The following is a 72,089-nucleotide window of genomic DNA, read 5'->3' as shown; positions in this document are numbered from 1 at the left end:
TCGTAAGCTCGAAGGCTTAGTGAGTTCCCCCAAAATACCCATACACACATAATCATACACATATATCAATAAACAACATACTATGGGTCCAATCAATCGTCGGGTTAAATACCCTAGGCCCTCAACCATCGGGTTAGAATGTCAACATACTACGAGTCCAATCATCCTCGGGATGGAATACTCTCGGCCCACAACCATCAGGTTGGAATGCCCGCACTTATACATACAATAACTACTATGGGTCCAATCATCCCTCGGGATGGAATACCCTAGGCCCACAACCATCAGGTTGGAATTCCAACATACTACGAGTCCAATCATCCTACCGGGATGGAATACACTCTACAACTATTCAAACATGCACACATATCACAGGTAATCTCTTACCAGCACACAGACAGTCCGACCAGCTACAGGTCACTAAGCATAACCACATCCAGTCTACTGGGATGCCAATCTAACCAACCATACTAGCCTATAATCATTCATTCTAGCAGAATACCATACTAACACATCACAACAGCAATTACTCAAATAACAATTCAAAGGGCCGGCCTTGGTGCCTTAGCCCCTTGGTATAGTGAGGATAACTCACCTTGAACTGCTGAAACACTGTTGGTACCCTTGTGACTGTTATCTGATAATCCCTGCACCGCTGCTCCTCTAGCTTCTCGAACTACCAATGCCACAATAACACTTAGCCCCAAAACAATATCCTTTTAAGGGTAAATTGACCATTTTACCCTTAACCCAATCTGGTCCATGACTAAGGCCCAACACTATAAAATGAAAGGCCCAACACTATGTAAGCTTCTCAAGCCCACTAGTGACCCACTACTGGCCCAATTTGCTACATTGGGCCCAATCCCTTAATGGGCCTCACCCTAAACCTAAAGTATATTCCTTGCCCCATATAATATGATTTCTAAGGGCCCACTAAGGCCCAAATACCCAAACATGCCCCAAACCATGGCCCAAAACTCATGATCCAACAGACAGCGTTACGCAGGGCGTAATTCAATGTACGCTTAGCGTACAGGCTCAATGACGGTACACTGGGCGTACCTGCACGTACGCTCAGCGTAGTGCTCTGCTAAGTAATTTCCTCATTAAGTGCTTAACACTTCAATCCAGGTGCTATAATCACAGATCCAAGTCCATTAAGATGTCTTAAGCTATAAAGTCGGCTACTTGGTGGCTTGCAACCCACCAGATGAACCCAAACATGAAATATAACATCATACTTCCATAAAGGTGGTTCGATCTCAAGCATGATCACAAATGAGCCCTAAAGGTTGAAACTTTACTGCATAAGGGACTCATATGATACTAAGGGTGGCAAGCCTAGACTTAGAAACGTGCTTGAGTCATAAAGATGCATTCTTGGGACCAAAAAGTCCATAAAATTGTACTAAGAGAGATCTAGGAGATTATTCATCAAGCTCAAAGCTTTTTACCTTTCAAGAGGTCTGAAATGAAACACTTATCCCAGATCTATAAGCTCTAGCTTCCAAGGTACCTCCTTGCCAATCTTCTTCCTTTCTCTTCCAAGCTAAAAACCACCAAGATGAGCTTTTCAAGGCGATGGTCTCTAAAAATGGAGGTTGGAACGTTCTAGGGTTTGTTTTGAGGTTAGGGAGGCTGATATGGGGGCTAAGGTTGAAGCCGTTATGCTCTATATATAGTGGCTCAACCCAAATTAGGGTTTAATGAACTTTAGCGTACGCTGGGTGTACGTCTCACACCTCTGCGATCCAGATACCCGCAACGTTGGGCGTAACCCAGCTTACGCTTGGCGTAGCCACGCGAGTCCCAAAAGCATGCATGCCCCTTTCTCATTAATTTTTCTCCATAAGGGTCATAGTTGCCAATATCTTCAAAGTATCATAACTCCTTCATTCTAGATCCGTTCCTGACGAACTTTATGTCCATGGAAAGCTGGCGAGAAGCCCTATGCTTGTAGCAACATACCCTTGTCCGAAACCTTCTTGAATGAAAAACCATTGCCTCTAAAAGACTGTAATGCCCTTACTCTTGATCTCGGGAATCCATAAATAATTACTTTTAGAATGGGGCATTACAATTTTCCTCCACTTAAATCTAATTTCTCCCTCGAAATCGCCAATTGCCAACTCTGGCTACCCAAAATCCCGAAAGGCACATTCTCGCCCCCAAATCGTAACGATCCCCAAGGGAGGCTAACCTCACTGGAACTCCAACTCGAAGAGATACATACTAATTCACATGCAGTATCAATCATCTACATCCCGGAAATGCTCTTTACTTAGAAAGTTAGATTGGATCTGTCTCCCTGGAAGGCCGCCCAAACTAACCATCACCTGCCCTCTTCCCATTGCTATCAAAAGGACCACTCAACCCTAGGAACCTAGGCTTCTGACCCGAAATCAAAACCACGGGTCCTAAACTACTGTCGATGACACTTGCTCTCTTTAACTCATACCCAATCGTACATACAACAATACCCTCACAGAAACCAACACTCACACCTAGTCCAATCAGCCTCAGGCTGGAATACCAGGCATGCCTGCAACGGGTCCGCTCATCCCTAGGATGAAATACCCTCGCATCCCTACACATGTTTGGCCCAATAAACCCTCGACTTGGAATACCAAACACATCATGTCCAATCAATCATAGGGTCCGATCATCCTCACACGGTCCTTAGCACCGGTCTAGACTGCTCCCGAGTCTATCAACTCTGCTATCTCTAGATCCTCTATCCATACCTCCAAACCCAGAGCTACTAACCTTCTCCTATTCCAAGGAGACTTAAATCATAACTTCGCATCGTCATTCCTTGCTATAGAGACATATCCTCATTCTACATCACCTACTGATGGAGCACATCGTTATCTCATAACACGTATATATACCCACGACTGACCGCATAATCATCAATCCATACATAGCCCTTCGCATATCCCTCATCACTCCAAAACTTCGGAGCAACCCCACCGGTTGCTATAGCATAGCAGTGTCCCAACTGATCGCTCAAAGATCCACCATACAAGCAGGGTTCTTACCATAACTGGACCGCCTCATCGCACTACTTCCGAACCGACATCCAACCTACGTCAGGAGAAATCCTTCAAACCAACGCCCCATCTGAGAATTTACAATTCTCCACCACTTAGAGTACTAACTACTGTCTACCGGCGGCGAAGCTGGCATGCTGCTCAATCGACCCAAACTGAAACATTGACCTTCAAGGAATCCGAGTTTCGGCTGACGATTCCGAATCTCGAATCATGACCTTCCTTTTTCTTGAACACATCACCGAATACTACCCCTCTATAATCTCTCAATACTAACTCTTCACTAATATCTACTACACTTTAATAACTCATTCAGGAAACAAACAATCTCATAATAATAACGTGATCAAGATATAAAAGGAACGACATACCGGCTGCCACCTCTGGCGCTGTCCTGATCTCTTCGGTCACAAGCTGATAAGCACGTCTTAGAGCCTTCGAAGGCTCTGCTCGACCCTGAACCCCATCAGTAAGTCTCAAAGTGGCTGGCGCTGGGGCCTGCACTGGCTTGACAGCCAAGAGAGGACACTAGGCCTTCATATGGCCCACCTGATTACAATGATAACGAAGTTGATCTAGGGCCTGCTGCCTGCAATCCCTGGCTATGTGGCCCTCCTTGCCACACTTGTGGCACCCATAAGAAGAAAGAAAACTTCCTTCATGTACCTTGCCGCACTTCCCACAAGTGAGACTCCTCTGACATCCCTTTTGATAATCAGCGGCCCTCATCCGCTTTGGCGTAGGTTGCGACTGCACTGGGGCTTGCCTCTGCTCTCTCAACTGGAGCTCGATCGCTAACTCGCGCCGCCTGGCGGCCTCCTGCAACTCCAACAAGATATCACATCTCTGAGTAGACATAAACTGTCGAGTATCTGTCTGGAGCATGCTCAGATACCGGGTCATCTGAGCCTTCTCTGAAGCAAACTTAGGGCAAAACATAACCCTTTCCGTAAATGTCCTGGTGGTCTCCGTCACTGACTCCGAATCCTGCTTCAATTCCAAAATCTCATGAGCCAATCTCTCCTCCTCCACCCGCGGAACATAATAAGTACTGAACATGTCTCGGAACTGATCCTAGGAAATCGCAACTCGCTGCTCTTCAGTGTATGATCTAGTAACCAATCTTCACCAATCATTTGCCCCGGACCGCAATAGGTTCAGAGCACACCTCACCCTATGATCATTAGGGCACGAACACGTGAAGAAACATCCCTCCACGTCGAACAACCATCTCATAGCAATAATCAGATCCTAAATCCCATCCAAAGTCGGGGGCTTCGTGTTGTCGAAGTCCCGATACTGAAAGGCTCGAATAGCTCCTCCTTCCGCTGCTGTTACAGCCGATGTAGCTGCAGCAACGGCCGTCTCAGCCAAAGTCGCATAACGCTCATCAAAGTACTCCACCATGGTGGTCTTAATAGACCCGAACATCTCTGGTACCTGTACCTGAAACAGAGTGGCAACCTCATCATGCAGGACCTCCCGAATCCTAGCATCCAACTCATCCGTCCCCATCTGAACAATAACCTTGGGCGGTACTGGTTCCCCCTGCCCGTCAACTCCTATCCCCGATCCCGATCCGGAAGTCGCTCCAAAGCGCCTCATCGTCACCATACTGAAAACATACCACTAAATACATCAGATAATCCCATGAAATGGGAACCAACCCCCAACTAACCCTAAGGATTACGACTTCCTTAACACGCGTATGGGTCCTGTGCTTTCAATATTACGGGCCCATACTACCTTCCACACCTACCTATATTCGTCTCAAGTGTCATCCTAATACCCTAGTATACACATACATGATAATCTTTCCACTCTCGACCCTTGAGAAAAACAATCACCCCATAACCGACCTCATGCAAACTACTCATGAAACTTCAACCAACCCCTGCAACATTAGTGTATGCTAGTCAGGCATAACGTTGAACCCAATAGAATTTCAAATATTTGACTCAACCCTAAGCTCCCAATCAGACAAGAACAGAACATAGGGCCAAATCAAGTATTCTCAGGCTATAAGATCTTAATTGTGCATAACTGTGATGCATACACCAATCGACTACAGTAATGATGGAAATCTCATATAAGAAAAACCCTAGGCTAGCAGCCATCATATCATCAGGCAATTCTATCATGTAACCCCTGAAGATCCCTAGCCTATCTCTAGCATGCGGTTCTAATACATCATAACATCAAATAACAGTATGGTATTTTGGGGTCTACTTACTGGCTCCGACTGACGGTACACATCTCATCCCCTTCATTTAAATTGAATTTTATTTTAAAAATTAGTTTAAAAAAATTACTTCTTTGATTTGAGACTGGATTCACACGAATGTTCCTCCAATTCACTCAAACAAAGGCTCTGATACCAACTTGTAACAACCCTAAAATTTTCGAATAAATTTAAGCTTTCCAAAAACCATTTTTACACAAATAAAAGTTTTTTTTTTGAAAGAGAAAAACAGTGCCGTACACAAATAAAAGTTATTCAAACATCAACAAGTTCTAATTGCTTTCAAAATGTTTTCATATCAGAGTTCCCAGAAGTCCAAAATCATAAAAACGGGGATGTGTACATCACGCCTTCGCCTTGCCATGGTCAACTGATGTACCTAATCAATAAACTGAAACCGTAAGCTCGAAAGCTTAGTGAGTTCCCCCAAAATACCCATACACACATAATAAAACACATACATCAATAAACAACATACTATGGTTCCAATCAACCGTCAGGTTGGAATACCCTAGGCCCTCAACCATCGGGTTGGAATGCCAACATACTACGAGTCTAATCATCCTCAAGATGGAATACTCTTGGCCTACAACCATCGGGTTAGAATGCCCACATTTATACATACAATAACTACTATCGGTCCAATGATCCCTCGGGATGGAATACCTATTGGATTAATGTCTAAGTCCATAACTATAATTGGTAAGACTTGACCCGACCCGACATGGTCCATTTGGGTTGCATGACATCATGCATTTAGATAGACTTTAATGAGAGAAATAACACTTAACATTGATTAATATATTATAAGTTCTAATATATTACTAGGATTATTTAATTAGTAATGATCAAGAATTAATCTAGAATTAATTAAGTGATCAAAAGGAGACTAATTAAATATATGGGTTGATTGTGTAAATGATCCATACTTGTATAGTGGGCTAATGCTCCATGGATTGTCAAGTTGGGCTAAAACCCATAAGATGCTCCATGGTGTATTTGAACCCATGGATCCAAGGAAATGGAAAGCCATGACAATTAGGGTTTACCCTAATTCTAACAACTATATAAGATCATATTCTTTTACAAAAAATCGGACACTAAGTGATGAGGAAGAAAGGGCTAGCCGATTTTCATGAAGTGTGGTGTTTCTCTCTAAGTCTTCCATGTGCATATGATGTTGTGTGAACCATTTGAGGTGTCACACTTGGAGCACTAGGCACTCAAGCTTCTTGAGGACATTCTACATCAAAGAGGTATGTATTCTATCTTGTTATATTCATTGTTTTTGTATGCTAGATTAGGATAATACCTTGGATGTTCATATTTGCATGTATAATAGAGAAAACATAGATCCAAGGTATTTAGGGTTGCATGTACACTTAGGAGTGTTAGAATGCTCAGAACCCAACAGTGGTATCAGAGCCTAGGCTTGTTTTCAATTATACTTGATGCAAATTGCTGAAAAATGCTGAAAAAGTCGAATTTCGGGCATTCTGGGCACTGGACTAGCCGAGTCCACTGATGAACTCGCCGAGTCCATGAGTAAAATCATCCTACTCATCGAGTAGGTTCATGCACTCGATGATTAGAAACCCCAAACATCATATATTCGACTTTTTTGGCTAGAAATGGACTAGGAACATTACCCTAAGCTGTTTTGGTCTTATAAACTTATTTTTTGATGTGGTAATGTTCATACTAATCCAATTTCTAAGATAATTGTCATAATTTCAAGATTTGTATTAGTTTGTATGTTCATGCTAATTTCTTGAAGATTGATGATTTGAATTATCTTGTTCTTAGATTAATAGAAAAGTTGTGTGAAATAGTTGATTTCAATCCATTTTAATCTAAGAGTTGATTCCAAAGTGTGTTTTTGTAACTTGTCCTCAAGTTATATGAAAAGTCACATTTAAGAATCATAAAACTCATAAAAGTTGGCAAAGGTTACAAAATGAAGAGTCTAGTTCTAATTAAATGCTTTTATGACTCCATAACCTGTCCTCAAGTTATGGAGGTTCAAGAGTCTCTTCATTAAATAATTAATTAAAAAAGTGTAACCTTAAGTAGTTCCATAAGTTATAAAATAAAGAAAAGGAACATTCTTTTATTAGTTTAAAGTCTTCCATAACTTGTCTCAAGTTATGGAACTTGAAGAGTTTTTAATTAAAACTACTTTAAACTCATAAGTTATGGAATTAATTAGTTTTGAATAGTTTCAAAACTTGCCCTCAAGTTTTGGAATTTGAAAAGTTTTCACTTATGAATACTTTAATTCCAAGTTAAGCCCTTAGAATTTTAAAGAGTTAAAATTCAACCCTTATACTTTATAATATTATAAGTTAATAATATTTATATATATATGTATAAGAGTAAAGTCAGTCTTACCGTTAGTAGGCCTCATTCACGAAGTTGGTCTATAAGGGGGGTATAAGGTTACTGCCTATAAAATGGCAGTATAATGGGTGTCCACTCTCACCCACCGCTTCCTTGACTGGTGGAAGGTCGTTAGCCGAACGGGTAGGACAAAGACTATAAGTTCTCCCTTCATTAAAAGTATTAATGATAAATACTAAGTAACTAAACACTTATAATTCCCAATCTTAGTTACTTAGGAAAATGTGAATAAGGTGCTAACCCATGAAATTACACTTTGCACTTTGCTTAAAGTCGGTTGGTGGAGCGTGTGTGGTTTACCGGTACACTAGCTTGATTTAACAAGGTAGGCAAAGGGTTTCCTAAAGTTTAATCATAGATCGGTGGAGCGTGTGTGGTTTACCGGCACATGGGTTGGGTGATAAACATTTAAGAGTACCAAGTAATTTGCATGGCTACTTCACACCTTGTTTTGTGATCCTCGGCATCCCAGTCACAAAACCTGAAGGGCACACTCGAGATTGAAACATGCCATTGAAAAGTTCAATGAATCTCAAAAGATCTAGGAGTTTCAAATCTAATTAAAACGTAATTATATTTCGTTTTTCATGGTGGAAAATGGTAAATCGTCATTTACCTACCTTCAACTATTTTATAACTTGGATTACGACATCCTTCTTCCAGTTATAAATAGGTTGTTGGGTCCTAGCCTTAACATTTCATATTGGGTGTTATATTAAGGACTTTTAAATCAACTAAACTTGAATATCTCCCAAAAGATGTCTAGTTCAGACATCTATGATCTTCCCAAATCTCTTGGAACTTCACTTCCTCCACCTCCTCCAATTATTCTCCCTAACCCACAAGTTCAAGGTCACTCAAGACCTATTGGCAAGGCAAGGTCTAGGTGTGATCACATCTTGGAGATGAAGTCACATATTGACAAGCCGGGAGAGTTGGGTGTCAAAGTCTTGAAAAGTTGGTGGTTCAGTCACTTTCTAAGTCACATAGTGAGTTCCTTTGGGACTCCTTGAAACAGACTATGACAAGACCCTTAATGATCTTATCTATTTGCTTGGTATTGTTGAATTAGCAATGATTTTGAAGGCTAGTAAAGCAAATGTGATTAGGAGATCAACTTTCCAAAACTTTATGGACATGGACAATAGTGACACAGGAAATCCAGAAAAGCATTCTCTTCCCAATGGAAAGGGATTGGCCATAGTCAACTTGGTTGACAAAATGGTAAAGAGAAAGGCTAAGTCTGAGATAGTCCCATGTACTATTACCTAAGGGTCCATATGTTTCTATTGCCAAAGGAAGGGGCTTTGGTTATGAAGCTGCCAAACTTTCCTAAGGATGGTAAAGTCAATGAGTTTGACTTTAATTTCAGGTAATGTCCATTGTCTAACTCTGTTAAGTTTCTACTCTGAGATTCTTGATACATGATGTGACTGGGTCACATGTTGTTGTTTTAAGAATCAAAGAGAACTGAAGAAACTTAAAGAAAGAATATGTTGAATCTGATCGCGTAGATGGATTTCTATCGCATAGTTTGAAGATCGGATTCTTGAGCTACTTCTTAGGAGTTATGAGATATTGCTTAGGAATAGATAACAACAAGTTTTCATATGGATTGTAAGGATTAGTTTTTCCGCAAAGTTTTTAAAATAAAAGGAAAATTTCTGATTTTATTTATTTTAAAATATCCTTACAATGGCATCTGTGAAAATTTTTGTTGCTTATAAGATTCCATGAATAGCAAGACTGGAAATATGAAATTGATTCTTTCATTTGTGGTAATGTCTAAATTTACCAAATAATGAAAGATTCTCATCGCCCAAGTTTCAATTGGACCAAAACCTGGAATCATGCAAGTTGTAAAGTATGATGAATGAGAACTTTCAAGCATTGGAAAATTAAGACTAATTACTTGTTCACATGGATGTGTGAGTCAAGTAAAGGACTAAGGGATCGAGTACACATTCTTGTGCACTGATCAAGCCCACCCGAAATAATCGATAAGACTATTCGTCATGATTTACTAAAATTTAGTAAATATGGTTATACTTATAGGCTTAAGTGTAATTCTGATACATTGGAAAAATTTTGATGTATGGCAGAACGAATGAGGAGAATCAAATTAGGCAGAAGGATAAAAGTTTCTCAAATCTGAAAAGATGGGAGAGTACTTTAGTATCCTGTTTGTTGAGTTGAAGACTCTTTTGAAGATTGCGTCATTGGGCTCGGCTGATAGTCCATTTATTTTGTACTCTGGTATTGGGTCTGTCCAACCGTGAGTTTGCTAGGTTTACTATATAAAGATATGCTTGCATGCATATTAGGTTAACAATTCAGAAGTAACGATTACGATAGGTTTGCAGATTTATTTTATCGTTCTTGTAAACCTCCAACCCTCTACAGTTGATGTTCTTGATCGAGCTCTTATGAGGGTTTTGTTTATAATCATTCGACTCGTTTGATTCATCGTTTGAGTTGTTCATACTTTTGCTTTCGTTCTTATTGTTTAAATATTTCTTCACTTGTTTAAGATCTAATCGATCTTCAAGATTAAATTTTAATCTCATCAATTGGTATCAGAGCAGGAGGCTGTGTAATTGATACACTTCTTTTCTGTGAAAAGGTTTCAATTAGGGTTTTTCCGCAATTACTGATATTTATTGAGCCGTCATCTCATTATTGACGTATCTTGATATTTATTATTTTGCCCTAATCTGAGTTATTACAAGTCTGATCTTTGAACAGGTTTTTCGATCATAATGGACGAGTCGCAATCGAATCCCATCAATATTTCCAACAGCATCGGTTCAACCACGAAGATTCCCATCCTATATACCCATGATTATGAAGTCTGGGCGCATCACTTCGAAGACTACGTTATAGGTTCTGAGGATAATGGATACCTCATATGGGAAGCAATCATTAATGGACCTTTTTCTCACTCTGCAACGTCAAGGATTATTAAAACTCAAAAGGAGTATAATGATCTGCTGAAGGATGTTAAAGATATTGCGCAAGATGAAAAGGACAAATTCCAGTGCAATATCAAGGCGTTACGATTGATCAGATTCGCCCTTCAGTCCGACACCTTCAGATTGGTAAGCTCATGCACGACGGCTAAGGAAGTTTGGGATAGACTTCGTGAACTGTACTCTACAGACGAGGATCTTGAACACTGTGACCCAGACGTTCGATCGCTTCAATCATCTTCTCAGCAAGATGATCAAACATGACATCGAAAGGAAGCTTATCGAGCAGAAGGTTACGTTTTTAAATGGTTTAAGATCAGAGTGGAGAGCAGTTGTGTCCACGGTTAAAGCCCATGAACAGTTTAAATCTTATTCTTTGGCGAAACTGGTGGGTATTCTCAAGTCCCAGGAGAAGATTGTGCTACAGGAAAAGAACGTTGTTTCAAGCCTAGGTTCGCTAGCCCTCCTTTCAAAAAGTAAAGCTGTGATGGAGGAAGAAGACTTCAACTTGGAGGAGTATGACCTCACGTCTGAGGAGTATGCTATGATGGTATCTAACCCCAAGAGGTTCTTTAAGAAAAGATTCCCCAGCAACAAAAATGAGTTATAATTCAGAAAAGGTTAACAATGAACCGAAGGTTGAAGAGCCCAAGAAGGAACCGAAGGCAGATGGTGATTCTGGAGTGAGCTGTTACTACTGTGGTGGGAAAAACCACTATGCTAAGGATTGTGTCCTCAAAAAGATGGCTGAAAAAGATGAGGAAAAGGATGAGGAAGCTCTGCTACAGAAGAAGCTTGATGAGATGAGAAAGAAGAAATCTACCGCTAACCCTTCCATGAATGCTCTAATTGTGCAGGGTTCGGTTGCTGACGACGAGTTCGGTGGAGTGGAAGTTTGGTCAACCGACTCCGAAGATGATGAAGTGAGGAAGCCTTCGCATGGAAAGGCGTATGTGACTAAAGAGGAGAGCAATGGAGGCAGGTGCTTGATGGTGTCTGAAGTATCTCAGATGAGAGGATACAACACTGATGGAGGAAGCAATGAACCAAAGGAGCAACCTGATATGTGCTTTACGGCCAAACCGCTCAGCGTGCAGTTCAACGAACTCGATGAAATGATCAAGAAGGTACAATCAGTTTTTGTTTCATTTAAAGTACCACAAAGCTCCTATGAAAAAGAACTAAATAGTGTTAATTCACGAATCTCACATCTAGACAGTAGTTTAACTCAAACTCGAGTCACCAAATCTAACATAACTGATCAATTAAGCAGGGTGTCTTCGAAGAGTGAGGAGCGGCGCATGTGGATCGAGTTGAAGGAATCTGAATTAGTTAAAATAAAAGACGAAAACATTTATTTACAGAGAGACAATTTAAAATTGTTAAAACAGCGTAATGTTTTTTGTTTGATTGCAAAACGTCTTTACACTAATATTACTCAGCTTCACTTGGATTGTGAAATAGGACAAAAGATCCATCGCATAATTTTGCCCTTCCCTGAGTTTAAGGAGGATGAAATTGATGCTGAAGCCCATAATTGTGAGAGTGTGATATCATCTGATGATGTCAATCCGACCTATATGTATGGACTGGACAAAATTGAATCTTTCATTAAATCCAAGGACCACAAGAACATGCTCAAAAACCTTTTGGATGAAAATGATAGACTTAAACTAAGAACCGAAACTATACAAAAATTTGACTCTTTAAATGCCAACTTGAGCTCAGAAAATAAAATTGATGTTGAAAATGCATCTGAGCTTAATGAGGATGACAACATGAGTGAAATTTCTGTAGAGGACACGGTTGATTGCTCAGAATTTGTAAAAAGCGAACCTGAAAACCACAAGAATCTAATTTCTGAAAATTCAGTGGAGTTCGCTCGTTTGTCCCAACAAAAGTCCCCGATCTTAGCAGAGAAAGCGGTTGTATATCAAAAGGTCAGGACCACTCCAAATCAAGTGTACAAGGTCACTGGAGTAACCGAACATCAGACTGCTGAACTCACAGCTATTGTAAACGAAGATAATGTTGATGGCTGCGATGAGTTCTTTTGGTCCGCTCCGATCGATAATGCAGATGAAACTAAAGGCTTATCAGAAAGGACTTCATGGATCAGTAAAGGTAGATATATACCAGAACCCTTGAACAAGCCAGACAATTTCGATATGCCAAGTACTAGTGGTACGAAAGACATTCCTCAAGAGAATGGAAGCTCAGCCAAAGAAGAAGTTCCCTCTAGTTCGTCAGTTCAAAGTGAAACTCCCACAGTCCAAAGTGAACCGGCCAAGGAGAAACCGAAAACGAACGCCAATATCCATCATCAACCGAAGCAGATGAGGAATAAGAAACGTGAAAGGAACCAGAGATATAGGAAGAACCTCTCTGAAAGAAAACAATTCTGGCAATCCCAAAATGCTTATTTCTCACATCAAAACAAGAATCTGAAGGTTGAGAATGATCCTGTCCAAAAGCATGAGACCCACCACAACCGAAAGCCAAGGTTCGGTTCGGAAAAGAATACCAACCAAAAGCAAAGGTTCGGTTCTGAGGATGACTTCAACCGAAAGCAAAGGTTCGGTTTTGTTATCAAAGGAAATCAAAACTCTAAGGTAAGTCCCACCAATAATCAAAAGCAAAAGGGTCACCTAGAGTCTCCAGCCAAGAAGTCATCTCAATCTAAGCCCACTCCTTCTCATTCATCTAATTCTTCTAATTTTTCCAATTCATCTCCATCTTGCTCTAAAGCTCATTCTATTCGTTCTCAAAAATCTCCTTCGTCAGCTGAACAAAAGAGCAAACAGAAGGTTTCTGCATCCAAACCAGAGTCTAAACCGAACGCATCTAACCCCAATAAAATAAAAGTCTTTACCATTAAAAAGAAAGATGAAACAACACTCATAAAACGAACATATCTTGTTGACATCTCTCTTACTATTCCTGTTCTTGTGAAAGGCTCACGTGGACCCAAGAAACTTTGGGTTCCTAAATCTGCTTAATTTTTGCAGGTTATAAGTGACGAGCAGTTTGACGAAGAATGGTACATCGATAGTGGCTGCTCACGTTACATGACAGGGAGGAAAGAGAAGCTCAGGGAATACAGGTCTCTTGCAAATGGTGGCAACGTTAAGTTTGGAAACAACTCTTTCGGCACCATAAAGGGATATGAAATGATAACTAATGGTGATTTTACTATAAGAAAGGTGGCATATGTGGAAGGACTGCAACACAACCTCATCAGTGTATCTCAGCTTGTTGGAGGTACAGGTCTCAAAGTCTCATTCGACGATGAAGGTTCTGAAATTATTGAGAAGAAGACGAAGAAAGTAATTCTCAAATCTGAACGTAAGGGTGAAATGTTTCCTCTAAACCTTAAACCCATCAAGGGAAACCCAACTATTTTCTTGTTATCAAAAGCACAATCTGACGAAAGCTGGCTATGGCACCGAAGACTCTCTCATCTCAACTTTAAAGATATCAACAAACTTGTTACTGGAGGTCATGTTTGATGTCTTCCATTACTCAAGTTCGACAGAGATCATTTGTGTGATGCATGCGAAATGGGGAAGCAGAGTTGTCAAAGTCATCCATCTATAATTAACACAAAAGTTGTTGAACCACTCGAATTACTTCATATTGATTTGTGTGGTCCATCATCTATCGAAAGCATCGGTGGTAGCAAATACATTCTTGTTATTGTTGATGACTTTTCACGATTTACATGGGTGTTCTTTTTAAAGCTCAAATCTGAAGCGACTCAAAAGCTGAAAGTGTTCATCAAACAGATTGAAGTACAGCTCAAGAAGGTCGTTCGCAACATCAGGAGCGACAATGGTCTGGAATTCAAGAACAGGGAATTTGAAGAATTTCTGGTAGAAAAGGGAATAAGTCACAATGGCTAAGTTTCGCTTCCTTACCTCTTTATTTTTGGGCTGATGCTATTTCTGCTGCTTGTTTTACACAGAACAGGTCATATCTCAACAAGCGCTTCACGCTCACACCTTACGAGATTCTCAACAACAGAAAGCCCAATGTAAAATTTTTCCACGTGTTCGGCTCACGGTGTTTCATCTTTAACTCTAAAGAACACCGCAACAAGTTCGATGTCAAAGCCGACGAGGGAATATTTCTGGGTTACTCTCTCACTTCCAAAGCATACAGAGTCCTAAACAAGCGTTCGAGGAAAATCGAAGAGACCTATTACGTGACTTTTGATGATAGCTATGTCAAAAAGCTACAGGCCAAAGAAGACACATCTAGGGAAATCTTTCCTCAAACTAGTCAAGTCACAGTCTCGATCGCTAATCTATACGAGAAGTTTATGGAGCTCTTTGACGAACCAGAAAAAGCTGCTCTCTCAGAAGCAGATGCAGCAGACAACAAGGTAGACCACATGAAACAAATTGTCGAAGAAGCTGCCAGGAGTATGAACGAAGGAGGATCGAATTCTAATGAACCTCCATCCAATGATGCTTCAGTTGAGGGGGAGCCAAGCTCACAAGTTGAGGGGGAGCCAAGCTCGCATGTTGAGGGGGAGCCAAGTTCTCCAAATACTCCAGAAAGTACTTCTCCAACCGAAAGTGCTTCACCAACCTAAGGTGCATCAATGTTTGAAAGCCCAGCACCACAAGCAACCTCTGAACCTCAAGTTTCTAATAGCTCATCTATCGAAGGGGAGCTTGCTGATATGTCGCTCGACTATGAAAGCCAATCCGAGCCAGAAGAAATGATCAATGCTGAACTAGACCCAACCTTTGATCCAAACTACCCTCCTCTCACCAAATGGACCAGAGATCATCCTATCTCTCAAGTGGTTGGTGATGTCTCTGAAAAGGTCCTAACCCGATCCCAACTGAAGGCAAAACAGACCTCCTTATTTTCCAAAGTTGAGTTTTGTATGTTTAACTCTTTCGTATCCAAAGTTTAACCGAAGACAGTTAACACTGCTCTCGATCACTCCGATTGGGTTCAAGCAATGCAAGACGAACTGAACGAATTTGAAAGGAACAAAGTCTGGCACCTCATTCCAACTCCCTCCAGATGCCTCGGTTGTTGGTCTCAAATGGGTCTTTAGGAATAAAATGGACAAGGAAGGGAACGTGATAAGGAACAAAGCTCGTCTGGTTGTAAAAGGATATTGTCAGGAGGAAGGGATTGATTATGAAGAGACTTTCGCTCCGGTAGCTAGGCTCGAATCTGTGAGGATCTTTCTTGCTTATGCTGCTCACAAAAACTTCGAAGTTTTCCAAATGGACGTCAAGTGTGCATTTCTTAATGGAGAACTAGAAGAAACAGTGTACGTAGAGCAACCTCCTGGGTTCGTGAACGAAAAGTATCCAAATCATTGCTACATTTTGGATAAAGCGGTGTATGGTCTCAAACAAGCTCCGAGAGCCTGGTATGAAACGCTAACTAAATTCTTAAAAATGTCTAAATTCAAACAAGGTTCAGTTGACCCAACCTTCTTTCGCAAAAAGGAAGGTAACCACCTTATGATAGTTCAAATTTATGTCGATGACATCATCTTTGGCTCAACGAATCCTAGCCTAACCGCTGAATTTAGAAAGCTGATGGAGACTAAATTTGAAATGAGCTCAATGGGTCCTATTAACTTTTTCCTTGGTTTAAATATTAGACAGGGACCCGAAGACATCTTTATTAATCAGGAAGCTTACACGAAGACTCTCCTAGCAAAGTTTGGTATGATGGGAGACTCCAAAGTCAAAGTCCCAATGGCATTCGGCACCAAGCTAACTCCATCTCTAGACAAACCGGCTGTTGACATCACGCTCTATCGTCAAATGATAGGCTCACTAATGTATCTTACTGCTAGCAGGCCCGACATCATGTTTTCTGTGTGTTACTATGCTAGATTTCAGGCAAACCCACGCGAACCTCACATGCTTGCAGTCAAGAACATTCTACGCTATCTCAAGCGAACTACCTCCTTAGGTCTATGGTATCCATCCAACTCAGGCTTCTTTGTTCAAGCCTACTCAGATGCAGACCTTGGAGGATGTGGACTCGACAGAAAAAGCACCACTGGCGGCCGTCAATTCCTTGACGGGAAGTTGGTTAGCTGGCAATCCAAGAAACAAACGTGCGTGTCATTGTCTACTGCCGAAGCGGAATACATAGCCGCTGCATCCTGCACCTCCCAAGTGATTTGGATCCAGAGTCAACTTCGAGACTATGGACTCAATATGAAGAAGATCCCACTATATTGTGACTCTGAAAGTGCAATTCGGATCTGTCATAACCCAGTGCAACACTCTAAAACCAAACACATAGCACTGAGGTATCACTTCATCAAAGATCATGTGGAAGATGGAAACGTTGAAGTACATTTTGTTCGAACCACTGATCAATTGGCTGACGTCTTTACCAAAGCTCTTCCTGAAGCATCATTCAACAGAATTTTACAAGGGCTAGGTATGATGAAATCAGAGTCAGTACCTCAAACTACCTCTCAACCTCAAATGTAAGAAGCGAAATTGACCGAACGTTCAGGTTCGGTTGAATAATCTGACTCGCTCATCACCACAAAGGTAGTTTTCTTGGTTGTATATGTCTTGTACAAAGTTGTTTTTCTTATTGTCAAAAGTATATTCTGATTGCATGTCTCAATTCATTGGTTTTCTAAAATTTTCCAAAACTGAAACCTACCGAAGGTTCGGGTTCGGTTTCTCAAAATTTTCCAATACCGAAACCTACCGAAGGTTCGGGTTCGGTTTTTCAAAATTTTCTTGAACCGAAACCAACCGAACGCTCGGGTTCGGTTTTTCAAAATTTTCTTGAACCGAAACCAACCGAACGCTCGGGTTCAGTTTTTTCAAAATTTTCTTGAACCGAAACTAACCGAACGCTCGGGTTCGGTTTTTCAAAATTTTCTTCAACCGAAACCAACCGAACGCTCGGGTTCGGTTTTTCAAAATTTTCCCCAACCGAAACCAACCGAACGTTTGGGTTCGGTTTTTCAAATTTTTCCAAAGTTTTTTTTCTCTTTTTCTTACTCTTTCCAAGTCTTATTTTTTTTTCTTTTCTTACTTATGAAAAACACCAAAAATCTTTTTCTCTTTTAATTTTGTTCGTATGTTCGTTTGTTTATGGGGATATAACTGTTGGATTACTTAAGTGTCCCTAGAAGCATGCTGCTGTATGTATCCCAAGCCTCATAAGATTTTGAATAATAGCCTTAATGACTTGGTATAAACAAACCTTGTCTTCCCAATTAGGCTATCACATTTATTCTAATCGTGAGCTACCTCACTCTCTTCTCACATGAGATAAGAGTTTTCTGCTTGGTCCTTATTTTTGCAGCAGAGGTACTTTAATTTCTTACACCATCTCCATTACATTTCTCCATTAAATTCGTTTCATCAACGTAACCCTTGAGACTCTCAGAAATTACCACTGAGGTTTATGGTTACACAACAACTGTGTTTATGATCTCAGTTTTGTGCCACTACGAGTTGAGTGAAACCCAAAATTCAACACCAAATCTGAATTGACGGTGAACAATAAATTTGCTCAAGTTTTCACCAACGAATTGACGGATGTATCCTACTGAAATCTCAAATTTTTATTTTTGTGTGATTCCTATGAAATTGTTAAACACCATAACATTTCTTCCCTTGGGATCCAGTTTTTAATTTTTTCTGAGATTTTATATTTTCCAAGCCAATTTAAAATTAATTCCTACCTACTTGTTCAACAGACTACACCGGTCTCACAAGTACTTTGTTCACTTTCTTTCTTATTTCAAGATTAGAATTGCTGAATCAAAGCGAAAGCCACCCTTACTTAGCCTAATTAAAAGAAGCCTTTCAACGTTTATTAATAAATGTTTGATCGTCATTCAACGGGAAACCACATTAACACTTTGAGGTCTCTCTTGATCTTGAAGGAAGAGATTTGTGCCCGGGATCATTTGTTTCGTGTCATTATTGACATCACAGTCATTCCTAAAAAGAGTTGCTTTATTTCTTTTCTATTTACACTCTTCGCACGAAAATCTTTGATTTTCCAAATTTCCGTTACTAATAATTACAGGCTGTATTATTACTTTGGTGGTTAATTTTCAAGCTGTGGTCAAAAATCATCCATGTGGGTATTTAATTCATAAGATGCCATTTAAAAGATAAGACAAATGGTTGCTGACTCAGGCGGGAGTTAAAAGGATTGAATTTCAAACGACGGTAAAAAGGGAACGCGTGTGAATTTGGAACGTCCACACTTTTACTGACATCATGGACGCGTGTGCGAATTTCAAGCGACACCTCTCTGGTACTTAAAGGCGCGTGAGGATTTGAACCGGTTTATTCTGAAACGGCGCTTGTTGGGCGGCGTGATCCTAGGAATCTGACACTCTCTCTCCTATGTGATCATTGCATGCCTTAACTGTCACGCATAGAAGATTTGAAACGATTTTTCTCTCTCCTTTACCCCACTATAAAAGGCAGTCTCTACTCTCATTTACCTCTCTACTGCATCCGGAATTTACAAGAGAGCAAACACTCCCAAAAGCTTCACTGTTCATCTTCTTCTTCTACCTTCAACAATGGCAAAATCATCCTCAGTCCATGCTACCTCACACATCCACAACAATGCTTGGTGATCGACCTCACTCCTGCGTTGTACGATTCTTACATGACGCCGATCATTGAGTGCTTGAAGTACTCTCAGATCGCTCCTGCACTCACTAGGATTGAATCTGTGCCCATGGAGATTCTTTCGCAGGTGTATGCGACTGCTCATTACGACAAAGCAGTCGAACGTGTATTTTTCGAGGTTGCTGATCACAAGACCTCCATTTCTCGCCAACGATTTGGTACACTGCTAGGGTTGGCTGCTGATCCTTCATGAGTTCATCCGGAGTCGATTCCGCTTGGGCATCTCTACAACATGTTTTACAACATGGGGTACACGGAGGCACTCCCCTCCGTCGCAAAGTTCAAGAAATCCTGCTTGCCGCCACAATGGAACGACTTGTTTACCGTCCTCTTCAAGGGCTTATATGAACGGAGCTCAGGATCCGATGGTTCAAGTCGACTGTTCCTGTCGATCATGTATGCTGTTTACAACGGAGTCAATCTAGACTTTGGGTTGGTCATCTGGCAACAGCTCATCCAGATCCTTTCTTCCACTTCACGACACTCTGAGGTGTCGTACGCCCGGTTCTGGACGATTATCTCAAAATGGGCGATGGACAAATTCGACATTCCCATTGCTGCAGGTGCATCGATGTCTTTGATCGGTACGTTTCATACCACGAAGATCATCGTCTCTGATGCATCTAAGTTCTCCTTCATTGGCTCTATTCCGGAGACAATGTATGGCGATGTTCCGTCCGACAGCAGGATCATTCGGACAATAAAGGAATTCAAGCCGTCTGGTCCTAGGGTTCTAACACAGGAAATGCTAAAGTCAATCCATGACGCTGAGAAACCTGTCAACAGGGGCAAAAAGGCGGAAAAAGGGAAGCAAGTGACCAAGGCTCCTAAAGGTCCTTCTCCCAGGAAGAGGAAACAAACCAAACCGGTACAGTCTCCGCAACCGAAGAGACAGAAGACTCAACCGAAGCGAAAGCTTGTAATCGCTTCCTCTTCGAGTGATTCAGAAAACGAGAGTTCGGGTTCGGACGGCTCTCAAAGAGGTGACACTCCTCCCAGAGGCAACATCCCACCCCGATCACCTACCCCAGACATGGAACTTCATGTCTCACCAGTTCGTTCACCTCCTCCAACCATCCCTACTTCCATTCCCACCATCAACCCCTCCACCACCCTACCTAAAACCTCTTTCCCTATACCACCACCCATTTTCACAAATACCACTACCACAACTGCTAAGGTTATAACTAACGTATCTGATACGGGGGTTCATACCAGTGCAACCGAAACCTCTCCTGTAACCGCACCATCTCAAACTGAAACCCAACAAACAACCGAACCTACCCATACTCAACCACCACCCGAAACCCCACCTACACACACTCAACCTGAACCTACCCACACCACAACACCCCCAGCTTCACCACCCCCAACATCTCCAGATCATGCCTCTGATGGAGATAACCCATTTCTTGGCGGAGACAACATGACCTTCGATTCGGTCTACTTTAGTCCGTTTCAGGTTCTTAGTGACGATGAGGACGATACTCCAGTGACAAAGAAGCATCTCAAGGAGCTACACGAGAAGGTTGACTTACTTCTTGCGTCATCCACTAACTCTCAGTCCTCTCTCTCTGAAGCCGCTCTTCAGAAGATTGTTGACGCCTTCTCTAGGGCTCAGCATGATTCAGTTGCTTCAGCCACAGCCGCTATAGATGCCTCCACAAAAGCCTGTGAGGCCGCGACCGCAAAAGTCGATAAACTATTCTCAGTCGCCTCTTCCCTGTTGAAGTCCTTACAGGAGAGCGCTGATGCCACGAAGACAACTTTGGAACCAATCGTTCAGCAATTGGCCAAGTTCGTCTCAACGGAGTTACAGTCATTCGCTATCCTTCGCCAATCTATTAGTGATGACAACTCGGCCCTTCGTGCCTCCATTGACGAGCGTCTTGCTAAGCTTCAGGAGGATCTCGCAGCTGAAAATTCGTTAATGGACGTTTTAGCGAGCAAAACCACCGCCCTTAAGGTCAAGAGCACTCAGATTTCAAACTATCAGCAACAGCTTGAAGCTCTTCGATCCGAACGGGAGGTTATAAAAACTTGTGTTTCGGATGTACACGCTGCCCTATCTAACATCCTGGAAGCACACGATCCCATTCTCAATCACTCGGTGAGGCGAACCCTTGCTGAGAAACTTACTCCTGCCATGGACCTTCTTAGCAAAATCGAAGGCTTACCCAGTTTCGTGTCCGATCCGAAACAAGGGGGAGAAGGGAAGATGTCCGGATCGAAACCACCTCCTTCCTCAACAGCTGCTCACACAACCGAACCACCTCCGACTGGTCAAGCTTCGGGTTCGGGTGTGAAGGATAAAGGGAAAAACATAGCTGAGGAAGAAGATGAAGATGAAGATAAAGAAACCATTGCGGACCTGTTAAAGCGCAAAAACAGTCGCAATGTGGAAGACGATAACATTCGTGTGGCGCGAGAGGCTGAAGAAGCCGAACGCAAGCAGAAGGAAGCCCACGATCTCCTCGAGAGCAGGAAGACTCTTTTCCCTGCCTGGACTCGGGAGAGAATGATCAAGGAGGCCATAGACACTCCTAGCATCCTATGGCTCGAACCGGTGATATCATTCGACTGCAATAACTCTGTCGATTCACAGTTCGATATGCCGTTGACTCGAAAGGCGTTTATCTTGCATGCCTTCTCCAATATTTATGAAGTTCCTCATCCGAATGCTGAGGTCGATAGGGAGCTTATCGAGTTCTATCTGAAAGCTGCTCAACCAAAATATCAGACATGGAGTGCTCAGAAGATCGTGAACGTTCGGGTCTTAAAGCCTTATACGGAAGGGAGATTCATCAACGTTCGGTTCAGGGTGATAAGAGGGTCTGCTAGAACCGAACATCTTATATCTTTGGCAGATCTACCGAACTTAAACCCTCATGATTGGATTGTTTTGCACAACATCCTTTTGACGAACGAAGCAGAATATGGTCCTATTATAGACCATATCAAGAGGATGATTGTATGTTACATCATGGAGGTTGCCCTTATGGATCAGGAGATTGCCACAATCTTCAAGAAGAAACCGAAGATAGCTCCTGTGGGATCGGCCAGTGATCTCAATCAAATGAAGATGGGCAAGATCGATCCGAGACGTAATTCGTTCATGTTCACTAGAGCAGAAGGACAGAAATGTCTCTTTGCTTTGGCGGATAAGCATCTTTACACCAATACTTGCCTTGAGCATGTTTTGTCAATCATCCGAAGGTGTAAGGAGAATGCAGCAGACGATGTCAAGTACTTCAACGACATGATCCAATGGTACATCAGATTCAGGCAAACGATACTTGCTCTGATATCTCGTCTGTTTGAGACCGTGAAGAAGAAGGTACCCGGTGCTGCTGCTGGCCCAAATAAAAAATGAAGATCACGCTCCAATTGACGCAAAGGGGGAGATTGTTGAGTTGAAGACTCTTTTGAAGATTGCGTCATTGGGCTCGGCTGATAGTCCATTTATTTTGTACTCCGGTATTGGGCCTGTCCAACCGTGAGTTTGCTAGGTTTACTATATAAAGATATGCTTGCATGCATATTAGGTTAACAATTCAAAAGTAACGATTACGATAGGTTTGCAGATTTATTTTATTGTTCTTGTAAACCTCCAACCCTCTACAGTTGATGTTCTTGATCGAGCTCTTCTGACGGTTTTGTTTATAATCATTCGACTCGTTTGATTCATCGTTGGAGTTGTTCATACTTTTGCTTTCGTTCTTATTGTTTAAATATTTCTTCACCTGTTTAAGATCTAATCGATCTTCAAGATTAAATTTTAATCTCATCACTGTTATATGATCATCTTAATGATTAAGAGACCTTATCATAGTTCATCCTCTAAGTGCATTCTGATAGCTAAGAAGAGGAGCTAGGAATTGTTGAAGTGGTCAAATCAAGAAGATGAGTCATACTTCATTCCAAAACAATTTTTAGAGTCATACTCCAAGATTGTAATGTGAGTAACATATCTTAAAAAAGGTTTATTAACACTAGTCAAATGTAAGAGTAAAAGGTTATCTAGTCTTGTACATTTGAAATTGGTAAGTTGTGATGTTTTGGATAAAACAGAGACCAACTTAGACCAATTGTGTGAAGTGTTTGTCTTGATAAAGAATCCGCACTATCCCTTGAATATGTGACAAGAGAGTCTTATATGTCAAGAGGACAGTGGGAGTCTTAAAGGTCTTGAAAGTCTTAAGAACTAATCAAGAATAAAACCTGAGGTTCTTCACTAGCACACGACTTGAGGTTTATAACCTATCGTGTTGACATTTATGTGCCCATTCCAGTGAGTTGGCTATACATTTGAGTTCTACCTGTTCTCAATTGTTTGGATAGCTACTTCGAAGCAATGGCAAGCCCTTGTGCTGCCAAATGGCAAGAACTTAAAATTGCATAAGTTCAATCCATATTTGTTTGGATTTGTCATTATCTGTGTCTTGTGACTAAGGTTTTGATAAATTCATATGGGTAGGAACTCATACACCATAAAAATCTAAGTGTCATAAGGTTTCTCTCCGATTCATGAAAATAATGGTGAGGAAACACTTCCACTAAGTAGATTTGTAAGTAGATAGTAATCTTTGCATTCTCAAAGTTGTTAGTAGGCACACTAACATGGACTTACGAGAAATAGCAAAGGTCTAAAAAATTAAGACTATGATTACGAAATCCCTTTTCATAGTTCTGAAATTGTTTAGACACACCTGTGAGCTATCTAAGATAAGCTGTATGATTTTGATAAAGTCTTATCAAAGCAATCTGAACTTTGGTAAAAAAAAGTCAATAGCTGATTTCTGAGTACATGTCAAAGCTAGTGGGACCATAAGTATTATGCTAATAATCATCATGTTAGTGGGAGCGTGATAATTATGATAAGTATTGCAAGTTAGCAATATTAATTATAGAAAACAAAAGGTTTCAATTCGTGAGGTTGCAGGGGTTGGAAAAGTTGTTTTTCTATAATTAAGGAAGAGGAAATTATACTTCATTTCAATTATGAAAAGCTTAGATTGAGTTTATAGTCATTCTAAAGAGCTTATATTGAGATTTTAATCACCTTCAGTCAAGAATATATATATATATATATATATATATATATATATATATATATATATATATATGAATTTCATGTTGGATTGGTGCAACGTGAGAAAATTCTAGATATTGCGTTCTCAAAATTCGATTATGATTACGACATCCCTTTTCATAGTAAAATTTTGAGAATATGGCAAACAAAAAATTATTATGGCAAAAGACTAGTCTAGAACCATGTCTTTATGTGAAACATCATGAATCGTGTCCCATTTACTTTGGGTATAGGATCGATTACTTGTGCTGTAATATTTACTCTTTCTGAATTTTCCAAATGCCTTGGGGCATTAAGGAGGAAAATGTGTAGAATTGGATATGACTAAAGTGATTAAGCAATTGTCGAGGACAATCTAAGGCTTACCAAAGATTGGTCGCTTAAGGACAGTTGGGAGTATAGTGTGAATTTCGGAAGGGCCATATTGACATAGTCTGAAAAGAGGCAACTCTTGTTCAGAAGTGGTAGTCAAAATGGGAATATAGAGCTGTCTCTATAGATAGAAGCAAACTGTGTAAGATTAGAAAAAACTTAGTGCAAGAAGCATGTTCAAAGCAATGCATACTTTTAACATAAGGCTTTGTGTCCATGGAGTAGGTCTTCATTGGAATACCCTGTAATGGTTGTTGACAAGTCTTTGTGACTTTGTACACATTCATTGCAAGAGGGTAGTGCATTTAAGTTTAAAGCCTAACAAAGATTTCGATTTGGGAGTGTGAAATTAGAATCATTGAAAGTTTAGTCAATTGGTTTATTTCACACAGTAAGGATCATAGATAAACATAGAGTGCATACTTGGTGAATGGCAAAGCTATTGTTTAGGAAAACATAGTGTACATGCTTGGAGCATAGGATACCTAGTGTTTTAATTCAAGTATAAAGTTGATAAAACCGAAACAATGAATAATGAGAAATCAGTATGGTGATAAATAGAAGTGGTCTATTTATATTCATAGGGTTTGATACCATATTAGATTCATTTATTCATGTGTTTCACTTTGCATGTTTTGACTTCCATAATAACTAGGTTATTCTTCCGGAATGACTAAGTTATTTAAAACGATCCACAGTCAGTCATATGTTGGAAGTAGATATGAATCAAGACTGTCATGGGTTGGCTTCTAGAGGTCCAAGTTGGTGGACAAAGTTGTGCTACAACACTCATGAGTGCTCATAAGTTCTGAGTATTGGATTCAACCCGCGCTCATTTGAATCACTTCATGGATTTTATCACGAGTGATCATGAGACGATAATATCTTATATTCTTCAAATCTTGAGATATGAGTTGTTACTATGAGTTGGTTATACATTGATTGCGCGAAACCGCATTGGTAACTCGATGTTATAAAACGTGTCTTTGTGTATGATTCAACAAGTAGCAGAACAAGCCATATGAGTCGAAGTTTATCCAGTACTTTTACCTTCAGGATAAAAGCGATATATGTGGGCCCCTCGATGATTTAGCGATGACACATGTGAGTGCTTGGTCAAGCCAGGACTGATTTGATTTGTTCAATCAGTCAGTCATCATAAATCGGAAATCGGGAAACAACAGATGGACAGAGAGAATGATTTACAATCCATGTCTCAGTCCATATGATATCTAGAATGGACGAATATATGATCCCTTATCTAATGGACAAGTCATTGACAAAGGTTAGAGATCATCGGCAAGGTCAGAGTTCGACAGAAGCTTTTGAGAGCTACGATTGCCAGTCGGTTCTTGAAGTCACACTTGTAATAATAGTTTTAGACTTATCCAAGTTGGAGACTGTTGGTTTAATGTCTAAGTCCATAACTATAATTGGTAAGACTTGACCCGACCCGACATGGTCCATTTGGGTTGCATGGCATCATGCATTTGGATAGGCTTTAATGAGAGAAATAACACTTAACGTTGATTAATATATTATAAGTTCTAATATATTAATAGGATTATTTAATTAGTATTGATCAAGAATTAATCTAGAATTAATTAAGTGATCAAAAGGAGACTAATTAAATATATGGGTTGATTGTGTAAATCACCCATACTTGTATAGTGGGCTAATGCTCCATGGATTGTCAATTTGGGCTAAAACCCATAAGATGATCCATGGATGCTCCATGGTGTATTTGAACCCATGGATCCAAGGAAATGGAAAGCCATGACAATTAGGGTTTACCCTAATTGTAACAACTATATAAGATCATATTCTTTGACAAAAAATCGGACACTAAGTGATGAGGAAGAAAGGGCTAGCCGATTTTCATGAAGTGTGGTGTTTCTCTCTAAGTATTCCATGTGTATATGATGTTGTGTGAACCATTTGAGGTGTCACACTTGGGGCACTAGGCACTCAAGCTTCTTGAGGACATTCTACATCAAAGAGGTATGTATTCTATCTTGTTATATTCATTGTTTTTGTATGCTAGATTAGGATAATACCTTGGATGTTCATATTTGCATGTATAATAGAGAAAACATAGATCCAAGGTATTTAGGGTTGCATGTACATTTAGGAGTGTTAGAATGCTCAAAACCCAACAATACCCTAGGCCCACAACCATCAGGTTGGAATGCCAACATACTACGAGTCCAATCATCCTACCGGGATGGAATACCCTCTACAGCTATTCAAACAAGCACACATATCATAGGTAATCTCTTACCAGCACACAGAGAGTCCGACCAACTACAGGTCACTAAGCATAACCGCATCCAGTCTACCGGGATGCCAATCTAACCAACCATACTAGCATATAATCATCCATTCTAGCAGAATACCATACTAACACATCACAACACCAATTACTCAAATAACAATTCAAAGGGACGGCCTTGGTGCCTTAGACCCTTGGTATAGTGAGGATAACTCGCCTTGAACTGCGGAAACACTGCTGGTACCCTTTTGACTGCTATCTGACAATCCCCGCACTGCTGCTCCTCTAGCTCCTCGAACTATTAATGCCACTATAACACTTAGCCCCAAAACAATATCCTTCTAAGGGTAAATTGACCATTTTACCCTTAGCCCAGTCTGGTCCATGACTAAGGCCCAACACTATAAAATGAAAGGCCCAACACTAGGTAAGCTTCTCAAGCCCACTAGTGACCCACTAATGGCCCAATTTGCTACATTGGGCCCAATCCCTTAATGGGCCTCACCCTAAGCCCAAATTATATTCCTTGCCCCATTTAATATGATTTATGAGGGCCCACTAAGGCCCAAATACCCAAACATGCCCCAAACGCCCAAAACTCATGATCCAAAAGACAGCGTTACGCGGGGCGTAATTCAATGTACGCTAAGCGTATAGGCTCGATGACCATATGTTGGGCGTACCTGCACGTACGCTCATCGTAGTTCTCTCCTAATTCATTTCCTCATTAAGTGCTTAACACTCCAATCCAGGTGCTATAATCACAGATCCAAGTCCATTAAGATGTCTTAAGCTATAAGGTCGGCTACTTGGTGGCTTGCAACCCACCAAATGAACCCAAACAGGAAATATAATGTCATACTTCCATAAAGGTGGCTAGATCTCATGCATGATAAAAACAAATGAGCTCTAAAGGTTGAAACTTTACTGCATAAGGGACTCATATGATACTAAGGGTGGCAACCCTGGACTTAGAAACGTGCTTGAGCCATAAAGATGCATTCTTGGGACCAAAAAGTCCAAAAAATTGTACTAAGAGAGATCTAGGAGATTAGTCATCAAGCTCAAAACTTTTTACCTTGAAGAGGTCCGAAATGAAACACTTATCCCAGATCTATAAGCTCTAGCTTCCAAGGTCCCTCCATGCCAATCTTCTTCCTTTCTCTTCCAAGCTAAAAACCACCGAGATGAGGTTTTGAAGGTAAATGTCTCTAAAAATGGAGGTTGGAACATTCTAGTGTTTCTTCTGAGGTTAGGGAGGCTGATATGAGGGCTAGGGTTGAAGCCATTATGTTCTATATATAGTGGCTCAATCCAAATTAGGGTTTAAAGAACTTTAGCGTACGCTGGGCGTATCTGCACGTACTCTGGGTGTACGCCTCACACCTCCACAATCCAAATACTCGTGATGCTGAGCGTAACCCAGCTTACCCTGTGCATAGCCACGCGTGTCCCAAAAGCATGCATACCCCTTTCTCGTCAATATTTCTCCATAAGGGTCATAATTGCCAATATCTTCAAAGTATCACAACTCCTTCATTCTAGATCTGTTCCCGACGAACTTTATGTCCATGGAAAGGTGGCGAGAAGCCCTACGCTTCTAGCAACATACCCTGGTCCGAAAACTTCTTGAATGAAAACCATTGCCCCTGAAAGACCGTAACGCCCTTACTCTTGATCTCGAGAATCCATAAATAATTACTTTTAGAACGGGGCGTTACAGGCCAACCCACGTTGAGTTAACTATGTTGGGTTGATTGGGTTGACTGAGTGGGTTTAATGATTTTGACTAGTTGACTTTGAGTTTGACCAATTTTCACCAAGTTTGACTTTGAGCGTATTTTGGGATTTTGTTGGAATTGGTCACTTGTTGAATGTAGGCATTCGGTAGAGAACTGAGATTCAGAGTCGATCCTTATCATTCTGTTCAGCTTGTGAGGTCAGTTTTCCTCACTATGCTTTCGGGTTGAAGGCACCAAGGCCGACCCATTGGTTTGATTATCTAATATCCGTTGATATGCTGATTATGGAATAGATATGCATGCTACTTTTGATATGCTAATCTGGTAGATCTGTAGGACTACCTATGATACTATCTATTTATTTGTGTATGTTATTATCTGTTATATGTTAAAATATTGTGTGGGATGGGTTGAGGTTATACCGCTCCGTGTTGTAGCTAACAAACCCTAGAGAAATCCAGATATGAGTTGTGGGTCGGGGAGGGCATGCCAGACTCATACTAAGGGCTCATGTGCATTCCAAATGCAAGCTGAGGGCCGGGAATGGCATGCCTGAATCGTACTAAGGGCTTAGTGATATTCAGCCTGAGGACTGATCAGGCCGGGGAGCAAGCCTGACATAAAATGTGGGCCAAGGGCAAGCCTGTCACAACCAGGAAATTCGATGTCTTGTAAACATTTAACAATGATAACAAATGTGAACCAACAATGTGAAAGCATATTCAATAACAATAGAATTTCAGTCAAACACTTCATACAAGCGCTGCAAATGGTCAACAAAGAATTGGAAACCTTTGAAATCCTGGTTAAAGTCCATTTTGGACTAGGATTTCCTTATTGGACCTAATGAACCAATAAGATTCCATCTTGACTACTTTGGACTTAGAACTCTTAAATGGGCTCTAATTGGACCCAATTCTATTTATTTTAATATTTTGGGCCATATTGGGCCTAGAATGAAATAACATACTTTAATGGACCTTATTGGGCCATAACTAACCCAATTAGCCCTAATGGGCCATAAAAATCACTTCTTGATTTACTTTGGGCCAAAAGTTATCTAAATTGTCTATAATTTGGGCTTAGGCATTTAAGGGCCCAATTCTTTCCTTTTCCCCCTCCATTCTCGGCCCAAGCCCAAAAGAAAGGAAGGGTTGACTTTTTGCATGCCACATCATTTTTGTTTGTGGGATAATTAGGTATTACACTTCAAACACCCATGTACTTCGCATATTTCCCTGCAACCTCACTCTTTCTTCTCCCTCTCTTTCCTTCTCTCGGCCGAAGACACAAAGAAACACACACACACCTCACAAATTTTTTTTCTCTAAATCCCTTAAGACACATCTCTTCTTCTTTATCCGAAAATCTCAAATTTTGCTTGTGATTCAAGAGGTTTTCATCAAGTAGTTCACATCTTTGGTATGTTATCTCTTTGATTCATAACATATCATCTCCATTTTACCAACAATCTCCCTTATCTCATACAAAACTTTTGATCTTGCACCTTAGAAACATCTAAGTTCGAGATCCTCTAAGAAAGCTTGCTAGGATCGAATCTTCTTCATCTTTTCCTTCAAAAACCGAAACCACACTCAAGGTGAGCTTCACACCCCTTTCTTTTCGGTTTTCATGAGTTTTATGGGGGAGAATACGAGAAAATGTGTAGATCTATGTGTATGTGTATGCTATGTGTGATTTGATGCATGTATGTGTGTGATTTCATGTGTTTTGTGATGAATATGTTACCAAAAAGGGTGTAAACCTGAGAGCTATGACATGAGAAAGGAAACAAACATAATCTAAACTATTTTTCACTAAACAAGTCAAGAATAATAACTTATAAGTTCATGATGAACATATTCTAACATAAAACCCATTATTAGGCATAAATTGTCAAAAATACAAAACTTGGGATCTAAATCGACAAATCACGATTTCTTGAAGGTTAAAAGGGTCAAAACAGTTTCAATAATCATTTTTCTGAATACAAAATTTTCAGGGGACTTAAAATGTAAATTTTTAGCTTAATGGGCTAATTTTTGGGCTTTTCAGCCCAATAAGCCTAAAAATGCGAAAAAGGATAAGTTTTAGGGGCTGAAATGAAACTTTCTGTAAAACAGGGGGTAATTAGCATGAAAAAATCATTTTATGAGTCAAAAATGCTTTTCACTATCAAAAAGGACCAAAAATGTAAAGTTTTTAGATTTTGGGCCAAAACTGTAAAAGTTGTGAAAAATGGGGCTCTAACCGAGAAACACTATTCTGGAAGGGCTGAAGCTGTCAACAAAATAAATTTTGGGTTAAAATTGTGTTTTCATAAAATAAATAATACAAAAGTGTCAAGAAAAGGTTTTAAGGACTAAAAATGAAATTCTTCTATATAAAAGGACCAAAAGTGTTATTTTTATAAAAGAAGGGTAGTGAAAAGATCAAATCCCACTTCTAAACAAAATAATTCATTAATACAAAACACAAAATCCACAACTACTGATGAAACGGAAAACAAATACACTCTCAACAACAAATCTCGTTACAAACGAAGTGATTCGGTCTCGAATCAATACAAAACAACAAGCGTTAATCCAAATCATCTAAATAAATACGCGATAACTACGATGAGAAAACTTACAAACTTTGGGCTTGGAAGTTTCAAATCATGCTTGTTGGGCCTTGCTATCCCATTAACATGATCTTTGGGCCAAAAGGGAATATGCTTATGTGCTATTGGGCCTCCTATGACCCGATTTCATGTAAAAGGACTTTCCATGGCTCTAATGTGCTATTGAGCCGTAGTGGCCCATTAGTACTGCTAGTGATGTCAAGAAATCAAATGTGAGCTGGGCCAACGTGCCTTTCACATTCCCGACAGCCTAATTAACTCTCGGAATGTGACGGGACTTCGTACTCCCTTTTTCCTCGTTTGTTAGGCTTATGAGTAATCAAGGTAAACAGATTCAGGGCGTTAATCAAAAGTAATCATGGTTGTTGGATTAAGTGAGTAGTGACGGGCGATGCCTCTAAGGATCGTTCGAAACCTGTAGTTATAAACTAGACATTTCCAAATCCATGATTATAACGACTCACAAACCCTAATTAATCCAAAGCCACCAGAGAAATCAAAAATCATTCGTCGTGACAGTATAACAAATTGGGAATTCATTGTGTTTTATGTAATGGGAAAACATCGGGTTTTCCTGGGAAGTTCAACATTTTCACTTGCACGATCATTACAGAAGTTCAACAATTATACATGTTTTGAAAATCAACAAGCATATATTCACGAATCTTCACACTTTTTATAAACAATGATCTTTTCAGAAAATATCGGATTTTTTGGGTTTTACAAACTACACCAAATCATTTTACCACCACATTGCTTACGAACTCACCAACATTTCATATGTTGACGTTTTTCAAAATTAACTTGTATTCTCAGGTAACAGGTAAACCGAAGAATAAGTACCAAGCAATGTCAGGGTGTTTTGCTTATGAAGTTATGATATCTATCAGACAGTTTATGTTATGAAATTGTAATGTTTAAAACAATGTATTGGATGTAAACAATATCAATTGTATCATTTCAATGCATGGTGATGATTTATGTTATGATTCATGTATATTCATTGTGATGGTATTCAATTTAAGTCACAAGAGCCCTCGGACGTTTCTGCCGTCTGGTTCGGGGGTGTGACAGGTTGGTATCAGAGCTCTGTTTATAGTGAACTAGCATATCTAACCACACATTGATATGCAACTATAAACCAAAAGAGGGACTAACACAGCTCTAAACAAAACAAGCAAAACATAACAATAAAACATCCTTGCTTGTGTGAATTAGGAAAAATAACGTAATACAGAACCAAACAAGATAATACTAGCATCTCGGTTAAGCCCGGACTGTTCATAGTCGTATCAAAGACTGGATGTAGCCTGATCAACTACATTTTCCTCCAAGGTACAACTATCACATGTCCCGAGGAAATCGTGATGGCTAGGGAGTCTAAAAACATACCCCCTTTATCACCAAGAAGAGAACTCCCGCTCAATCTATACAATAACTGTAGCATCTTAGGAATAATGTTAGCATATTTACATACTCTCGCAGACAACATGGCTGGTTTCCACCACCCCGAAGATCCTTATTTCCCAAGCCAGGGGAATAATGGATGGTTGGACGAAGAACCTGAAGAAGAGCCTGTAACAACTCGAAATTTTCTATCGCCGAAAACTCGTTCTACCCGTAAAACTCGCCGTTTGCCGATTCATTTCCAATGTCGTTTTTGGGTTAAATTAATTAAACTTATATGTTTAATTGATGCTAGTGAGTGTCCAAACCTGTTAAGAACTCACAAAATTTGCCCAAAATGCTTATTCCAAAAATTTTAGAAGCGTCCCTGCCGAGTTACGGAAACTTAATCGGGTGCAACCAAAAGCCTCGTTTAGTGTCGGTATCGGGTAGAATTCCACCGTGTCCCGAACTTGGATACTATTTAAAGTGATCCAAGCTTTCATTTGAAGCTTTTGCCTCATTTCACAACCATCTCTCTCTAACCTCTCTCCTAAATCCAAGTTTAAGGGTCCAAATCATCAATTTAAGGCTTCAAATCTTTGAGGTAACTTCCCTAACTTGCTATACAACCCCTCTAGCCTTCAAATTTGATTTTAAACCATGGATTAGGACATTATCATGGGTTTACGACCCTAGAACTATCCTAGGCCGTAAACTCATTTAAAGGGGGGTTTTTTAGCAACAAAACCCTTCCAAACCACGACTAGATTTTAGATATGGCTAAATGACTTCATGGATTGGACTTAGAACACTTTAGACATGGATTTTGAGAGATTTGAATGAGTTTACGGCCCAGGAAGGTGCCTAGGCCGTAAACACTAAGTTAAAAGGGTTTTAAGCCCTTAAACCCTTCCTAGACTCAAACAAGGCTTAGATATGACATTTAGAATATTGGTAATGGCCTTAGAACATCGTGAACATAATTTTTGAGGAGTAAATAGGAGTTTACTGCCAAGGCTCATGCTTAGGCCGTAAACTCCTCAAACATGGAGAGTAAACTCCTTTTAACGTGTCCAAAAGCCTTCAAATTCACCCAATAGCCTTGTGGTAAATCCTAGAACCATCTAAAAATAGTTTGGGGACCTTAAACACATCAAACATCCTCTTAATAAGAGTTTACGACCATAGATCATGCTCTTAGGCTGTAAACTCCTAAATGTGAGTTAAATGGTGCCCTAAATTCATATCAAGGCTTGTAAAAATCACTAGAATCACATATGATTGTCCTAAGTGCCCTAAATCAATTATTCAAGACCATGGGAGAGTATACGGCCGTAAACTCCAAGTTTACAGCCGTGAACTCCCTTAAACATGGTATAAGTCCCATGAATTTATTCCAAGGCATTTTAGAAGTCCATTCCAACAATTCCCAAGTCCAAACAAGCCATTAAGCACTCAAAATCACACCAACATGAGTTCACGGCCGTGAACTCATGTATGTATGTGTTTCATGGTTGTAAACTCCCTAAAATGTTTACTTGTGGGGAGTAAACTCAAATCCCAAGTCCCTAGTACCATTACACGTCCATAGATATCACCCGGGTCACTCTGAACACTCGTTTTGAGGTGTTTAATCTCATTGGAGTATAATGTTCCATATAATTAGTGATTGTAAATTTAATTAGATATATATGGACATTATTTCATTTTACATAGGGACATCGCGAGTAATCAAGCCCCGAACCAACGATTAGTGTCCCAAACCGTCGCATTTCTGAGTCCGGTGAGTTCATACCCCTACTTTTTTTCCGTGTTTTCAATGGTTTTTCAATGTTTTCAGGGAGGGGGGGGGGGATACTGTAACAACCCGAAATTTCATGTCACTTCTTGTATCACAACTTGTAATCCGATCCGATCAACCAAACGTTATTTTCAATTTCGTTTCCAATTTCGCTATTTTATTAAGTCATTAGTTCATATTGGCCTAAAATGACTTAATGGGTGTCTTAATACATTTAGAAACCATTTTAAACACCCAACATTAGTGATCGGAATAATTCTAGAAATTACCGTATCGGGTTACGGTAACTCAATCGGGTACGTCCAAAAGCCCCACTTATCGTCGGTATCGGGTAGAATTCTATCGTGTCCAATTCCCGAACACTATATAAACATGTTTAAGACTCCATTTGAAGCCTTTGGCCAATTTCTCACTAAACTCTTACAACCTCTCTCCTCAAGCTAGAATTAAGGTCCAAATCTCAAGTTTAAGGCTTCAAATCTCTAAGGTAACCTCCCTAGCATGTTAATCAACACCTTTAGCCTTCAAATTGATGAACTAATTGAGTTTTAGGACCAAGAACATGAGTTTACGGCCAAGGAGCAAGCTTGGGCCGTAAACTCCATTAAATGGGGTTTTAAGCCCTTAAACTCCTTCCTAAACTCAATTGGACTTTAGATATGGCTATGGGACTTCAAGATATGGACTTAGAACATTTGAAACTTTGATTTCAAGCCATTTGAAGGAGTTTACGGCCAAGGCATAAGCTTGGGCCGTAAACTCATGTAAAAGGGGTTTTTCATGCCCTTAAACCCTTCCAAATCATTTCTATGGCTTAGATATGAATTATAGGACCTTGGATATATCATTTGGACACTTGAATCATAACATTTAAAGGACTTATGTGAGTTTACGGCCAAGGGGAGTGCTTGGGCCGTAAACTCCCTAAAACAAGGCATAAAATCAATTTTAAAGTGTTAGAAAGCCATCCAACACCACCAAAAGCCTTGGAATAAATCAAGGGACCAACCAAAAATACTTCAAGGGCCTTAAACACATCATTTGTGGGTTTTCTAAGAGTTTACGGCCAAGGCTTGTTCTTGGGCCGTAAACTCCAAAATATTTGATGTTAGAATGCAAACTAAACACCCCTAAAGCCTTTAGATGAATTTTAGAAGCCCTTTTATGCAAGTTTTAGACCTTGAAACACATTATATCACCCTATATAAGAGTTTACGGCCATGAAGAGGGTCTCATGGGCCGTAAACTCAATAGCAACCCTCAAATGTCCCATAAAATTCATGTTAGGTCTTGGAATAATCCTATAAATCACATGTGATTTGTTTTAACAACATTTAACACCATTTTCATGAAGATTAAGGAGTTTACGGCCAGGAGCCTATATTAGGCCGTAAACTCCCATAAAATAATCATTTTTGATGATTTAAATTCATTCCAAGTGTTCCAATGCATTTTAGAAAATCCATTCTAGCAATCCCCATGTCCATTTAAGCCCTTAGATCACCAAAACCACACCAACATGAGTTTACGGCCGTAAACTCATGTGTGGGTGTGTTTTATGGTTGTAAACTCATTTAAATGTTTACTTATGGAGAGTAAACTCAAGTCCCAAGTCCCTAGTGCCATTACAAGTCCGAAGACGTCACCCGGGTCACTCCAAACGCTCGTTTTGAGGTGTTTAACCTCATTGGAGTGTAATGTTCCATATGATTAGTGAATGTATCTCTAATTGTATATATATGGACATTATTTCATTTTACATAGGGACATCGCGAGTAATCAAACCCCGAACCAACGTCTAGTATCCAAAACCGACACGTTTCCGAGTCCGGTGAGTTCATACCCCTACCTTTTTCAATGTTTTTCACTGTTTTCAGGGGGGGAACACAAGCAAAGTACAAGGGTTTTCTTGTACTCAAAACTTATTTTCGTGTGTGTGTTTCACATTTCTTATGCTTTTAATACTGATATACTTAACTGATAACCGGTAGATCATACAGTTCATTTAAACATTTATTTGTGAAATGGATTTTATAAACGGTTATGTTTTATATATATTTCAAAAATGGTTTCCACATTTTATCAGTTAAAAGCATGACATTATAACACATGAACAATATAATTTGTACACTGTCTTGTCCTCGGTAACATTCCACAGAGATACGCGAATGGAGGATTACACTGTTATTACTAGTAAATTTGTTATTCCGTATGATTGGAGACACGTCCTCGGCGAACACTCCACAGAGATACGCGAGTGGAGGACTACACCCGTAACCAGAATCTCTGGGATTTAGAGAGCGTGACTTGAGTGTATAGATCTATACGGGGCTGACTACCCCACACCTGGCTGCTAGCTACAGCCGAACCAAGATGGTTCAAGGGTGACGAAAGTCATAAGGATTGTGGACCACTTATTGCCACAAGGCTGTGGACTACTTATTGCCACAGGTTCAGTCTTTAGTATGGTTATGGAACTCGCAACTAGGATAACAGAGATTTACTAATAGTAATAATAAATCATATACTACATTTTACAGATAACCAGGATTCAGTTTACATCCTTTACATCTTTTACATCTTTTACATCTTTTACATCTTTTACATATGATAACCAACCTTCAGGAAGGTATGGGATCTTCCTGGGAAATCTTGTACACAACCACGTCCAACAGAATACATCTTTTATAGTGAAACAAACATACAGGAAAGCATGGGGCATTCCTGGGTAACCTTCACATAATCAGACAAGAGTAACCAACTTTTAAGAAAATATGGGATTTTCTTGGCGTATGTTACATTTTCAGAAATAGAAAGGAAACATAAACATTTTCACCAAACAAAACTGCTTACGAACTCACCAGCGTTATGCTAATTTTCAAATTGCTTGTGTTCTCAGGTCAACGATAGTACAGGTACCCGAAGACTTACTTGGTTAAGGATCGTGTGCGTGCAAGGCTCGTTCATTTTGTTTATATCCATATTATGTATCACAACTGTATAAACTGTGTCTTTTGAAACAAATTGTAAAACTTTTAATATGTAATGTAATGTTTGTTTCACTTTACTTACTATGTACATTGGATTTGATACTCAACGTGGAGTCAACCCCGGAAATATTTCCGCCTTCGGTTTTCGGGGTGTGACAAATACAAGCAAAAAGTACAAGTGTATTTTGTACTTAAACTGATTTTCAACTCAATGGTTTTACTTACTAAATGCCTTGATTTCCAAAGTTTTGTGATAACTGATGTTTCAAATTGCAGGTTAAATATAGATTTCTTTTAAAAGTGTTGTAACTATATTCTCTTTGTATAAGAAATCATACTAATCATATCTAAGGTCAATACGAATATAACCTGCTACGAATACGAATTCGAATACTAATAGGAATATGAATACGAATACGAATGTAATTTAGTACGAGTACGAATACGAATACGAATACGAATACGAATACGAATACGGATACAAATACGAATACGAATACGAATACGAATACGAATACGAATACGAATACAAATACGAATACGACTATGAATACGAATACGACTGCGAATGCGAAATGTCGCCTTCGGTTGACACTAAGACTTCGATTATACAGTTAGTGTACCCCTTGAGTGTCACCAGAGCTTCGAATTTAATACAAAAATACGCCTCTGGACCTCTACTGAGTTTCAAATATATCCGCCTTAGAATGACGACAGAGCTTCGAATACGCAACTAATATACTCTTTTGGAATTCAACAGAACTTCGAAAATACTGTAATGTACGCTTCTGTGTGGTTCCAAATATTCGAAAATACAACTAAGTTAATAGATAATAGTCATTTGAATGTAGAATAACTAAGGGTTTAGAATGCGTAACTAATACTACTCACATGGTAATTACTACTACTTCGAAATCAGACCTAAGAACCAACCACCACACATAGGAAAATATGGGATTTTCCTGGAATGACATAACTAACCGTTTTCGAAATTGTAACAAAGGATAACCAAATTGTCTTTCATAAGAAAATATGCGATTTTCTTGAACAACAACTTTTCAGAAAGCAAAGGAAACTCATTCTTGTCAAAACTAAACCGCTTATGAACTCACCAGCTTTATGCTGATTTTCAAACTGCTTATATTCTCAGGTCAACATTAGACAAGTACATTGCAACCTTTTGGAGAAGACAGAGCGTCCCGAAGACTCGTATTTACTTTTGTTCATATTACATATGTAAAACACTTGTATAACTTTACTTTCAAACAGATGTAAACAATATTATGTAATGTAATGTTTTGTGATTACTGCTTTACTATGTGCATTGGATTTGATACTCAACGTGGAGTCAACCTCGGAAATGTTTCCGCCTTTGGTTTTCGGGGTGTGACAGAGCCCGAGGAAGACCCCGAGGAGGAATCCAACGGGGAACCTGAAGCAGAAGTCGAAGGCGGACCTACTGAGCCAGTAGAGGAACAGGAGGAGGAGGAAGCCGAAGGAGGTCTCGAGGAGGAACCCAACGATAACGAAGGGGGTGATTCGGACGCGGAGTCCGAAGTCATCAACCCCCCTTATCCGATTAGGGTGCCTGCTTACTGGGTGGGCCCCACTAGTCCTACACCCCTCTGGGGTATCAACCTTTGGAGATGGAGCAGGCAGCAGGGACAGCGACCCCCGTTAGGCATGTCACGCGAGTTCTTTGACCTGAGAGATGGAGGACCAGCCGATCGTGCCCTTCCAGTCATGGTGAGACGATTACGGGACGTCAAGGCTCCGAATCATCCAAGAAGTAGCAAACAGTGGCAGTTAATGCTGCAACCACTCAAGTTCCACTCACACCACAAGCTCCAGCCTCAACTGCTCCAAGTACTCCTAGGCGTTATTCCGGTAATCTTCCTAAGTGCAACAAGTGCAGTCTCCATCACAATGGAGAATGCAGAGAGATGCAGTGCACCAATTGCAATTGGAAGGGGCACACGACGAAGTATTGCAGGACCTACCCTCTTCATAATCAACAACAGGGAAACAACAACAACAATAACCGCAACAAAAACAACACTGACAATGGCGGCAACAATGCAGGACTAAGCCACACCTGCTATGGATGTGGAAGGATTGGGCATTTCCGTCAAAACTGCCCCAACAACAACAATCTCGGAAATGGAGGAACAGGAAGGGTGCTGACCATGGGTCAGGGAGAAGCGGTTCAGGATCCCGCTGTCGTCACCGGTACATTCCTCCTAAACCACACTTATGCATGCATCCTATTTGATACTGGAGCAGAACGAAGTTTTGTGAGCAATAAGTTTAAGCACTTGTTAAAACAACAACCCCAAAAGCTCAATGAAACCTTTACGTTGGAAATGGCCAATGGGAAAACAGAATCCACTGGGGAAATCTATATCAGATGTACCCTAGCCCTAAATCAACACATCTTTCGAATAAACTTAATGTCTGTTTCCATTATGAGTTTTGATGTGATTATTGGCATGGATTGGTTAAGCCTTCACCATGCTGAAATTATGTGTCACGAGAAGGCCGTTCGCCTTCACCTTCCAAATCATGAAACTCTAATTATATAGAGAGACAAACCTAACATGAATCTTCGTCTCATCTCGTGCGTCCAGGCACAGAAGTATTTGCGAAAGAAAGATTTGACGTTCCTAGCGCACATAGTGGATAAATCCAAGGAAGAAGTTAACGTTCAAGACATTCCTATAGCATGTGAATTCCCAGATATATTTCCTGAAGATCTTCCTGGAGTACCCCCAGAAAGACAAGTTGAATTTCGAATTGATCTTGTGCCAGGAGCTACTCTCATCACTAAATCGCCTTACCGATTGGCTCCTGCTGAGATGCAGGAATTGTCCAGCCAACTCAGGGAACTCCTGGACAGGGGATTCATCCGAACCAACTTCTCGCCATGGGGAGCTGCAGTCCTCTTTGTCAAGAAGAACGACGAATCTTTTAGGATGTGCATCGATTACAGAGAACTGAATAAGCTCACTGTCAAAAATCACTATCCACTCCCACGAATCGACATCTATTTGACCAGCTCCAAGGAGCTAGTTACTTCTCTACGATAGATCTGCGATCCGGGTACCATCAGTTCAAGGTCCGGGAAGAGGATATCCCCAAAACCGCTTTCCAAACTTTTTACGGACATTATGAATTTGTCGTAATGCCCTTCGGTCTAACGAATGCCCCTGACGCATTCATGGACCTAATGAATCGAATCTGTCGACCATTCCTTGACAACTTTGTTATTATATTCATTGACGACATTCTAGTTTATTCTCGAAGCGAAGAAGAGCATGGCCAACATCTCCGACAAATCCTGGAAACCATGCGAACTGAGAAGCTATACGCAAAACTCTCCAAGTGTGAGTTCTGGCTCTGTAGTGTGAACTTTTTGGGTCATGTTGTTAGTCAGGAAGGAATACATGCGGATCCTTCTAAGGTGAAAGCCATCGAAGGATGGGCACTCCCAACAACACCCACAAAAATTTGCCAATTCTTAGGTCTTGCAGGTTACTACAGGAGGTTCATTCAAAACTTCTCTAAGATCGCCAAGCCACTTACCTCGCTTACACAAAAGGGCATACCATTCAAATGGACAGACAAATAAGAAGTTGCATTCCGAACTCTGAAGCAAGCAGTCTGCAGTGCCCCGGTACTAACACTACCAGAGGGAACAGAAGATTTCGTAGTCTACTGTGACGCGTCAAATCAGGGTTTAGGTTGCGTTCTCATGCAGCACGGAAAGGTGATAGCTTATGCATCCCGGAAACTAAAGACACACAAAGTTAATTATACAACCCACGATCTGGAATTGGGAGCAGTGGTCTTTGCCCTAAAAATTTGGAGGCACTACCTTTATGGTATGAAGTGCACCATCTTCACGGACCACAAGAGTCTCCAGCACATCTTGAATCAGAAAGATCTGAACATGAGGCAACAAAGATGGGTTGAACTATTAAACGATTATGAGTGTGAAATCAAGTACCACCCAGGCAAGGCTAACATGGTAGCTGATTCCTTGAGTCGGAAAGAGTACTCTAATCGTCGTGTGAAAACTCTCTCAATAACCATCCAATCTCACCTAACCACTCAGATCAGGGCAGCCCAGTCAGATGCCATGAAGGCGAAAAACAGAACAAGCGAAGCGTTACGTGGAATGGAGAAGAATCTCGAGGTGAAAGAGGGCAGAGTATACTATTTCATGAACCGTATTTGGGTCCCTAAACTTGGAGGATTTAGGGAGGTAGTCATGAATGAAGCTCACAAGATGCGATACTCCATCCATCCGGGTTCGGACAAAATGTACTTGGACATTAAACAACATTATTGGTGGCCTAACATAAAGGCAGAGATTGCTACCTATGTTAGCAAATGCCTTACTTGCGCCGAAGTAAAGGTGGAATACCAGAAGCCCTAAGGGTTATTGCAGCAACCCGTAATTCCCGAGTGGAAACGGGAAAGGATTACTATGGATTTTGTGACCAAGCTACCCAATTCATCAGATGGATTGGACACTATATGCGTAATAGTCGACAGACTGACGAAATCCATTCATTTCCTACCAATAAAAGAATCCTACAAGATGGAGAGATTGACAAGAATATACATTCGAGAAATTGTGAGACTTCATGGAATGCCAGTGTCTATCATCTCATATAGAGATAGTAGATTCACTTCATGTTTTTGGCAATCACTTCAGAAAGCACTGGGAACCCATCTCAACATGAGCACTGCTTATCACCCACAAACGGATGGTCAAAGCGAACGAACCATTCAGACGCTTGAAGACATGCTTCGTGCATGTGTGATAGACTTTGGGAAGTCTTGGGATACCCAGTTACCCTTAGTTGAATTCTCATACAACAACAGTTACCATTTGAGCATCAAAGTTGCTCCTTTCGAGGCACTGTATGGACGTAAGTGTAGATCACCGTTGTGTTGGGCTGAGGTAGGCGACAACCAGCTAGCAAGAGAACTGGCATCAGACAAGAAGTTAACAGGACCAGAGATCATACATGAAACTACGTAAAAGATAGTTCAAATCAGAGCTTGACTACAAGCATCACGCGACCGACAGAAGAGCTACGCTGATAAACGGCGAAAGCTCTTGGAGTTTCAGGTCGGGGATCGAGTGTTGTTGAAAGTTTCTCCCTGGAAAGGGGTTATTCGTTTTGGAAAGCGGGGAAAATTGAATCCACGATACATTGGACCTTTCGAGATTCTTGCCCAAATTGGTCCAGTAGCGTACAGACTGCAGCTACCCGCTGAGCTCAGTAGCGTACACCCCGTGTTCCATGTTTCCAATCTAAAGAAGTGCCTATCCAATGAAACTCTCGTCATTCCACTAGATGAAATTGAAATCAATGAGAATCTCCTGTTCATTGAGGAACCAGTCAAAATCATGGACAGGGAGGTAAAGCGTACCAAGCAAAGTCGCATTCCGATTGTGAAGGTACGGTGGAACGCGAAACGCAGGCCAGATTTCACATGGGAACACGAAGATCAAATGATGTAGAAGTACCCTCATCTATTCTAGCATTCTCAAATCTAGCTTTCAAAAGAATTTCGGGACGAAATTCCCTTTAACGGGGGGATGATGTCACAACCAAGAAATTCGATGTCTTGTAAACATTTAACAATGATAACAAATGTGAACCAACAATGTGAAAGCATGTAGGATGCTTATTCAATAACAACAGAATTTCAGTCAAACACTTCATACAAGCGCTGCAAATGGTCAACAAAGAATTGGAAACCTTTGAAATCCCGGTTAAAGTCCATTTTGGACTAGGATTTCCTTATTGGACCTAATGGACCAATAAGCTTCCAATTTGACTACTTTGGACTTAGAACTCTTAAATGGGATCTAATTGGACCCACTTCTATTTATTTTAATATTTTGGGCCATATTGGGCCTAGAATGAAATAAAATATTGTAATGGACCTTATTGGGCCATAACTAACCCAATTAGCCCTAATGGGCCATAAAAATCACTTCTTGATTTACTTTGGGCCAAAAGTTATCTAAATTATCTATAATTTAGGCTTAGGCATTTAAGGGCCCAATTCTTTCCTTTTCACCCCTCCATTCTCGGCCCAAGCCCAAAAGAAAGGAACGGTTGACTTTTTGCATGCGACATCATTTTTGTTTGTGGGATAATTAGGTATTACACTTCAAACATCCATGTACTTCTCATATTTCCATGCAACCTCACTCTATCTTCTCCCTCTCTTTCCTTCTCTTGGTCGAAGACACAAAGAAACACACACACACCTCAGAAAAAAAATCTCTCTAAATCACTTAATGCAATGTCGGAACTCTTGAAGCAGTCTTCAACAAATAAGGTACGCTTGCTCACGACACTTGGTTTGACAACTGAAGATCAAGAGCGACAAGTCATAAAAATTCTCATAGAACGATGATTGCGAAGCAACTTTGTTGATCATACGTAACCGCAAAGCAATCCTTGCAAAGAAAATATGATGCCCGACTGTGGTATGGAGGATACCTGGTCCTAAGACACTGATCCAAGGAATGTTAGTTGACAGACCTTGATTAAAGGGTAATCCTCATGCAAAGAATTATAAAGTTCTTCCAGTATAATTAGTAAAAAGTAATCCATTGTGATGATCAAAGCTTGAGTAAATCTCCAATAATAATAATCTCTTTTGCGAAGGCAATACATCGAGTCTTGTAAAAATCATTTTTCGCAAAAGTGCTTCTGATCATGGGTTGTGAGTGGAAAATTCATGTTAAACAAAATATTGGTTTTAAAAAAATGGTATTGATACAATAATTGGTGTAAAAAAAATTCTAAGGTATTTGTCGACTTTGGGTTTTAGCGAAGTGAAAAAACGGGCGTTAAAAATAACTAGTGTAAAAAATAATTTGTATTAAAAATAATGAGTCTAAAAAAATTAAATGAGCGTTAAATAAAAAAACTAAACTGATATTAATAAAAATAAAGGAGTGTTTTAGGCAAAAAGAAATTCTTAAAAAAATTGGGTTGCAACGCTAAAAATGGTTAAAAGTTATGAAGTTGAGGGTTAAAAGGGGTAAAACTTCACATAGGTGGGGACAAAAATGTATTTAATAAATGTGAGTAGAAACATTCATTTGAAAACACTATAATTGATCATCCTAGGGACAAAAATATATTTAATGAAAATGAATAATCACTATGTAGGGACAAAATGCAATTAATGAAATGGTATAAAAAGATTCCTTTCAAAATACTTTGATTGATCCGATTCATTAAATAGCACACCCTTGAAACTTTATTTATTACCAATAAAGAAAAGCAATTCCATGTTCTTGAAGGAAGAACTGCGACATGACTGAAGCTACGGTATATCTTGGTACTGCAGAGTAACTTGATCACAAGGTTAGACATAAAAACAATAAAATGACTGAAAGAGTACATGGATCATAAATAGTCTCCGATAAACAATATTATCGAGGAGTCATTTATGACATTTATGCTCAATAGTTAGATTGAAAAAGATAAACTTTAAAACATAGACATATATATGTGCTTCAAACATATTATGGTAACAAGATGTGTGAAGCATATCTATTTTTTAGATGCAAAGACTTTGAAGTCCTTGCCATTTATCCTTCCAAGAAAAACTGAGGATCCAGGTTCATCATTCCGAGAAATCCATTAAGTTTAGTGGAATTAAGTGCTTTGGTGAAAACATCATTTATTTCTTCATGTGTGATACAGTAATACAATGTGTTTCGTCTTGTAATGTTGAACGTGATTGTACGAAATGGAAATGGAACTCTCAAAATCACAGTAGATTAATCTACATGACTTGTGAGCAGCAGCTAGCTACTACAATGTATTCTGCCTCTACGGTGGAGAGTGAGACACAATTTTCTTTTCTTGATCACCATCTCCCTAATGTTCCACCGAAGAACTGACATCCTCTTGAAGTGCTCTTCCGGTCTAATCGGCGTCCCAGGTGATCTAAGTTTGGAAAGGCTTGCAGACTGAAGTCATTCCCTGATGGTTACTAAACACCCAAAGCTTTGCTCCCTTTGACGTATTTGAAAATATGTTCGACCACATTTAGATGAGACAAGTTGGGATCAGCTTGGTATCTTGCATACAAACCCTTTGCGAAGACAATATTTGGTCTACTTGTGGTCAGATAAAATTGAGAACCAATCATTCATCGGTATACATTTTGGTCAACTAACTCTCTGGTGGGATTCGCGGTGATCATGTAACCGAAAGCCATAGTGTCACACCCCCGAACCAGACGGCGGAAACGTTCGGGAGCTGTTGTGACTCAATTGAATACCATCACAATGAATATACATGAAACATAACATCATTCGTCACCAACATTTGAATATTACAACTGATAGTGTTTACATCCATTACATTGTCTCAAAACATTACATTCCCAAAAATAAATTGTTCAGTTCGTTAATAGATAAACTGCAAGCCATCACTGAGTACATTTTCCTTTGATTCACTGGTTACCGGAGAATACAAGTATTTTGAAAAAAAAAACGTCAACATGTGAAATGTTGGTGAGTTCATAAGCGGTATTTGGGAAAACAATGTTTTGTATCATTTTGAAAACCACCAGAAAATCCGATATTTTCTGAAAAGAAAAGCTTTTGAAAACATTTGTGAAGATCCATAGGTATGCTTGTTTGTTTCTATATTTGTAAAAATTGTTCATTAAACTTGTATACATTTCGAAACCATATGTATTGAAAAACCCTAGGAAAACCCGATGTTTTCCTAATTGTTTGAATTCCATGAAGTTAAAATAAAACCATTGTAACGCGTGAAGTCATTAATTCCAGGCGACGTCGGATTATTTTTGCGCATGATTAATTGCTATAAACAAGCGTTACACAAACGACCAATTTATAACTATACTAACGATCCCGTAGGCGTCGTCCGTACTAATCACGTTATCCAACCGCCCTGACTCCGAGTAATCCCACATCCGAAGAGAAAGAGGACACGAAGACCCCGATGACTCCATTAACCGGTTGGGGATAAAAAAAAAGGGTACGAGGGGCCCTTGACCCGCCTCGCATGAAATACCGACTTTACTAGCAATACCATAGGACCCTTGGGGAACAATAGTATAAAAGCCATTGAAAGTCCTTTTACGCTGTGTTAGATCATGTAAGACCCAACAACTCGTAAGGTAGAAGTCTTCGGGCCTTAAGATCAGGTCATTGGGCTAGCTAGGCCCAACAAACAAGATTTTACACTTTGGGGCCCAAAGATGGTGCGTAGACGTTTGTGCACTCTCACGTGTATATTGAATTACCAAATGTTTTCGTGTATGAATCGAGTTATCGTCGTGTTAGTATTTTCGGATTGTTATTGATTCGAGACCGAATCAATTCGGTTAACAACGATTTTTGGTATTGTTGTGTATTGTATTACGTAGGTAGTCGCGGTCCCAATATTTGATCAAGTTGCGTGCATTGAATTAGCCTTGAAAGTTTTCTGTTTTCAGCCCCTCATTGTTTGTAAAATTTACTCTTTTCAACCCTCTAATTAAATAACTTTCCGGTTTGGTCCTTAAATCATTTTTCTTGACATTTTAACACCAAAAATTATTGAAATTAATATTTTTCAGCATATTTTTCATTGAAAATAGTTTAAGTCCCTGAAATTGCAGTTTTCTCGGTTATAACCCCTCTTTTTCTCAGTTTTTACAATTTTGGCCCAAATTGGAAATTTTTTGCAACTTTGGTCCTTTTTAAATTTGAAAAGCATTTTAAACCTTTGAAAAGTACTTGGAACCTTAGTAGTCCACTGTTTTACAGAAAAACACACTTTTGGCCCTCCAAAACAGAAAATTTCGCATAATGGGCCCTATTGGGCCGAAATTGTCATTTTTAGCCCATTAAGCTTGAAATTTATATTTTTAATCCTCCAAATGAGTATATTTTCAGAAAATATTTCATTGAAACTGTTTTGACACTCCTCATCCATCAGAATTCGTGATATGACATTTTGGGCCCTTTAACTTTATATTTTTAACATTTTATGTCCAAAAATTGAGTTTTTAGCCCAAATAAAATGTTATTAAGCCATTTAGCTATTTTTCTTGGAACACTTTGTATGTAGAAATATACTTGATGCTAGTATCATTAATCATAAAGTATATCTCAGTTTTTAGGGGTTTTAAGGCTAGATCCAACATTATAACACACAAAAACACACATATAAGCATAGAAATCATACAAGGCATACAAAACATATATAGATCTACACTTTCACTTGTATTCCCCCCCCCCCCCCCACAAAACTCATAAAAACAGAAAATAGGGGGTATGAAGCTCACCTTAGGGTGTGATTTCGGTTTTTGAAGAAAAGATGGAAGAAAACTTGGTGATTTTTGGCCTTAGCACCCTTTTCTTGAAGATCTCGAGTTTGATATGCTTCTAAGAGGTAAGATCACGATTTTTGCATGGATTAGGAAAAGATTTTGATAACACAAAGAACCTAAGTCATAGATCCAAGCATAATCTTACCTTAGATGAAGAGTTTGTGGAAATATCCTCTTGAAAGCTTCTTAAATTTCGAGATCTTTGAGTGGAGAGGGAGGAAGTTTTCTTGAGTGTTCTTGAGAGAGTTTGTGAGATGTGTGTGTGTTTGAGATGGCCGAGAGTGAAGGAGGGAAAAGAAGAAGTGATCTTTGAAGTGATACTTGCATGGTGGTATGTGATATGTTGCATGGAAATCCAAAAGACAATAATGAGGTGGCAAACCAAAGTCAATTCCTCACCACTTCTTCTTGGACTTGGGCCTTAGGCCGAGAATCTTGAAGGAAAAGGAAAATTTGGGCTTTTTGCCCCTAAGCCCAATATTAGAGTTAGTTTGGGTGAGTTTTAACATAAAAGAATATAGTATGATTTTTACATATTTGTTGGACTAGCTTAGGTTATTCATGGATCAAAGCTTTTAATTCATTTCATTCTAGGCCCAATATGGCCCAAAATGTTGAAATAAATTAATGTGGGTCCAAATAGAGCCCAATTAGGGTTCTATGCCCATGATAGTCAAATTGGAAGCTTATTGGTCCATTTGGGTCCAATAAGGAAGTCCTAGTCCAAAGTGGATCTAAACAAGAACTTCTAGGGTTTCCAATTGTTTGATGACCATTTGTAGCACTTGTAGGATGTATTTGATTGAAGTTTTTGATGTCATAATAGTAGGTATCACACATGCTCTTAAGTTTTGATTCACATTAACTTGAGTGTATAGATTACATGACATAAAATTTCTAGTTGTGACACATAGGGACCTTTGCTGAATATCAGTTTTCCATTGAATAATTCTTTAGAAATTATATGGGATACTTTTCTTGATGAATTAAGATTCCTTGTGGGACTTGCTTTATTTGAATACCATGAAAGAAATTAAACTCACTATTTATGCTCATTCGGAACTTGTTGGTCATGAGCATAGCGAAGTCATCTACCATAACTTGATCAATTGAACCAAAAATATTGTTATCCACATAGATTTTTAAAAGCATCAAATGCTTTTCACTCGAACATCAAATGAGGGTAGGATCGATGACCCACACTTGTATCCAAACTCAATAAGAGACGTCGAAAGAGTTTCATACCAAGCCTTGGGTGCCTTCTTCATGCCATACACAACTTTCTCCAACTTATAACAATAATAAGGAAGATCAAGATTCTCAAAACTTGGAGGTCGCTGTAAGTATACATGTTCTTTAAGTTTGCCATTTAGGAATGCGATTTTTACATCCATTTAATGTACTTTTACATTTTTCTGCACCGTATATGCTAAAAATATGTGTATGGACTCTAGACTTGCAACTAGAACATATGTTTCGTCATAGTCAACTCCTTCCAATTGACTGTAACCTTTTGCTATAATTCTGGCTTTGATTCTTTTACCATACCTTTATCATCCATTTTATTAAGAAAAACCCAGCATCTTCCAATTACGGTATGTCCCTTTGGCTAGGGAACTAGTTTCCTAACTTTGTTTCTCTCGAATTCCGCAAGATCCTCTTACATTGCAACAATCCAGTCATGATCCAGAAGAGTGTCTTTGATGGTTCTGGGCTCATTAGAGGACATGAATGCTACATATTGATAGTGTTTAGTTAGTTCTTCGGATGATCGAGTTCTAATACTAGTAGAAAGACTTCCTATTACTTGGCTAGATGGATGATCTCTTATCTGGATGTGTAGACATGATTGATGATGTTCGAAACTATATTGGATGGAATGTCTTCAACCTCAGGACGCATTTCTCTTTGTACATCTTGAAATTGTTCCTCCTCGATTTGTTAACATCTAATAGATAAATCGTGAACCATAGGAATTACAACAATTGCTTGCTTAATTGTTGATGAAGGTTCCCCGACGAAGTTTATGGTTCCCCCTGGACTAATGTAACGCCCGTTTTTCTAGGCTAGGTATTAATGATGATGTAATAGTCTAGGCCAACCTTTGTAACTTATTTTTAAGTAATAAATATGTATTATTTGAGTATTATGTGATTTATACTTAATTATTATGATTTAGTAAAATAAGGATAAAAAATAACCGTAAAAAATAAATATTAGATAAACCTGATATTTATGAAGAAATTTTTAGTGGTTGAAACAAGGATTCCGGAGATAGAAAGAATACCAAAATCAGAGTTATAACGAAGAAGTTACGACCTGTCGAAGTGTCACGATAGAACCGGCACGACGCTGTGTGACGTAAAAAGTGAGTTTACAATAAAGTGCTTTTTAACCTTAACAATCTAAATGAAATTCGTACTACACGTTAAAGCGAGAGCGTGCATAAAAAGAATGTCCAAATCTGACTTCGTATGAGGAAGTTATGAATTTTCTAAGATTTGACATAGCAGTACGTAGCCCGGAATTCGAATTATAGATCGAGCGATTTTTAGCCGACACAACCTAAATGAGAATCGAAGTTCTTGTCGACAGTAGTTTAACAGTAAAAAGATAGATGAAAACGGACGTCGGATAAAGAAGTTATGAATTTTTAACGGACTTTTCTTTTCCCGGCCTGTTAAAAATATAATTTTAAAAATAAAGTCAAAATTAGCTGACGGAGTCTAAATGAAAGTTGTAGAGTATAATCATAGTTACACGTGCGTATAAAGAGCGTCCAAAGGAGCTCGTATACGAATGTTACAAATTTTTGAAGTTGAAAAATAAAGTCACGAAGGAGTACGCCCAGCGTACTCGGACTAGCTCCGATACATGATAGTAGCTTTTGCACGTCCGAAGCACAGAAACCAAACAAAAGGCATGTGGTCACTACACCCAGTGTACGAGGTCTGTACGCCAACGTACTTATAATTGCTCGGTCTAGAATTGCCCACGAGACACCGTTCGCATACTTGACACGTTGATAAACAACTCTGAAGTAATCCACTCCTAGGCCCAGCGTACTCGGTTTATGCCCAGCGTAATGGCTGGTAAGGTAGTATTCCCCGCATACAAGGAAGTTACGCCGAGCGTAATGCGAGGCATCAGCCTCCTATAAATAGCATGCGAAGCCATCCTAGTTAATGTTACAAAACCCTTCTCTCTTTCACTCTCTACTCCCTTTTAGCCTATTCTAAACCACCCAAAGCCTAGGGTACCATCCTAGCACCCGAAGAAAGCCCGAAGACCCCGAAGTCTCCAAGAAAAAGAGTTTTCGAGTCGAAACTGAACTCGCTTAAATCTCAGTTTTTGAGAAAACACTACTAGGAAAAAGGCCTTTAATGACACGCGATTTATGACGCGCATGAATTTACGATACAAAAAAGTGTGTGACGTACAAATAATGTCATCTCTCCAAAATTTTGAAGGATTTAGGACGCATATTTTTGCGTGCCCTAAAATTTGTGTCAAAAATAAATAAAAATAAAAACATGGAGGGCACCATCATAAAAGGCGTGTCATGTGTGAGTATGTCGCTTTATAATTATTGAACGCGCCTCCAGACTATTTATTTTATCAAAAAATGAAGGGATCATACTAGGGTTCTTTTCAATATGGTAGTGCTGTTTACACGCAATTTATCCGAAAACACACACCACTCATTGAGATCCGTGAGAAATATTGGCGTTCCGAGGGGCAGTTGAAAGGTCGCTTGTATCGTTACAGGGTGGGCTTAGATAAGGAGTGGAGGCGTCTGCTGCTAGAGAGATATTGAAACTTTTGATTGATACTTCTCATGTCGTCTCCAAGGTAATGTGAACCTCTTGATACTTCTCATGTTGAATCTTTTTTTAGTATAGCTATCGTCTTTTAAAATTAGGTCCTGTGTTTGAATCATTTCATTGAACGACAGGTGAATCAGACCGTCTTTTCAATTTATTTGACATTGAAGAACAGTGCGTTGAATTTCTTTGTCATGTCCAATTTATCTCGAACAGATCTCAAGCAGGTTTCGATCTTCATCTCTATTGATGCTCTAACTTTTTTTCCTTCAATGGGATTATGGATTTTTATAAACCCTAGCTTGTACATAAACCCCTCTTTTAACCGAGCTTAGAAAGAACAATGCGTTGAATTCATTTATCTATATCGCCATGTATATGGGTTTTACGTCCTCAAGTTTTGATCATTAATTTGATTGTTAAGTGTGCTTATAAGGGCACAAAAGTTAGCTTATAGTTCTCTTTTTGCTTTTCTAATCTTTTAATCCCAATCTGTCCTAACTATTTCTCTATGTTTGTTCATACTACTTCTTAAGGTATGTGCAATTGCAGATTCTAGACGACAAGGCTTTCTTGGCTTCAAAGAGTTTATTACTGCAATGTAGGTAGCTTTTTCGCTATATCTTCTTTCTCTTCTATCCACCATTTCTATATACATGACCCTTTTCGGTGTGTGTGGTGATTGTAGATGATTTCTATGGCACAAGTAGGACACACATTAAGTAGCGACCTCTTAATTCTGATGGTAAGTTGTGTAACCACATCTTCTTTTCTTTACACTTTTAAAATGTAAATATGTAATATTTTAACCTTTGATTACCTTTCTTGTGTTCAAGTTATCTTACAATGCAGTTGATTATGAAAATTTGAAACCACCTATTATGGATGGTCTGGATGTCTTACTAGCTATATGTATACCTTCTCTTGCCTTAGCTGTATGCATACCACTATGAGCCTAAAAACTAAATATTTTTCTTCAAAGCTAACTTGTTTGTTAATGTATGCAAAAGAAATAGCATCCAAAAAGTGATCCTGAAACTAATGGTAACGATTATTTAAGCTAATTTTAATCACAACAATAGAAAAATCACAATTATACACTTATGCATGTACTTTTTGATGTTCACCCTTAACATTAATTTAGGTAATCCTGAGGTGCAGACTTCATCATCATCTAGTTGGTTTACTTCTTCAAAATCTACAAAGAAGGTATGCTTTTATGTTCTTCTCATTTAATTTACTTTCTACTTCTTAAACAAACAAGTAACCATTTTATTTACTTTCTACTTATAGGTAATCATTAACAAGGATACACTTGCTTGTCTCTTGTCAAAGCACACAAAAATATGAGTCATTGGTCTTTTTTATTCACTCATTTGGCAAACTCAGATGCACCTCAAATGGTAGGGATTGCTGATCCTAATGGTAATTATCAAATATACTATGCTTTGTTAGTGTATTGTTTTGTTTCTAATTCTAAAACTCTTAGATACCCTTTCTTTTTAGGTGCTACAAACATGAAAACATCCCCTGTTGAAAGTGATGATCCTGTTAAGATATTGACTTCACTTTAATTCCATTCGACATTCAAGGGCTGTTGAATATTTCTGTCGGAATTCATGGTTAAAAATCAATTTCAATTTTTAAAATTGATATTGAGTTTTTCAGTATCGAATGATGGGGCTGAAGGATGTTTAGGTCTTCGATAGTGAGATTTTAATTTTGCTTCTGTGTTGTTGTTTATCATTCTTTCCAATGGTTTCTCACGTGTTCTCGCAGTGATTTTTATTTTTAAGTGTTTATGTTTCAGAATTCAAGAACCCCTGGAAATCTTGTTCACGGAAATCAACCCAGAAACAGTAATCTAACCATTGGAAGGATTACAGCTGGCATTGAATATAGCCGCCCTTTTACACCAAAATGGAGTGGAATAGCAGGTTTCATTTATCAGCGCTCCCTCCAAAAGGTACTCTTGTGTCTTTTTAACCAATGGTTTGTTGCATTTGTTCCTAAGCCAATCCGATGAATACAACACCAAGAATCATCTTACACTTTTACATCAACAGGTAGTGGCATTGGAAAATCAAAACATTGTAGAAGATGGACCTACAACAATCAGTAGCAGACCAATTCTAAAATTTGCATCCATGTATGCCTCTGAATACAAGAATAAGCATAATAAGAGGTGACCCAACTGGTTTATCAGCAACTTATGCACTAGGTATGATGGGAGTTTATATACTTGTATGCATCACCTACAAATTCTAAATAGGCTTGTGGCGGGCACTGGAAACGCTTCTCTCAGGTAAATAATTAAATCACTTTCTTCTGACAGCATTTCAAGGAAATTAAATTAAACTTTTTTTTTCTTTTACGCCATATTCAAATTCATTGATGTTGAACAAGGACAAAAGCTTCATTTATGGAGGAGCAATTCCATTGAATCAAGTTTTCTGTCTTTAATCTCTTCCTTTTTTTTATGGTTCTTCAAAGATGCAATCTAGTGGAGCATATTGGATTGCAACTTAATTGAGTTCTGGTCACTGCAGGTTGCTTGATATTAGGAGTGGAAATCTGATCAACTCATGGCAAGCTCATGATGGATATGTCACAAAGGTATGCTTGCTTAGGTTATCTACTATATATATATATATATATATATATATATATATATATATATATATAGCATTTATTTGTTTATTGTAGACAAAGCTCTTGGTATGTATATAATCAACTCAGATATTATATTTCATCAATTAAGTATTTCAATTATATACAAAAGATTAGAAATTTCAGGAATTTAAAAGTGAAAGTGTGGTTCCAGTCTACTCTGCAAGACCAAATTAGGTCAACATGACCAGTTAAGTTTTCTTGTCACACTCAGTCAACATATGGCAGTTCAGATGGATCATGCACTGCTAGAGTTGTGCAATGGTATCAAAGGTGTTTGCTGAGAGGGTAGTAGGGTCTTATACTATTGATGATTCCAAAGTGTACAAACCTGTGGTTTTACCTTCAACTTCTGAGGTAAATTTGTAATATATACAAAAATGTCTACATGGGGTAAATCCGTAGTATCCTTGTTTTTCTAGTAGTGAGCAATCACAGCTTTCGATTCATCCATATCGTGCTCTTGTAAGTTGTGTTACTTGAAAAACATAATGTTTTTATTAATAATAACAATGTAGATTGTAATTAGGCATTGTTGTGTCAGGGTGCTGGTGCTGGAAAAATGTTTGGTATGCCTCTTATGGCTGCCAACCCAAATAGGCTAATAGGTCAGTAGTCAGTACATACTTTACTCTTTTTACCAATACAAACAATCTACTTTAACAGTTTAACCTATATTTATTTTTGTTGAGCAGCAGCAACAACAATAGGAGGTGGTGGTAGTAGGGGTTGGTCCTCTTCCCGGCCTAGAAATACATTGAATTCTTTACTGTTTGCTACCAACTAGATGATTAAAAATTGTTGCTAAAAAACTTATTGATCCTTTACTGTTGCAGGGTGCTTATTAGATAAGGCTATTAAATAAATATTGTCCATAAGAGTGTTTAACTAGCAACAATGGCAGTTGTTTTAAAGGTGTCATTGTCCTCATTTAGTTAGTTGTTTGTGTGGGGATGCTCCAAATACTTATTGAATGTTTTTTTCTTATATCCATGTGTTCTAGTTGATGAGTTTCATTTCTAATAAGGTAGGTGTAGGTCACCTGTTGATCGGTTTAAGTCGCAAGTTTTTGGTGACATGGTGTCTAGTTGGTATGCATCATGTTCTATGTCCAACACAACAAGGATGATGATGGTGCATTTATATCTTCTTAACCCGTTACCTAATAATTATTCTCATCTTATTACTGTTGGATTAATGTCTAAGTCCATAACTATAATTGGTAAGACTTGACCCGACCCGGCATGGTCCATTTGGGTTGCATGGCATCATGCATTTGGATAGACTATAATGAGAGAAATAACACTTAAGGTTTGTTAATATATTATAAGTTATAATATATTAATAAGATTTTTAATTAGTATTGATCAAGAATTAATCTAGAATTAATTAAGTGATCAAAAGAAGACTAATTAAATATATGGGTTGATTGTGTAAATCATCCATACTTGTATAGTGGGCTAATGCTCCATGGATTATCAAGTTGGGCTAAAACCCATAGGATGCTCCATGGATGCTCCATGGTGTATTTGAACTCATGGATCCAAGGAAATGGAAATTCATGAGAATTAGGCTTTACACTAATTGTAACACTATATAAAGATCATACTCTTGGAAAAATCGACCGCTAAGAAAAGAAGAGAAGGGCTAGCCGATTTCAAGTGTTCTACATTTCTCTCAAGGTTATTCCAAAAGCAATTGATGTTGTGTGAACCATTTGAGGTGTCACACTTGGGGCATTAGGCACTCAAGCTTCATGAAGACTTTCTACATCAAGAGGTATGTATTCTATCTTGTTATATTCATTGTTTTGTATGCTAGATTAGGATAATACCTTGGAAGTTCATATTTGCATGTATAATAGAAAAAACATAGATCCAAGGTATTTAGGGTTGCATGTACACTTAGGAGTGTTAGAATGCTCAAAACCCAACAATTACATCATATTTCTTCATTTTTGACTCCTTAATTTATCAATCTAATCATTATTAACTTCATTCTTGTAAAACCAGGTGCCTATGCTATATAATGATTGGTTTTCCACTTTTCATAGTGGAAGTGGACAGATGGTTTCTCTTTGCCAGTTTGTAACATCTTGTATTCTAGAAATAGCAATGGACTTTCCATAAAAAAAATTATAAATTATATTCTTTGAAAATTTTGCTAGATTGGTAGGTTTAAAAGTAGAATGTCCTAATAAGAATTAATTTTAAAAGTAGAATGAAAATGACAAGTGATTTTGTGTTGTGTTTACAGGGTTGATGAAAGCAAATAGCTCTGGAGTTAGAAGGGGAAAAGAAAGCTCAAGCTGAAAAAGATAAGATGCTACAATGCAAGTGTTGCATTCTTCATATTAATTGTTAGTATGAAACACAGAGTAGATTAGATGAATGCAAATTTATATATTGTAAGAAATAGAATTATATGACATTAAATTTTATTCAATGGATTGTATTTTTGTATATGGTATTTTATTTCTATTATGAGGCATTAAATGCAAATTTAATTTAAAAATTAATAAATATATAAATATATATTTTAAACATTTAAATTTAGAATACGCAAAAATGTGTGTCATCTTCATTTATGACACGACATTTCCTGACAGGGGTTTTAATGATACGCATTGTGTGTCATAAATGCACGTTGTAAATGCGCGTCGTTTGTAGACGACACGCAAAAGCATGTCATCTCTCGTTATGACAGGGTCTTCCTTGACACCATTTGCGCATCATCTGAGCGTTTTACGACATGCATTGCGCGTCATAAAAGGCTGTTTTTCTAGTAGTGAAACATCCCGATTTCATCGAAAAAGATTGTTTTAAGGGACGAAGTGTTGTCCAATCATCGTCTAATCATGTGAGTGTGTGGTCACTTTCATCTTACACATAGATATGAAGTATTTTCTATAAAATACGTGCTATGTGTATATATACTGTTTGTTAATTTGAGATGGGTGTTGAATGAATGTTTTGTACAGGTTTTAAACTCTATATGTATTTTTATTTACAAATATGTTGGGTAAAACATGGGTATATGAAATAGCTGATGTGTGATAAAATGATGAGAGACCTCGATGTTGTTGTTTTTGTAGCCATCTAGCGGGGTATAGATGACGACCATAGACCTTTCTAGACAGTCCAGTGGAATGCTAACAGGCTCGCAACCTGTAGGTGTTGATGAGCGATATGTTCGCTAGTGTACTCCATCCCCCTCATGGTTACCCTACGAACATATATGGCTAAGCAGTAAAGTCCATCCTGATGATGATCCTTAGGCTAAGTCCCTTGTGATAGGTGTTTAGGGACGTAAAGTGAGGATAACAGGAATGGATAATTAGGATTATTGTTGGTTGATGAAATTAATAAATTTATTGTTGGTTAATGAAATTAATAAATTTATTATTTGTGGGTTGAAAATCATTTATGCTCACCAGGCTCCCAAGCCTGACCCACTCGACTTTCAATATTACATGTAGTGAACCCAGAGCATAGTTGGATGATGACGAGGGACTTTTGGATTATAGGCCAATAGATGTAAATAACTGTTATAAAGCCTATATTATACTATTTATGCTTTTGGCCGGTATTGATGTGGACATCCCGAGTTTTATAATGAAATAAAAAATACATTTCTTTAAGAAATGCTTTGATAAAAATTTTTATCATATTTTGTTTTGGGACAAATTCCTCATATTTTTATTTGAGATATTACTATGCTTTTATTATAAAAGCATAAACGAAATCAGTCTTTTCTGGCCAAAAAAATGAGGATGTCACTGTTGGTATCAGAGCATAATTTTAAGCGAACTAGGAATTTGTAGGATTTCTAGACTTAAACTTAGAATGTTAAGTGATGATTGTGAGATGAGTGTCTACCATATTTTAGACACGGCCACTACTATATTTTAGGAAAGATACCTAAAATACTTTAATGTGCTAAATGTTATATGTTTTCCATATATGCTATTATTTGTGCGGATCTATGGTCTGTTGCCGACCGGATTTGGAAACCTTATGTGTTCAGGATTCTAAGCGTATGACTACGATATTACATCTAGCATGTAATGCTTCAGAGTAATAAGGAGAATTTAAATATCTATCGTGAATAAAGATCTAAATTCGCCTAATTTGGTGTATAGATCAAAATGGAAAGAACCTAAAGTGGAGCTGGAAATGCAAATAGAAATCAGCAACCTCAACACCAATTGATGGAGCAGGTGCCTATAGTGGAAGCTACACCAGAACCAATCACAATGGCTGGAGTACAAACCATGATTCAGACTATGATGGCTGACCAAAGGGAAGAAATGAGACAATTATTGTTGAACAACAAGATTGAACCTTTAATGCCTATTGAACAACCGAAACTAAATGACGGTCAGTCAGAGGAAGGAAATTACAATAGATATGTTGGTCAAACTGAATCGCCTGTGGTTAGGAGGAATAACCAAGAGGATGGAGTCAAGAGAAATTGATGCAAGTACAAAGACTTTATGTCTTGCAAGCCATCAACTTATACTGGAAAAGAAGATCCCATCGGAGTAATGGATTGGATCTCGGAGATGGAATTAGCCTTCATGACATGTGGTTGCAAAGGCAAGCTACAAACCACATTTGCAGTGCGTCAGTTCAGAGGTGGCACTGTTCACTGGTGGAACACTCTGGGGAAGACCCTAAGTCCTAATGAGACACTGCAACTAACTTGGACAAAGTTCTTGGTACATTTCAAGCACAAGTACTGCTCGACCCGAAATCTGCTAGAGCTAAAGAATCAATTTTTGACATTAAAGAAGGGAAGCATTTCCATCGATGAATACACCAATAACTTCAAAGAAAAAATGGAGTTTTCTTTGCATATTGTCCCAAACATGCTGAAAAAAATCGACAGGTACACAAAGGGACTTCCATGGGAGTATACGGTGTGTCACACCCCCAAACCAAGGATGGCGGAAACGTCCGGGGGTGGAGGACTTAATGTAGAGTATCTGTGACATCCCTAATTTCACGGCCAGAAAAGACCGATTTGTTTATGCTTTGTTTTATAAATCAGAGTGATCGTTTAAAGAAAACGGTTGCGGAATTTGTTACCAAAATAAAATATGATAACCGTTTATCAAAACATTTCTCAAAGAGAATGTATTTTCATTAAATAATAAAACCTCGGGATGTCATGTTCGTTTCAGCCCAAAAGCATAAACAATATAAAATAGACCTTACAATAGTTATTCAACTACTGATCTATAATCCAAAACCTCTCGTCAAGTCCACCAACTTATACTCTTGTGTCATTACCTGTAATGCAAAGAAAACTGAGTGGGTCAGGCTTGGGAGCCTGGTGAGCATATAGGGTTTTCAACCCACAATAATATAATTATTATATTCAACCATCAAACAATCTACCCAATTACCCATCCCCATTATCTCCTTTATTTCTTAGGATTTTACCCTAAGAATTCAACTACCCGTCATTCATCCATTCCTAGGATGGACCTAAGGAATTAGCACAAAAATCTATTGCTACATAAGGTGCATCTACCAACATCATCCTTTAAGCGCCTCTGCCATGATTCCGTCATACCCTATGAGGCGCGACTGCCGGGTTTATGACATTCTCTTTTAGGCGCATCTGCCGACATTATCTTATAAGCGCATCTGCCAAGATTACCCTATAAGCGCATCTGCTATTATTATGACAATCTCTATTTGGCGCATCTGCCGACATTATCCTATAAGCGCATCTTCCAGGATTACTCTATAAGCGCATCTGCTATTATTATGACAATCTCTATTTGGCACATCTGCCGACATTATTCTCCAGCACATCTGCTAATTTTATGACATTATTTAATTGGTGCATCTACCAATATCATTCTTAATCATCTTTCATACCTCATCACTTTATCACATACCAACTATCTCATCTACCCATGTTCTACCCAACATATTTATAGATATAGAATACACATACAGTTTAACTCATTTAAAAACTATATAAAACATTCATTCCATACTCATCTCAAATAAACAACAATATATAAACACATAGCACGTATTTTATACCAAATACTTCATATTTATGTGTTAGAAGAAAGTAACCATACACTCTCCCAAACATATACTTAATACATTCAAACAATACTTGTATTATACCCGTGTTTATGAAAGGGACTATACACCCACACATATAAACAACTTTATATTATACACGTAGCATGTATTTCATAGAAAATACTTAATAATTATGCGTTAGAAGAAAATAACTACACACTCACTTGATCAGAAGATGATCGGACAGCACTACGACTTGCAAAAGTAGTAATCCTCAGCAGATCTGGAAGATCTCTTCAAAAATCGAACTTCTCGCGGGCAGAGCTTCGGCTCGGGAACCACACTTCTCGGGATCTTCGGGATCTCGGGACTCGCCTCGGGGCTCGAGTATGATACCGGGGCTTCGGGGTATTTCTGGCACACAAATCGATGCAAAACGGGAGAGAGAAGAGAGAAAATAGCAACCCTAAACGGCTGGCCCTTCAAATCTATTTATAGGGCAAATTTGGCCCTTGCCACGTCGTGGCAACCCTGTTCCACGTCGTGGGCTTGGTCGTCACTGCATGCGTCATCCCAAGTTGCATCTGGGGGCCTCCCGGAGGTGTCAGGACACTTTCCACGTCGTGGCAACCTTGTTCCACGTCGTGGGCTCTGACAGTTTTGGGGTTTCGCGCCCCGAACTTCAGAAATTCATAACATTCGCATACGAACTTCGTTTTCGACGTTCTTTATATCGCCGCGAAGGTGAGATTATGCTCTACAACTCTCGTTTAGACTCCATTGGCTAATTTTGACTTTATTTTTAATATATTATAAGTATATTACTTATATATTATCTTTAGTAGGCCGGGACAGGAAAACTCCGTTCGAAATTCATAACTCCTCCATCTGAACTCCGATTCCGTCCGTCTTTATGTCGTCGCACTACTATCGATGAGATCTTCAATTCTCATTTAGATCACTAAGGATAGATATCTATCTACCTTAAATTCACTATTTACGTCGCGCTGGGTCGTGCTAGGTCGTGTCGGTTCTGTCGCGAAACTTCGACATGTCATAACTTCTTCGTTATAACTCGGATTTCGGAGTTCTTTATATGCACGGAAACCTTGTGACATATACTACAACTTGGTTAAGATTAATCCTTCTAAATAATCTTCCATCAAAAAGTCATTTTTGATGCTTATCGTCTCTAAATTGACTAGCCCTAATCTACGGGCGTTACAATTATCTCCCCCTTAGGATGATTACGTCCCGGAATCATCAATGAAATAGGACTTGCATAATGATTCCACGCGTTATTTATTCATCCTAGGTAATAACCGTAACTTCTATGTTTCCTCGAAAGAGTATTTAACTCTACGGATTTCTTGATCGCAGAAGATGCCCAAATCTTGCATCTACTTATCGTACTATGTTGTACTTTCAATCGTAACCCTCGAGTTACCAAATAAGTCGTCATTGTGGACTCCTTCTTCTTCTCAGGATAAATACTTTCCTTTATCTATTGTAACAAACCAATGGGTCGTGCTCTATCGACCTCTCATCACACGATGCGACGCTTAGACTCGGTCTTTAATAAAGTTAAATTCCAGAATGGAATATACCTTCCTTCATATTCTAATGTGATATAATCACATTTCAGCATGTAGCATTTCTACCTACAAACTTCTTTTAACAACGAGAGCGACACTATCAATCGCATTAACTTCAACCTTCTGACTTAAGTCAGATGTTACATCTAACTCGGTCCTCTAGACCACGTAACAAACTCCTCGTAGTCGGACTCAATTTGGATATGATCACTAGGGTCGGAATAACAACCATCTTACTAGTCACTACCGAAACAAGGGTAATGACACACTTGAATAAAATGGAATCAATCACTAGCTTCTTGGTAACCTTGCGACTTTCCCTGATCCAAGTGCGAGTCCTGTGCTTCCGGTAGTATATGCATCTACTACCTTTCACACCTACTCATACTCGTCCCAAGTATTGTCCCGTAGTCGACCAAGTCACCATACAAGAAAATCACAAAACAATTTAACACATACGAATGTGTCCAAGTAATCATAAACAATTTCCCTAGACTCTACTAGGACTTCTTCATTGCTCAATCTTCAATCATCAACTCTACTTCAAATCGATTGGTGATGAAAATATCAGACGATGAGGCAACTTCAAGAATTTCACCAATCGTTCCATCATCCTGCCAATCGAAGGTGTACTTTAGACGTACCGTACTCCTCTAAACATACTTTTCTTTCATAAAACATACTCTAAAGGCAAGATACCACTCTTACCATATATTCCGATAGGTGTCATTCACTATCATAAGCCTTCTCCATTTCCTCCATTTACTCAATTTCTCTACAAGTCTTCACCATGACCCCTCGTACATCCAAGCAGACATTCGGTGTACCAAGCGAGAATTTTAAGATGAGAAAGCTTTAATTACGATAAACGTATAAATCTCCTTATCACCCCGAAACAATTACATGCTAGTTCTAATATCGTAGCCATACGCTTAGAATCCTAAACACATAAGGTTTCCAGATCCGGTCGGCAACAGACCATAGATCCGAACAAACAATAGCATCAATATAGCTATCACACAAAACATTTAGCACATAAAATCATTTTAGGCATCATTCCTAAAATAAACTAGTGCTTGTGTCAATTTAGGTGTACTACCTAACATATTTTAGACACACTCCTCACAATCATTACTTAGCATTCTAAGTTTAAGTCTAGAAATCCTACAAATTCCTAGTTCGCTTAAACTAATGCTCTAATACCAACTGTGACATCCCCAATTTCACGGCCAGAAAAGACCGATTTGTTTATGCTTTGTTTTATAAATCAGAGTGATCGTTTAAAGAAAACGGTTGCGGAATTTGTTCCCAAAATAAAATATGATAACCTTTTATCAAAATATTTCTCAAAGAGAATGTATTTTCATTAAATAATAAAACCTCGGGATGTCATGTTCGTTTCAGCCCAAAAGCATAAACAATATAAAATAGACCTTACGATAGTTATTCAACTACTGATCTATAATCCAAAACCTCTCGTCAAGTCCACCAACTTATACTCTTGTGTCATTACCTGTAATGCAAAGAAAACTGAGTGGGTCAGGCTTGGGAGCCTGGTGAGCATATATGGTTTTCAACCCACAATAATATAATTATTATATTCAACCATCAAACAATCTACCCAATTACCCATCCCCATTATCTCCTTTATTTCTTAGGATTTTACCCTAAGAATTCAACTACCCGTCATTCATCCATTCCTAGGATTGACCTAAGGAATTAGCACAAAAATCTATTGCTACATAAGGCGCATCTACCAACATCATCCTTTAAGCGCCTCTGCCATGATTCCGTCATACCCTATGAGGCGCGACTGCCGGGTTTATGACATTCTCTTTTAGGCGCATCTGCCGACATTATCTTATAAGCGCATCTGCCAAGATTACCCTATAAGCGCATCTGCTATTATTATGACAATCTCTATTTGGCGCATCTGCCGACATTATCCTATAAGCAAATCTACCAGGATTACTCTATAAGCGCATCTGCTATTATTATGACAATCTCTATTTGGCGCATCTGCCGACATTATTCTCCAGCACATCTGCTAATTTTATGACATTCTTTAATTGGTGCATCTACCAATATCATTCTTAATCATCTTTCATACCTCATCACTTTATCACATACCAACTATCTCATCTACCCATGTTCTACCCAACATATTTGTAGATATAGAATACACATACAGTTTAACTCATTTAAAAACTATATAAAACATTCATTCCATACTCATCTCAAATAAACAACAATATATAAACACATAGCACGTATTTTATACCAAATACTTCATATTTATGTGTTAGAAGAAAGTAACCATACACTCTCCCAAACATATACTTAATACATTCAAACAATACTTGTATTATACCCGTGTTTATGAAAGGGACTATACACCCACACATATAAACAACTTTATCTTATACACGTAGCACGTATTTCATAGAAAATACTTAATAATTATGCGTTAGAAGAAAATAACTACACACTCACTTGATCAGAAGATGATCGGACAGCACTACGACTTGCAGAAGTAGTAATCCTCAGCAGATCTGGAAGATCTCTTCAAAAATCGAACTTCTCGCGGGCAGAGCTTCGGCTCGGGAACCGCACTTCTCGGGATCTTCGGGATCTCGGGACTCTCCTCGGGGCTCGAGTATGATACCGGGGCTTCGGGGTATTTCTTGCACGCAAATCGATGCAAAACGGGAGAGAGAAGAGAGAAAATAGCAACCCTAAACGGTTGGCCCTTCAGATCTATTTATAGGGCAAATTTGGCCCTTGCCACGTCGTGGGCTTGGTCGTCACTGCATGCGTCATCCCAAGTTGCATCTGGGGGCCTCCCGGAGGTGTCAGGACACTTGCCACGTCGTGGCAACCTTGTTCCACGTCGTGGGCTCTGACAGTTTTGGGGTTTCGCGCCCCGAACTTCAGAAATTCATAACATTCGCATACGAACTCCGTTTTCGACGTTCTTTATATCGCCGCGAAGTAGAGATTATGCTCTACAACTCTCGTTTAGACTCCATTGGCTAATTTTGACTTTATTTTTAATATATTATAAGTATATTACTTATATATTATCTTTAGTAGGCCGGGACAGGAAAACTCCGTTCGAAATTCATAACTCCTTCATCTGAACTCCGATTCCGTCCGTCTTTATGTCGTTGCACTACTATCGATGAGATCTTCAATTCTCATTTAGATCACTAAGGATAGATATCTATCTACCTTAAATTCACTATTTACGTCGCGCTGGGTCGCGCTAGGTCGTGCCGGTTCTGTCGCGAAACTTCGACAGGTCATAACTTCTTCGTTATAACTTGGATTCCGGCGTTCTTTATATGCACGGAAACCTTGTGACATATACTACAACTTGGTTAAGATTAATCCTTCTAAATAATCTTCCATCAAAAAGTCATTTTTGATGCTTATCGTCTCTAAATTGACTAGCCCTAATCTACGGGCGTTACAGTATCAGAACAACAAGTATAATAGTGCTCAAAGTAAATACAACCATTATAAATATAATTGAAAAAAAGTTACAACAAAGTATATGTTTACATGATTCGAATCAATTACATTATGATACAAAATGAACTATTTGACGATTTATCGTCCCATCCTCAAAACGTGGTTGATTTCCTGATTCACTGAATTCCTGAGAATACAAGTAGTTTTCAAAAAGTGTCAACACAAAGGTTGGTGAGTTCATAAGCTTTTCACAGTAAGAGTTTGAAAATCGATCTTTGTAAGAAGATGTATATCACAAAGAAAAATCCAATATTTTCCTTATAAAAGTCATGTAGTCCTAAATACCAGGATCAAAATGAATAAGTATTTTGTCATACTTAAAGCTATAATTGTGGTTTTAAATTGACATAAAACCCCTTTCAGATTTGAGAAAAATCCCGTAATGAATGATGTGTGGTCTTAAATACCAAGACTGAAAATATACCATAATATCTGTAATTATTGATATAAAAAGTGATTTTAAATTGACATAAAACCCTTTTTGATATGAAGACGTACAAGTATTTTTTCATACTTTAAGTCATTTCAGTTAGCTAAATCGACATAACTCGCTAAATTAAAGTTAGAACCCGTAAATCTTATGATTTGTTAATACCACATGTGAGCTATCATAACCATACTTGACTTTGACGGCCTCGTAATTACGACGTTCTTCAGGCGTCGGAACTGTTATGACACTTGTCACCTCAGACCTGCCGGTCTAGCTGTTGCAAGCAGCTCTGGTGTGGGTTTGTCAAGCCTAATATAGATCTATACACAACTATCACGTTCTCCCTACAAGAGACTCTGGTTACGATTTACAGGACTTTTTGAATTGGATACTTTGGAAGTAACCTGAAGCGAATGACTCACAAATTTATTCATTAACAGATTTACGTGAACTAAACTGAAAACCTTTGGTATATAAGTTTGAGAAGTAAATGATATATAAACTATACCTATTATAGTTTATCCAAAAGGTTTCTAAAGTATGAAAACTCTTTTATGAAAACGCTTTTGTAATGAATTTACAATTAACGTAATGAAAGTTCCCTTTTGTATAAATGTACCCTTCTGAAAATATATTTGTATTATGTAAGGTATCATAAACTATACCATCATAGTTTATCAAAACAAGGGTAGAAATAGTAAAGTACATAAACTATACTTAACATAGTTTAATAATGCATTTGTATGTAATGATGTACTTTAATTATAACACTTGGTTATTTCTACGTATTATCTAGTAAAAATTCATTTGTTAACTGTGTATATCTAGATATGAATACAAAAATGTCACATACTACAATATCACATAATCACATAATGATATATACCTTGCTCAACATGTTACAAGGTGATATGAAATTTATTGTGTTTTTCTATTTATAACAATTTTTGTAACTGTTATTGGAAAATTTGTAGAAAAATCATAAAATGTCCAAATCAAGTTCTGTAACTTCTGAGAGTTTGGAAAATGAGTCTAGTTGGTCCATAAATTTTTCCATAATTTTTAGGGACCTCTAACTTGTGTGACCAAGTCCATAATCACAGATTGGTCCGGATTGGTGTTTGAGATGATAGGCAGTTTTGTAAAAATCACCATAAATTGTAGAAAAATCGTATAGAGATGTGCAAGTAGTCATTTTAAAGCTAGGAACTGGAACTACTTACACCTAAAACAGTTTTGTAAACAAAAATGTTCAAGTTGTCCAAAACAGTCCGTGAATGGGGTCCAATGTTTCTGATGAAGGCTGTTAGAAAAATTTAGTTTTGTTCGTGTTGTTTTACTTGTATTCTCCCCCTAAAAACTTGAGAAAACATGAAAATGTAGGGGTATGAACTCACCTTGAGTGGTTTCAGTAGGTAAGTGTTGAAGAAGAGAAGTGTTCAACCCAAGAACACTTGAAGAATCGCTAGAAGATTCGAAGATCTAACAAGAATGTGATGATGTTTGTGTAAGCAATCTATGATTTTGAGTAGGAGGATGTGTAATAATCATAAGAAAGATGATGATACTTACTAATTGTAGGAGAAAAGTCTTGGAGTATGCCTTGAAATTCTTGAATTGGAGAGAGAAAGATGAGAGAGTTTGGAGTGTGGTTCTTGGTGAAAAATGAGAGAATGAATGAAGCGTGAGGAGAGAGGGTGGATGTTCCAGCCCTAAAAACGTGGGAATGGTTGAAAATAATGAGAAAGGACTTATGAAGTGACTAGGGATGAGCTGGTGGTGAATAGTGACATGGAGTGGGTATGGGAGTGGTTGTTTGTGTCAGAGAATAAAGGAAAGTCAACACTCCTCCTTTGTACTTCACCCACTCTTTTGGATAAGGTTTTATCTTTAAAACATGATTAATTAATAATTAAGGGTCCTTATATGTTAAAATAAAGTTGTGGGTGAAAATCCCGTGTTAAAACAATTAAAAATGGGCCTAAAACGCAAATTTAGTCGAAAACCGGGAGAAAAAGCCATTCCAGCGAGACCTCTCGGTCCTAGGCCGAGGTTCGGTCCCTAGGCCGAGGTTCGGTCCTTGCTGGTGCCGAGCCGGAAGCAAAGTGTGAACCAGAAGAAGAGGCGAAGGCGAGGGGCTCGGTCAAGGGCTCAGAAGCGAAGGCTCGGTAGGTCATCAGAAGCGAAGGCTCGGTAGGTCATCAGAAGAGGAAGTGGTCAGACCCGAAATGTGCCGAACGTTCGGGTTCGGGTGAGGCATGCGAGGTTCGGGCCCGAGATGACCTTTCAGGTTCGGTTCAGCAGCCTTCGGCTCAGAAGGTTTCGGGTCCTAAGAGGACTTTCGGGTCCTAAGAGGGGTTTCGGGTCCTAAGAGGGGTTTCGGCTCCTTAAGTCCGTTTTTCGTGTAGACTTATGTTTTTGGGCTGTTTTCGCCAAATTCGAGGGTCAGGATGCCCCGAGTGATTATAGAAAGTTGAGAGAGATTTTGAGAGAGATTCCACATACTTAGAGATATTTGGGAGAGATTTGACATACTTGGAGAGATTTCACATACAAAGAGATATTTGGGAGAGATTTCACATTCTTAGAGAGATTTGGGAGAGATTTGACATTCTTGGAGATATTTCTCATACAAAGAGAGATTTGGGAGAGATTTCACATACTTAGAGAGATTTGGGAGAGATTTGACATTCTTGGAGAGGTTTCACAAACAAAGAGATATTTGGGAGAGATTTCACATTCTTAGAGGGATTTGGGAGAGATTTGACATTCTTGGAGAGGTTTCACATACAAAGAGATATTTGGGAGAGATTTCACATTCTTAGAGGGATTTGGGAGAGATTTCCGATAAGAAGAGATGGAGTGAAAACGATTGAGAGCGGTTTTGTGTGTGACGAATGTGGGTGTCCGGCTTCGCAACGCAAGGTCCGTAAACCCCGTTAAGCCTTGTTTAAGGATCTTGCATACTCTCGATGAGTATGCAACATTGTTTTATCGGTTTGGCTCACCACGTACCACAGTTTTAGGTTAAGGAGATCTAGATGTACGCACTTTTCGATTTATGATCTCTCATTTAGAATATAGAGTTGTTTAGAAATTACATAACGTAAACTCTAGTACCTACGGGCAAATTGAGTTGACCGGTTTGACTTGTTGACTTTAGTTGACTTTGACTTGATCGAAAATTGACGGTTGTCACACGATGCCAGTACGTCGGACACTTACTATAGAGGCAGCTATCTGGGTTGCCAAGTTTGTTGAAGATATGCTTAAGGGAAGAGCCGCCATCAAGGTTGAAGTTGGCGAGAAGAGAAAGTTTGAAGGGACTTCAGGTTCTTACAAGAAGAGCAAATTTTCGAAGTCTGGTTCGAGGAAATTTGGAGGAGGATCCGCAATGAAGTGGTGTGAGAAGTGCAAGAAGAAGCAATCTGGAAAATGTACGTGACGGAGATATCACTTGTTATAAATGTGGAAAGCATGAGCATTATGCCAATGAATGCACATTCAATAAGAAAGTATATTATGGATGCAACAAAGAAGGGCATATTTTGAAGGACTGCCCAAAGAAGAAGAAGGCAACAAGGCTTAATCTCCTACCAAAGCCAAAAGCCAGAGCTTACCAGATGACATTGGAAGGAAAAGGATGCAGCGGATGTCACTTCAGGTACCTTTCTTGTAAATGGATCGTCTGCCAATTTATTGTTTGATTATGGAGCAAATTATCCTTTATATCACATAAATTTGGTGGAAGACTAGCATTGCCTATAGAAAAACTTGATGATGCCCTAATCGTAGAAGTTGCTAGTGGCAACTTCATACCTGTTAGCGATTGCTTTAAGAATATTGTCATCGACTTGAACAAAAACAAATTCCACGAGGAGTTGTTACCCATTGAGTTGAATGGTTTGGACATCGTTCTAGGAATGGATTGGCTTAGTGCCAATGATGCCGAAATATTGTGCAAGAAAAATATAATAAAGGTAAACCTGCCTGGAAAAGAGTCATTTATGGTGTACAGAGACAAACGCAGAGAAAATTTTGGAATCATTTCACTGATGAAGGCCAGAAAATGTTTGTCTAAAGGATGCACATCATACTTGGCATTTGTGATCGATGCCAAGAAGGAGAAGAAGGAAATGCACAGCATACCATTGGTGTATGACTATCCAGATGTCTTTCTCAAAAATCTTCCTGGATTGCCCCAAGATAGACAAGTGGAGTTTCGAATAAACTTGTTACCAGGAACAACACCAATAGCAAAATCACCATATCGATTAGCACCGACAGAGATGAAAGAGTTTATGATGCAACTTTAGGATTTGTTGCACAATGGTTTCATTAGACCTAGCTCATCACCCTGGGGAGCTCCGTGTTATTCGTAAAGAAGAAAGATGGGAGCATGAAAATGTGCATTGATTATAGAGAGCTGCACAAGGCAACAACAAAGAACAAATACCCATTGTCAAGGATTGATGACCTGTTCGTCAGCTGCAAGGTTCAAGCTATTTCTCGAAGATCGATCTTAGGTCAGGATATCATCAGCTAAAGCTGAGAGAGCAGGATATTGAAAAGACTTACAGAACAAGATATGGACACTACAAGTTCTTGGTTATGTCATTTGGACTAGCCAATGCTCCAGCAGCATTCCTGGATTTGATGAACAAGGTTTGAAAACCATTCCTCGATAAATCTGTGATAGTGTTCATAGATGATATTTTGATTTATACAAAAATACAAGCAGAAGCATGACAAGTATCTGCACGAGGTGTTGGATGTTCTGGAAAAGGAGAAGTTATAAGCAAAGTTCTCCAAATGTGATTTTTGGATTCAAGAAGTCCAATTTTTGAGTCATGTTGTTAACCAAGAAAGGATTATGGTTGACCCAGCTAAGATTGAAGCTATAATAAAGTGGGAACAACCAACAAGTCACTCGGAGATCCGAAGCTTTCTAAGATAAGCCGAATATTATCGAAGATTTATCCAAGGCTTTTTTTCGATAGCTACCTCATTAACAGCTTTGACCCACAAAGGAGCTACTTATACTTAGAGTGAGAAGCATAAGGAAGCATTTGAGAAGCTAAATAAGAAGCTGTGTGAAGCATCGATTCTTTTTTTACCCAAAGGAGTTGAAGACTTCGCAGTTTATAGCGATGCATTTGGAATTGGGATATGTTGTGTTTTGACCCAAAGGGATAAGGTGATAGCATATGCATCGAGACAATTGAAAGAACATGAAAAGAACTACTCCACTCATGATCTAGAGTTAGCAGCAGTAGTATTCACCCTAAAGATATGGAGGCATTATCTTTATGGCACAAAGTGCAAACTTTTCACTGATCATAAGAGTCTTCAGTACCTCTTTAATTAGAAGGAATTGAACATGAGACAATGATGCTGGCTAGAATTGCTTAAAGATTACGATTGTGAAATAGTTTACCACCCTAGTAAAGAAAATATTGTAGTTGACGCTTTAAGCAGAAAGGTGAGCCTTGAAAAGAAAAGGCCAAGAGCATTAAGAATCGAAGTTGTCTCAACGATTTTGGAAAGAATCAAGAAAGCTAAAGAAGAAGCTTTAGAGAAAAATAACCAAAAGGAAGATCGTTTGGGCAAAACGTTAGTGTTCGATACAAACAGTCAAGGACCGAAGGTATTCCAAGATAAGATTTGGGTAACTAAGATGAGAGGAATAAGAGATCTTCTGATGGAGGAAGCTCACATGATCATGTACTCGATTCATCCCAGCAGCATGAAAATGTATAGGTATCTGAAACCATACTACTGGTGGCCGACAATGAAGCTCGAAGTTGCAAAGTATGTGGCCGAGGGTTTGACATGTGTGAGGGTTAAGGCACAACATGAGAAACTGTATGGGAGTTTAGAACATTTAACTGTACCTATGGGTAAATGGGATTACATCACCATGGATTTTGTGACTAAACTGCCTGGAACGAAGAGCGGTCACGACATG

The sequence above is a fragment of the Lactuca sativa genome, chromosome 3, assembly GCF_002870075.4.
Source record: "Lactuca sativa cultivar Salinas chromosome 3, Lsat_Salinas_v11, whole genome shotgun sequence".
NCBI lineage: Eukaryota > Viridiplantae > Streptophyta > Magnoliopsida > Asterales > Asteraceae > Lactuca > Lactuca sativa.
The sequence above is the reverse complement of the archived record's forward strand: the minus strand, read 5'-3'. Positions refer to the sequence as shown.